General features: G+C 45.0%; 1 protein-coding gene and 5 non-coding genes across 6 annotated transcripts; 1 reads left to right on the forward strand and 5 right to left on the reverse strand.

Moving 5' to 3' along the window:
- Positions 1–1,962: 1,962 nt before the first annotated feature.
- Positions 1,963–41,636, forward strand: LOC147088277 (uncharacterized; the record flags this gene model as incomplete). The annotated part of the gene is made up of 7 exons (XM_085977958.1): positions 1,963–2,019; positions 2,329–2,421; positions 2,578–2,821; positions 4,149–4,207; positions 4,500–4,692; positions 37,617–37,726; positions 41,583–41,636. Coding segments are annotated over 7 exons (810 nt in total), but the record flags the coding sequence as incomplete, so codon positions are not given.
- LOC147088278 (U1 spliceosomal RNA) lies at positions 16,021–16,179 on the reverse strand. The gene has a single exon (XR_015075463.1). It is a non-coding gene; the product is annotated as a U1 spliceosomal RNA (small nuclear RNA).
- On the reverse strand, positions 19,398–19,561 carry LOC147088279 (U1 spliceosomal RNA). Its single transcript, XR_015075569.1, has one exon. It is a non-coding gene; the product is annotated as a U1 spliceosomal RNA (small nuclear RNA).
- On the reverse strand, positions 22,778–22,941 carry LOC147088280 (U1 spliceosomal RNA). Its single transcript, XR_015075452.1, has one exon. It is a non-coding gene; the product is annotated as a U1 spliceosomal RNA (small nuclear RNA).
- LOC147088281 (U1 spliceosomal RNA) lies at positions 27,840–28,004 on the reverse strand. The gene has a single exon (XR_015075536.1). It is a non-coding gene; the product is annotated as a U1 spliceosomal RNA (small nuclear RNA).
- Positions 37,697–37,779, reverse strand: trnas-gga (transfer RNA serine (anticodon GGA)). Its single transcript has one exon. It is a non-coding gene; the product is annotated as a tRNA-Ser (tRNA).
- Positions 41,637–72,089: the final 30,453 nt, after the last annotated feature.

Raw genomic sequence — 72,089 nt, forward strand, 5'->3', positions numbered from 1 at the left:
TGGGAGGACAAAGCACACATTGTTCAAAACCCTATGGTGGAGCGATAGAGGCCAATCTGCAGGCCTTTGAGAGGACATTCTTAACAGGTGTAGTGTGTCACGAGTTGAAAATTAATTACACTGTGCCTTATCGAGCTGTGAAGAAAGGAATCCCCATACAACTGTATTGTGCCTTTGGAAATTTGTCGAGTGACACGAAACACAGTATAGAATGGCATAAAGTAGGAAAAAGCCCACAAAAGTAAAAGCTGAGAATGGAATAACAATCATCGATTATGGGACAGAAGCTTGGCTTAAAATTGAAAAAGCAAGAAAAAGTCATTCTAGAATTTACTACTGCCGCTCTAATTTAGTGAACGATATGAGTAGCATTCTGGATCCAGATGTTTCACTCAGTGAATTGCGGGATTCCTTATCAGAAGTAGAAGAGAATTACAAAAAAAAACTATGGTCTCCAATGCACAACTAGACAAAGAAAAATCTAACCTCGCCTACCAAGTGGATACACTAGAAGTTGATATTGAGGAATTGGAGGAGCAAATGGCAGAGCTATAGAGAGAAAAGGAGGAAAAATCTAAGCAACTCTAAGATTGAGAATGTGCACACGTATTCTGATCGACTAGAAAATGGCACAGATCTACAAATTCTTGAAATGCAGAGAGATGCGAATAGGCAGTTGAGTGAGTGCAAGTTTAAACTGTCAAAAGCAGAACAGGATATTGCCACTGTTGAATAAAATGTTGCCAGACTCGAGGGGCAGGTGCTTCGTTCTATAACAGCAACAGAAAACTCCGACAAAATAGAGGATGAACTAAAAGCAGAAAAGAGGAGGCCGCTTGGTCTGCCTGCGCCCCTTCCCGTAGGTCGGAGCTGAGGGGGGGGGGGGATATGTGAGCTTTGGGGGCGGTTTGTGGTGGATGTACGGCATGTGGCCACCAGATGGAGACAAAGTCCCCCTCTCACTCCAATTCAGGTGAAGGCCACACCAACCTCCAACACACCTGAGGCAAATCTACCCATTAGCTCAGGAGTTAAAAAGGCAAACTAGTGCATCCCTTCTGGGCCAGTGCCTGAGAAGAGGGCCAGTGCCTGAGAAGTGGGCCAGTGCCTGAGGAGAGGGCCAGTGCCTGAGGAGAGGGCCAGTGCCTGAGGACAGAGCCAGTGCCTGAGGAGAGGGCCTGTGCCTGAGAAGTGGGCCAGTGCCTGAGGAGAGGGCCAGTGCCTGAGGAGAGAGCCAGTGCCTGAGGAGAGGGCCAGCGCCTGAGGAGAGGGCCAGTGCCTGAGGAGAGGGCCAGTGCCTGATCCAGCCCCTGAGGAGAGGGCCAGTGCCTGAGGAGAGGGCCAGTGCCTGAGGAGAGGGCCAGTGCCTGAGGAGAGGGCCAGTGCCTGAGGAGAGGTCCAGCCCCTGAGGAGAGGGCCAGTGCCTGAGGAGAGGGCCAGTGCCTGAGGAGAGGGCCTGGACAGGGCCAGTACCTGAGGAGAAAGCCAAACAAAGCCAAGACTGCTGTTGGGGCCCAGCTTGCAGCTGCCACAGGGAGGCCTGCTGTTGAACCCGGGTGGAATATTGTTGAGTTCTGAGAGCCTGATGTGATCCCTGGACTGGCTGAGAATGATCCAGCTGTAAAGTAACCCTGGCTTATTGTTTTTTGGGGAAAACTGATTTAAGGACTGCCTTCCTAACCACCCGTGGCAGGTGATGGTTTTGTCCTTCATTATTCTTTTTGAACATCATATGTTGTTGGATTTTGCCAGACGTGTACTGTTTTCCCCCGTTTTGTAAAAATTAAACACAGCTAACTGCTGTATTTCATTTATAATGTTGTGACTGTGCTTGTGTCCTCCATCCCGCATCAACACACCCTTCGGTCTAGGTGGTGGTTGATTGCACTGTCTATCTGCCTGTATCTGGCCATCTGACTCTGTCAATCTGTCTTGCCTTTCCTATCTCTGTCCTTCTGTCTATGTACCTCTGTCACTCTTTGTCTGTCTCTGCATGTCTGTCTCTGCCTATGTCTGTCTGTGCCAGCCTCTACCAGTGCTGTCTCTGTTTCTATCTCTGTCTTTTTTTCATCCTGGCTCTCTCGTTCTGTCGCTGTCTGTCTGTCACTCTCTGTCGCTGTCTCTGCCCTGTCTCTGTCGGTTGCATTCTCTGCCTCTGTCTCTCTCCGTCTGTCTCGCTACCGCTCCCTCTGTCGCTGTCTCTGTCTTTCTCTCTCTCTGTCTTTAACTGTCTGCTTCTACCTGTCCGTCTCTGTCTCGTTGACTCTGTCAGTCTGTCTCTGTCTCGTTGACTCTATCGTTCTGTCTCAGTCTCTGCCTCTCTGTCAGTTGGTCTCTGTCTGCCTGTCTCTGTCTGTCTTTCTCTGTATCTGTCTCTTTATCACCCTCTTTGTCTGTCTCTCGGGCTGTCTCTGTCTCTTTGTCGCCTTCCATCTGTCTTTGTCCTTCTGTCTCTTCCCATCTGTCTGTGCCCGACTGTCTCTTTCTGTCTGCCTCTGTCTCTGTGTCTCTGGCTTTCTGTATCTTTCCCCCTTTCTCTGTCCAACCATCTCTTGTCTGTTTGTCTCTCTATTTAAGTCTGTACCTGTCTGTCTTTGTCTTTGCCTGTCTCTTACTCTGTCTGTCAGCCTCTCTCTGTCGCTACCGATCTGTCTGTGCCTCTGCCAGTCTATTTCTCTGTCACTGTCTCTCCCTGTCTGTCACTGCCTCTGTCTTTCACTGTCTCTTTTATGTCTGTCAATATCTCTGTCTGTCTGTCTTTGTCTCTTTGTCTCTGCCCATCGTGTCTCTGTCTATTTGTCTGTATATGTCTGTCTCTGCGTTTCTCTGTCCATGCCTGCATATACCTGGGCCAGTCTTTGTTTCCGTCACTGTATTGATGTTTATGCTTGCTTTTCCATTTTCTCTGTCTGTCTGTCTGTCTCTGTCTGTCTGTCATTAAGGGTCACATACGCTGCCGTGTCTCTGTCGTGCTCTTTCTCTGTCTCAATCACTGACCTTCTGCCTTTGCCCGACTCTCTGTGTCTGTCTGCATTTCTCTCTAAGTCTGCCTTTGTCCCTGTCTGTCAGTCTCTGTCCATCTGTCACTATCTGTGTCCCACTGTCACTGTCTGTCTCTGTCTCTGTTTCTGTATTTCACTCTCGGTCGCTGCCTGTCTCTGACTGTCTGTCTGTCTCCATCTTTTTGTCTCTGTCGATCTCTCTCTATTTATCTATACCTCTCCATCTGTCTCTGTCTGTATGTCTCTGTCAGGCTGTATCCACCTCGGTATTTCTGTCTTCCTCTGTCTCTCTGTCTCTGTATTTCTGTCTCTTTGTCTATCTCAGTTTCTGTCTATTTGTCTGCCTCTCGGTCCACCTCTGTCGCTTTGTCCCTGGCCGTCTGTCTCTTCCCATCTGCCACTGCCCATCTGTCTGTCTCTTTCTCTTTGCCCATCTGCCTCTTTCCGTCCATCTCCGTCTGCCGGTCTCTCTCTGTCTATCTCTCTCTCTGCCTGTTTCTGTTGGTCTCTTTCTCTTTCATTGTCTGTATCTGTCCTTCTGTCTCTGCCAGTCTTTCTCTGTTTTTTGTGCGTCTCTATGATTCTATAAACATTTTTTTATCCATGTCTCTTATTCTCTGTCCATCTGTCTCTGTCGGTGTGTCTCGCTCTGTCTCTCTCTTTCTCTTTCTCTCTGTGCCGGTCTCTGGCTCTGCATCTCTCTGTCTCTATCCGTCTGCATCTGTCGTTCTGTTTCTGTCGGCGTCTGTCTCTGTCTGTCTGCCTCTCTCCTTCTATCTCTGTCCATTTGTCTCTCTTTGTCTGTCTCCATCTCCCCCTGTTTTTGTCAGTCTCTTTCGCTGCATCAGTCTGTCTCTGTCCTTCTTTCTCTGCCTATCACTGCAGGTCTCTTTCTGTGCCTCAGTTTGTCTCTGTCGGTCGCTACCGAACAGTCTCTGTCCATCTGTCTCTGTCCGCCTGTCTCTGTCCATCTGTCCCTTCCTGTCTGATTCTGTCCGTCGGCCTCAATCTGTATCTGCCTCTATCTATCTGACTCTCCCTTTGTCTTTCGCTTTCTGTCTGTCTCTGTCTGTCTGTCTATCTGCCTCTATCTGGCCATCTGTCTCTGTCAATCTGTCTCGCCCTTCCTATCTCTGTCCTTCTGTTTATGTACCTCTGTCACTCTTTGTCTGTCTCTGCATGTCTGTCTCTGCCTATCTCTGTCTGTGCCTGGATCTATCAGTGCTGTCTCTGTTTTTATCTCTGTCTTTGTTTCTATCCTGTCTCTCTCTGTCTGTCGCTTTCTGTCTGTCACTCTCTGTCGCTGTCTCTGCCCTGTCTCTGTCGGTTGCATTCTCTGTCTCTGTCTCTCTCCGTCTGCCTCTGTACATCTGCCTCTGTCGCTGTCACTGTCTTTCTCTGTCTCGGTCTTTATCTGTTTGCCTCTGCCTTTCTGTCTCTGTCTCGTTGACACTGTCGGCCTGTCTCTGTCTCGTTGGCTCTGTCGGTCTGTCTCAGCCTCTGCCCCTCTGTCTGTCGGCCTCTATCTGTCTGTCTCTGTCTGTCTTTCTCTGTGTCTGTCTCTGTATCAATGTCTTTGTCTGTCTCTCGGGCTGTCTCTGTCTCTTTGGCACTCTCCGTCTGTCTCTGTCCTTCTGTCTCTTCCCTTCACCCTCTGCCAGACCCTCTCTTTCCATCTGTCTCGGTCTCTGTATCTCTGGCCTTCTGTCTCCTTCCACCTTTCTCTGTCCGTCCATCTTTGTCTGTCTGTCTCTCTATTCAAGTCTGTACCTGTCTGTCTTTGTCTTTGCCTGTCTCTTACTCTGTCTGTCAGCCTCTCTCTGTCGCTACCCATCGGTCTGTGCCTCTGCCAGTCTATTTCTTTGTCACTGTCTGTCCCTGTCTGTCACTGCCTCTGTCTTTCACTGTATTTTTCATGTCTGTCAATATCTCTGTCTGTCTGTCTTTGTTTCTTTGTCTCTGCCCATCCTGTCTCTGTCTTTTTGTCTGTGTATATCTGTCTCTGCGTTTCTCTCTCCATACCAGCATATATCTGGGACAGTCTTTGTTTCTGTCTCTTTATTGCTGTCTATGCTTGCTTTTCCATCTTTCTCTGTCTGCCTGTCTGTCTCTGCCTGCCGTCATTTACTGTCGCTTACTCTGCCTTGTCTCTGTCGGTCTTTTTCTCTGTCTCAGCCTCTGTCCCTCTGCCTTTCCCCGACTCTCTGTGTCTGTCTGCATTTCTCTCTAAGAGTGTCTTTGTCCCTGTCTCTCAGTCTCTGTCCATCTGTCACTATCTGTGTCCTGCTCTCACTGTCTGGCTCTGTCTCTGTTTCTGTCTTTAACTGTCTGTCACTGCCTGTCTCTGACTTTCTGTCTGTCTCCGTCTCTTTGTCTCTGTCGATCTCTCTCTACTTATCTATATATGTCCATCTGTCTATGTCTCTATGTCTCTGTCAGGCTGTCTCTACCTCGGTCTTTCTGTCTCCCTCTCTCTCCCTGTCTCTGTATTTCTGTCTCTATGTCTATCTCTGTGTCTGACTATTTATCTGTCTCTCGGACGGCCTCTGACACTTTGTCTCTGACCGCTTGACTCTTTCCATCTACCACTGCCCATCTCTCTCTTTCCATCTGTCTCTGTCTCTTTGTTTTTGCCCTACTGTCTCTTTCTGTCCATCTCCATCTGACGGCCTTTCTCTGTCTACCTCTGCCTCTGCCTATTTCTGTCGTTCTCTTTCTCTTTCCCTGTCTGTATCTGTCCTTCTGTCTCTGCCAGTCTTTCTCTATTTTTGTGCGTCTCTATGATTCTATAAACATTATTTATCTGTATCTGTGATTTTATGTCCATCTGTCTCTGTCCGTGTGTCTCTCTCCGACTCTCTCTTTCTCTTCCTCTCTCTGCCAGTCTCTGACACTGCATCTGTCTGTCTCTCTCTGTCTGTCTCCGTCTCCTCCAGTTTCTGTCAGTCTCTTTTGCTCTATCAGTCGTCTCTGTCATTCTGTCTCTGTCTGTCGCGGCTGCTCTCTTTTTCTGCCTCCATCTGTCTCTGTCTCATTTCTTTCACTGTTTGACTCTGTCTCTTTGTCCCTTGTCTATCTGTCTTTATCTGACTCTCTAGGAAGTTCTGTCCCTGTCATTCTTTGTTTATGCCTGTCTTTATTCTAGCTGTCATCCTCTCTCTGTCCCGGCCCATGTCTGTGTCTCTGCCTGTCTATATACCTGTCACTGTCTACCTCTGCATGTTACTGCCTCTGTCTTTCATTGTATGTCTCTGTCTCTCACTGCATCTGTCTGGCTGTCTTTGCCTCTTTGTCTTGGCCCCTCTTTTCTCTGTCTTCTGGCTCGGCCCGTCTCTCTCTGTCTTTCTCTCTCTGTCTTTTTGTCTCTGCATGTCTCTCTCTCTGTGCATGTCTGACCGCCTCTCTCTGTCCCTGGCCATCTGTCTCTCTCTCTCTCTGCCTGTCTATACCTCTGAATCTGTCTATCCCTGTCTGTAACTGCTTCAGTCTTTCAATTTCTGTCTCCTGTACGATAGAGTTTACCTGTAGGATTTAGTAAACATTATTAACATTCTACAACCATTTTTATATAACTATAAAATGTGAAATTGTATGTTAAAAGCCTAAAATGCCTGTGTAACTGGCGAATGGCTGAGACCAAAGCAGGATGGGAAAATTATGCCAACCTGACTAAAAACCTCTGTTTGAAATGACTGAAGTATGGAATGCAGTGCTAAAGAAACACGGTGACTGTCAGGGACATGGGTTTCGGTAATGTTATGGGGAAGTGATAAGAGCTATAGGAGAGAGAATGGAGTTGGAGCCTTCATTTTAAGCAGCAGAAAAATAAACTCTTTACAAAACACCTCAAGGATGTTCTGTAAAGTGAAGTTCTTAGATAAGGTTAATTTGTAATGCACAGAAATAGGTTGAGTGGAACTAACGAGGTCATCAGATCATTGTTAAGAAAAGGGGAGGTAATCATAGACCGTACTTGTGAAGGTCAGAATGGTGAGACAGCCCAAGCAGCTGCAAGTTGCTATGTATTTTGAAGGGGTAAGAAAGGTACAAAGGAACAGCTATTGAACACTGTAAGCAGCGCAACACCAGAGGATGAGAAGCTTCAGTCAACAGAACAGAGCAAGAGAGTAAAGAGACCGCGCCACAGTCACTCAGAAGGAATGCCGGATTTCATGAAACAGACTGCGACTATCGTCTGGTGAAGTATTACTTCTTTCTACTGGATGTTTAATGCTTAATAAACCTGGTTTACTTACACACAATATACCTGGACCCAGAGTGGTTTGTGTAGCCATGGACTGTTTTACTGATACACAATGTACCTGGACCCGGAGTGGTTTGTGTAGTCACGGACTGTTTTACTGATGCACAATATACCTGAACCCAGAGTGGTTTGTGTAGTCAAGGACTGTTTTACTGATACACAATATGCCTGAACCCAGAGTGGTTTGTGTAGTCATGGACTGTTTTACGGATACCCAGTATAACTGAACCCAGTGTGGTTTGTGCAGTCATGGACTATTTTACTGATACATAATATACCTGGACCCGGAGTGGTTTGTGTAATCATGGACTGTTTTACTGATACACAATATACCTGGACCCAGAGTGGTTTGTGTAGTCACGGACAAATTATTATAAAGAGCTTCTGAAAGCTACAGATTGGCGGCCAACGTGGGGGTGTGACGTTTTACTGAAACCAGATCTATTGTACATAAGGCAGGAGCTTGGATTTTTGCTTAGATTTTCGTCTGATCAACGAAAGTCCTGGTGGAAAGTTAGGTTATCTAACATATTGTTTCTCTTTTACGTACAGCAAGATGTCATGTGAGAATATTTTTGCAGACTTTGAAATGGTTAATGAAGATATGCGGGAATGTACAGTTACAGTTGTTAGTAGAATAATGTCTATCAAATGTTAAAACCAAGTCAGAGGACAATCAGGATAAATTAGAAAAAGACAAGCTACGGCAGATAGAAGAGAATCTAACGTTAACGGAGGGAACAAAAACGTTAACGGGCGAGAAGTCAAACTGGGAAAAAGAGGCTGTAGAGTTAAAAAGTAAGATTTATGTTCTTCAGTGCCTGGTCGATGCTTCGACAGCAATAATACTGCAACAGAGCATTAATACAGTTCAAGCCAGCACTGCAATGCGGAACCTTGAGGAGGCTTGCTGTCAGGTAGGCTCCTAAACAAAAGACAATGAACATCTTACCAGAAAATTAAATAGTTCACAAAAAACCCTAAGAGAGGCTCTACAGCACCCCCAGATGGAGTCGGACCACTGACAGTTTCATATTAATATACAGCAGTTGGAAAACCAGTTGGGTAAACAACGGGCTGTAATAGCGGCGCAAGAATGGCAGTAAACATGGTGCGGTTGATAGATTGTAAGAAATGGAAGAAACGTTTAACCGAGGCCTCAGATGTTGGAATTCCTCAAACAACATTTTGCAGAAAACGACGGTGGAAAAATTAACATTTGGAGATGGTGTGGATTGAACACAATACCTTACCATGGAGCTACATCCGCAACTAGTGTTTTGCTGTATTGAAGGATAGAAGGACTGGCAGCCTTATCTTTCTAATCTTCCTTTGTGTTCCAAGGCTATGCTGAAGTAGGAGCACCTGATACAACTGAGTGAAGAGAAGAATTCTGGGCTGGTCAATCCGAGAACAGAGAAAGTGGAAATGAAAACGAAGAGTTGGGGAATTTTTTGGCCTCTTCCCTCTAGGAAAAAGTAGAGTGAGTGGAGAGCTCACATCGGCCTTTATCATTATGGAGGGGTTAAAATCATAGAATATTACAGCACAACAGGCGCCATTCAGCCTGACGTGCCTGTGCCGGCTCTTTGAAAGAGCCTACCAATTTCATCCAACAACCCAGCGTTTTTCCAACAACGCTGCGAATTAGTTCCCTTCAAACATATGTCTAATTGTCGTTTGAAGTTGCTGTCGAATCTGACTCCACTACCTTTTTAGGTAATGCGTCCCCGCACTTTAAAAACATCTGTGTGGCAATATATATTACATGTATGACGTCTGGTTACTTGTCAGAGGAATTAGTTTCTCTACCTGCTCTATCAAATCCCTTAATTATTATGCATATCTCTATGAAGCAACCCTTATTGGCATAGGGTCAAGCAATCAGAGAGTTAAATGCGTGGCTCAAAGAGTGGTGTGTGAAAAGTGGTTTTAATTCATGGGGCACAGGCTCCAGAACTGAAGAATGAGAGATCTGTTCCATTGGGACGGGCTCCATTTATACCGGGCTGGGACCAGCATCCTGGCGAATCGAATAACTGGGGTTGTAGGTAGTGCTTTAACCTAAAACAAGGAGTGGGAAGGATGAGTTGTGGGGGAATTTGGAAATCTAAAGAGAAAAGTCAAGGCCACACAGCAATGTAGTGATTGGGTAAAAATAAGCATAATGTAACAGGAAGGGACAGAATTTAATGGTACCACTGCAGAAGAGAATAAGTTCAAAGCAGGGAATAGTGGTCAAAAATTAAAATAAACCTTCTTTATCTGAATGCGTGAAACATTCGTAACAAGATAGACGAATTAGTGGCACAAACAGAGATAAATGGGTTTGCTCTAATAGCCATTGCAGAGATATGGTTGCATGGTGGCTAAGGTTGGGAACTAAATGTTCCAGCATAATTGACGTTTCTAAAAGACAGCCAGAGGGGAAACGGAGGGGGAATGGCCCTCCTAATTTCAAGATGGCATAAGGAAAGTAGTGAGAAAGTAACTTGGCTCAGAAGATCAGAAAGTAGATTAAGTATGGGTGGAGATAAGGAATAACAAGGGACAGTAAACACCCGCAGGTGTAACATTTAGGCCACATAGGAGTAGCAATACCGTTGGACAGAATATTAATCAAGAAATAGTAGGAGCTTGCAACAAATGTAATGCAATGATATTGAGGGATGGTAATCTTCATATAGACTGGGGAAATCAAATTAGCAAAGGTAGTCTGGAGAAGGAGTACATGGAATGCTTTCGGGACAGTTTCCCAGAATAATATGTCATGGAATCAACCAGGGACCAGACTGTTTTAGATCTTGTATTGTGTAATGCGACAGGGTTAATAAGCGGCCTCATAATAAAGGATTCTGTGGGGCAGAGTGATCATAATATGATGGAATTTTACATTACTTTTGAGATGGATTTGCCTGAATCAGAAACTAGAGTTTTAAACTTAAATAAAACCAATTACGTAACTATGAGGGGTGAGAGGTAGAGGTAGATTGGGAAAATGTATGCCATTAGATAAGCAGTGTCTAGCACTTAACGAAATATTTCATAATTCTCAACAAGATACATTCCATTGTGAAACAAAAACTCCACTGGAAAAGTGATCCAACCGTGGCTAATTAAAAAAGATAAGGATAGCATTAGATTGAAAGAAGAAGCTCATAATGTTGCAAATATTAACAGTAAGCCTGAGGATTGGGAGAGTGTCAGAAACCAGCAGATGTTGACCAAAAGTTAGATAAAAAGGGAAAAATTAGAATATGAGAAAACTAGCAAGAAATAGAAAAGCAGATTGTAAGAGTTCCTACAAGTATGTAAAAAGTGAAAGATTATCTCAAGTAATCGATGGCTTAGAGGTTGAGACAGGAGAAATTATTATGGGGAATAAGGAAATGGCAGAAACTTTAACAAATATTTTGTATCTGTCTTCACAGTAGAAGACACACAAAGCACACCGAAAATCGCGGGGAACTAATGGTGTAATGAGGGTCAGGAACTTAACTTAATTACTATAAGTAGAGAAAAAGTACAAGTGAAACTGCGGGTATAAAATCCGACAAATCCCCTACAACTGACGGCCTACATCCAAGGTTCTAAAAGCGGTGGCTGAAGAGATAGTGGATGCATTGGTTTTGATATTTCAATATTGCCTAGACTCTCGAAAGGTTCCAGCGGATCGGAAGGTCGCAAATGTAACACTGCTATTCAAGGAAAGATGGAGAGAAACAACAGGGAACCACAGGTCAGTTAGCCTGACATCCGTTGTCGGAAAAATGCTGGAATCCATTGTTAAGGAAGTGGTATCAAGTCACTTAGAAAATCATAACTTTATTAGGCAAAGACAACATGGTTTTATGAAAGGGAAATAATTTTTGACAAAATTATTATAGTTTTTGGAGTATGTAACTACCAGAGTAGATAAAAGCGAACCAGTGCATATAGTATATTTGGATTGACAAAAGGCATTCGATAAGTTGCCATATAAAAGTGTATTACACAAGATTAGGGCTGATGGCTTGGGGGTAATTTAGTAGCATGGATAGAGGATTGGTTAATGGATAGAAAAAAGAGAGTACGTCTAAACGGACCTTTTTCAGGTTAGCAGGAAGTAACTAGTGGGGTATCGCAAGGAGCAGTGTTGGGGCCTCAACTATTTACAATTTATATTAATAATCTAGATGAAGGGACCGAAAATAATGTATCCAAGTTTGCTGATGACACAAAGCAGGGTGGGACAGTAAGCTGTGAGGAGAACACAAAGAGGAAGCAATGGGGTATAGATAGACTAAGTGAGTGGGCAGTAAGTTGACTGATGGAGTATAATGTAGAGAAATGAGAGGTTATTCACTTTGGTAGGAATAATAGAAAAACAGAATATTTTTTAAATGGTGAGAAACTTTCAAATGTTGGTGTTCAGAGAGATGTGGGTGTCCTCATGCAAGAAACACAGAAAGTTAGCATGCAGGTACAGCAAGCAATAAGGAAGGCAATTGGCATAGTGGCCTTTATTGCAAGGGGTTTCGAGTATAAGATAAGGAAGTATTGATACCATTGTACAGGGCCTTGGTGAGACCACACCTGGAGTACTGTGCACAGTTCTGGTCTCCTTATCAAAGGAAGGATATACTTGCCTTGGAGGCGGTGCAACATAGGTTCACTAAATTGATTCCTGGGATGAGGGTGCTGCCATATGATGAGAGATTGTGTAGAATGGGCCTATGCTCTCTGGAGTTTAGAAGAATGAAGGTGATCTCTTGAAACAATAAAGATTCAGAAGGGGATTGACAGGGTAGATGCTGAGAGGGGTATTCCACTGGCTGAAGTGTTTGGAATAAGGGGGCATAGTCTCAGGTTAATGGGTAGTCCATTTGAGACTGAGATGAGGAGGAATTTTTTCACTCAAAAAGTTGTGAATCTTTATAATTCGCTGCCCCAGAGGGCTGCGAATGCTGAGTCTCTGATTATATTCAAGGTTGAGATAGATATATTTTTGGACCCTCTGAGAATCAAGGGATAAGGCGATCGGGCGGGAAAGATGACTTGAGGTCAATGATCTGCCATGCTCTTATTGCATGACGGAGCAGGCTCCAGGGGTCGTATGGTCTAATACTGCTCTTACTTCTTAAGTGTTTATGTTCTTATATTATTTTGTTAATCCTCTCTGCTCTAAGGAGAACAATACCAGGCTATCCAATTTCTCCAAATAACTGAAATCCCTTAACCCTGGTAGCATTCTCGTAAATCTTCTCTGAACCCTCTCCAAAGCCTTGCCATCCTTCCCAAAGTGTATGCCCATATTTGAATGCAATACTCCAGCTGAGGCTAACCAGTGTTTTATGAAGATCATAAAGCCATCAGTCGTGTTTTTTTAACGCTCTTAGGCCTATTAGAATTATTATTTAATGTGGCCACGTTTGGTTTAAAACGTTGATTTCTCTGGCTGCCACTTTTTTTTTCTCCTTCCTGTCTTTTGCTTTTGATCTTGTTTCCCATTCCTCTGTCTTCCTGCTCAGGTACCCACCCCCCTGCCATTTTAGGTTAACCCCTCCCCCACAGCACTAGCAAAGACTCTCCCTAGGACATTGGTTCCAGCCCTGCCCAGGTGCAAACCGTTGGTTTGAACTGGCCCCACCTCCCCCAGAAACGGATCCAATATCCCAGGAACATGAATCCCTCTCCCTGGCACCATTCCTCTAGCCACGTATTCATCTGAAGTATCCTTCTATTTATACTCTGACTAGCACGTGGCGCTGGTAGCAATCCTAATCTCCTAACTCCCTATATTACGCTTTTAGGACATCATCCCGCTTTTTAACTATATCCTTGGTGCCTATATGCACCACAACAACTGGCTGTTCACCCTCCCCTGCCAAGATGTTCTGCAACCGCTCGGAGACATCCTTGACCCTTGCACCAGGGAGGCAACACACCAACCTGGAGTCTCGTTTGCGGCCGCAGAAACGACTATCTATTCCCCTTACAATAGAATCCCCTATTACTATAGCTCTACCCCTCCTTTCAGTCCATTCTCTGCAGCAGATCCAACCCTGGTGCCAGGAAGTTGGCTGCTGCTGCCATCCTCTGATAAGCCATCCCCCCCAACTGTACTCAAAGTGGTGCATCTGTTGGAGAGGGGGATGGCCACAGGGGACCCCTGCACTACCTGCCTGGGCCTAGTACTCTGCCTGTTGGTAACCCATTCCCTTTCTTCCTGTCCAAAGTCTACCTGCGGTGCGTCCAACTCCGTAAACGTGCTATTCACGATTCCCTGAGCATCGTGAACGCTCCACTATGCATCCAATCGCAGCTCCAGTGCCGCAATAACTTCGTCCAGCATGGTCATTGCTTCCAGTAAGGCTTGCTCCTGTTCCATTTCAGTCTTGCCTTAAATCAAAATGATATCCTGTCGCAGGGAAAATCACCAGGACATTCTAATAAACGTGGCGTTTTCCTGAGCAAACAACATGAGAGGGCTGTTCTATGATGAGAGATGGGCCTATACTCTCGGGAGTTTAGAAGAATGAAAGCTGATCTCATTGAACCATACAAGATTCTGAAAGGGATTGAAAGGGTAGATGCTGAGAGGTTGTTTCCCTTGGCTGGAGTGTCTCGAACTTGGGGGCATAGTCTCAGGATAAGGGTTAGGCCATTTAAGACCGAGATGAGGAGGAATTTCTTCACTCAGAGGATTGTGCATCTTTGGAGTACTCTGCCCCAGAGGGATGTGAATGCTGAGTGTTTGCGTATATTCAAGGCTGAGATAGATAGAGTATTATGGCTCAATGGGCCACATGGCTCTAACCACACACACTCATCAATACATAAAGAAGTAATGGAAAAGGTTTACTTCTCTAAAAATCCTGCTGCCGGTATCATGACTCGCACCAAGTTTCGTTCACCGACCACCCACTGTGCTCGCTGTCCTGCATTAGGTTACGGTCCAGCAACACCTCGATTTCAAAATTCTCTTGTTTTCAAATCTCTCCACGGGCTCGCCCCTCCTTTTCCTTGGAAACTCCAACCAACACACAGAGTACATCCAATACACACTTCAAGGCCATGCAGAAACGCAGCGCGCTGCAGGTCACGTGCATCCGGCGATCCGGCATTTAAAGAGAAAAAACGTGCATGTGCTGAATTTTGAATAGGTCGCACAGCCCGTTGATGGGCCGGGCGGGACAAAGCAACAAATTAGAGGGACCATTGCCTATAACTCCCCGAGATCATATAATAGAATGGTTGCAGCACAGAAGGAGGACATTCGGCCTGTCGAGACCATGCCGGCTCTCTGAAAGAGCACTTCCGCTATTCCCACACCCCCACCCTTTCCCCGTAGCCCTGCATTTTTTTCCTTTCAGGTCCATATCGAATTCCCTTTTGAAAGCCACAAATGAATCTGCCTGCAGCACCCTTTCAGGCAGTGAATTCCAGATGCTATCCACACGATACATAAACAATTTTCCCTCATGTTGCCTTTGATCTCTGTGCTCCTATTTTGTGTATACCTATTTTATTTGCTTCAGCTTTGACGGGTGTGCTTTCAGCTGCCTAGGCCCTAAAATCAGGAATTCCCTCCCGAAACTGCGCCACTTCTCTGTCTCTCCTCCTTTAAGACGCTCCTTAAAACCTAATTTTTCGACCAAGCTTTTGGGCATGTATCCTAAAATCTGAAATACAAAAGCAAAATACTGCGGATGCTGGAATTCTGAAATAAAAACCGAAAGTGCAGCAAATACACAGCAAGTCCTGCAGCATCTGTGGAGAGCGTAACAGAGTTGTTGGAGAGAAGAGCAGAACTTCATCAATGTGGGCATTCTTAAAACAGAACTGGCAGTAAATTAAACACTAATACAGTTCTGACGAAGGGTCATCGACCTGAAAAGTTAACCCTGTTTTTCTCTCTCCACAGATGCTGCATGACCTGCTGAGTATTTCCAGCATTTTCTGTTTTTATGCCCTAATAACTTCTTGTGCGGCAGGGTGTGAAATTGTGTTTGATTACGCTCCTGTGGAGTGCCTTGGGACGCTTTACTACATTAATGGTGCTATATAAATACACGATAACAAGTCAATAAGGAGGAACTGTTTCCAGTGTCAGTTACAGGGGCATCAGAATTAAGAAAATTTGCAAAAGAACCAGTAGGATGTTTCCCCGCCTCGCCCTCGAGAAGGTGCAGAAAAGTGATGCAGCAAATTGTTGTGAGTGCCTGCAATGCTCTGCCTGAAAGGTTGGTGGAAGAAATTGAATAGTAATGTGGAAAAGTTAATTTGGATAATATTTGAAGGGAAAATAAATGCAGGGATTTAGTGAAAGAACAGAGGAATATGATTAATTGGATAGCCCTTTGAAAGAGGCAGCAGAGGTAGGTTGGGCAGAATGACCTGGTTCTGTGCTGTTTCATTGTTTCTGTAGTTAACAAGGTTAAACATTTTGCCAAAGTGCAGATTCGGCAGGCAGATTTGAAATTCGGGTTGTACGCGGTGTGGACTTGTAAGTGCAAATAATTTTTGATTTTTTGTGCAAAATATGTAATTTCTTAGTTGTAAGGATGTATATCAATGTGAACGTAGAGAGAAATTGAAATGTGAGCTTTGGGAATCGCTTATGAGTCAATTTGAATAGGCTGTGTTTTGGAGAAAGGCCCTTTTGTATCACAGCTCCCTCTGCCGGGAATAAAGCAAAGTTAACATTGAACGCAAAATAACAGTGCATTTGAGAACTTAGTTGAAAGTCTAACTTTAATTGTAAAGCCAGGGGGGAGCAGGAACGCAGTATTCACTATCACAAATTTTGCAGTCGAGTATCCCGCATTTGAGGACATCGCAGGCGTCAGCACACCCGAAATGCATGGGCTAGACTCGTCCTGTAAAAATCACCTTCATGATCATGGTCACTCTCCCCTGCCAGGTAAGTATGCTTTCCATTGGCACACATTGCCTTGCCACATCATTCACTGCCTCTTACCGACTCAACGATTATTTTTTTTTAACCAAAATTCCCCATTCATTCAGGAAGTGCTGCTGTTTTCTCATGTCGATTCTGCTAAAATATTGCATTATATAATGATATACCCTTTGACATAACGCTGCAATAATTAAGAGCCAGGCATTTATATTTGCATGTTGCCCTGAAAAGGAAACGAATGCTCCCTCAGTATCTATTCTTCAGGCCACGGAATGTTTTCTGGAAATAAGTCTCTCCTTATATGTATTGCATCTGCAGTAAATATTTGTCATATCTTCACATGAACAATAATTCAGAATCTGATGTGTTTGAAAAAGCAATTTTCAACTTTTGCCCATAAAGACCGACAGGGACATAGTGAGGTTCTGGCCCATCAAGTCTTCATCACTTGTCACATTCACTCACACTGGTTGAAATGTTTCACCAATAAACCTACATTCTTTTGTCTAAGCGGGTTTCACATTGTTGTCTTATAATAGTCCTGTGAAGTGTCTTGGGACGTTTTAACTATTTTAAAGGCGCTATATAAATACAAGTTGTTGTTGTCGTTTGTAATCTTTCTCACTCTTTTCAGTATGATCATTCAGTATAAGCATAGTCGTTAAATGATATAAGGAAAAGCCACATTAACAGCTTAGAGACGGAGGTGGTTAATAAATGTCCCTTTATGTTGTTATATATAAGGGAAACACCGGAAATATTGAAGTATTCGAGGCAACAGTGCATCAATCCTAACTTCCTCCAGCATGGTCAGTGCTTGCAGTAAGGCTTTCTCCTGTTCCATTTCAGTCTTGCCTTAAACCAAAAATATGTCCTGTAGCAGGGAATATCATCAGGACATTCTAATAACCGTGGGGTTTTCCTGAGCAAACAGCAGGAGAGTGCTGTCCTATGATGAGAGATGGGCCTATGCTCTCGGGAGTTTAGAAGAATGAGAGGTGATTTCATTGAACCATACAAGATTCTGAAAGGTATTGAAAGTGTAGATGCTGAGAGATTGTTTCCCTTGGCTGGAGTGTCTAGAAGTTGGGGGCATAGTCTCAGGGTAAGGGTTAGGCCATTTAAGACCGAGATGAGGAGGAATTTCTTCACTAAGAGGGTTGTGCATCTTTAGAATTCTATGCCCCAGGGGGATGTGAATGCTGAGTGTTTGAGTATATTCAATGCTGAGATAGAGAGATTATTATGGCTCAATGGGCCGCATGGCTCTAACCACACACACACATCAATACATAAAGAAGTAACAGAAAAGGATTACTTCTCCAAAAACCAAGCTGCTCATATCGTGACTCGCACCAAGTCTCGTTCACCCATCACCCCCTGTGCTCGCTGACCTGCATTGGGTCACAGTCCAGCAACGCCCCGATTTTAATAATCTACTGTTTTCAAATCCCTCACGGGCTCGCCCCTCCCTTTGCCTGTAACCTCCAACCAATACACACTACAACCAATACACACTTAAAGGCCGCGCAGAAACGCAGCGCGCTGCAGTCCCAGTGCATCTGGTGAGCCAGCATTTAAAGAGAAAATACGAGCACGTGCTGATTTCTGAATAGGTCGCACAGCCCGTTGACGGGGCCGGGCGGGCCAAACAAACAAATTAGAGGGACCATTGCCTACAACTCTCCGAGATCATATAATAGAATGGTTGCAGTACAGAAGGAGGCCATTCGGCCTGTGGAGCCCGTGTCAGCTCTCTGAAACAGCACTTCAGCTAGTCCCACTCCCCCACCCTTTCCCCGTAGTCCTGCAATTTTTTTCCTTTCAGATCCATATCCAATTCCATTTTGAAACCCACAACTGAATCTTCCTCCAGCACCCTTTCGGGCAGTGAATTCCAAAAGCTATCCACACGCTACATAATCAATGTTCCCTAATGTTGCCTTTGATCTCTGTGCTCCTGCAACTCGGGCCTCTTGCATATTACTGTTTTATTTGGTTCACCGTTGACGGGCATGCTTTCAGCTGCTTGGCCCTAAAATCAGTAATTCCCTCCTGAAACTGCGCCACTTCTCTGCCTCTCCTCCTTTAAGATGCTCCTTAAAACCTGACTTTTCGACCACGCTTTTGGTCATCTGCCCTAATATCTCAAATACAAAAACAAAATAATGCGGATGCTGCAAATCTGACGTAAAAACCGAAAATGCTGCAAATACACAGCAAGTCCTGCAGCATCTGTGGAGAGAGTAACAGAGTTGTTGGTGAGAAGAGCAGAACTTCATCAATGTGGGCATTCTTAAAAGAGAACTGGCAGTAAATTAAACACTAATACAGTTCTGACGAAGGGTCATCGACCTGAAAAGATAACCCTGTTTTCTCGCTCAACAGATGCTGCCTGATCTGCTGAGTATTTCCAGCATTTTCTGTTTTTATGTCCTAATATCTCCTTGTGCGGCAGGGTGTGATATTTGGTTTGATAACGCTCCTGTGGAGTGCCTTTGTGACGTTTAACTACATTAATGGTGCTATATAAATACAAGATAACAAGTCAATAAGGAGAAACTGTTTCCAGTGTCAGTTACAGGCACAACAGATTTAAGAAAATTTTCAAAAGAACCAGTCGGATGTTTCCCCGCCTCCCCCTCGTGAAGATGAAAAAAAGTGATGCAGAAAATAGTTGTGAGTGCCTGCAATGCTCTGCCTGAAAGGGTGGTTGAAGCAAATTGAATAGTAATGTTGAAAAGGTAATATGGATAATATTTGAAGGTAAAATAATTGCAGGGATTTGGTGAATGAACAGAGGAGTATGATTAATTGGATAGCCCTTTGAAAGAGCCAGCAAAGGTACGATGGGCCGAATGTCCTGGTTCTGTGCTGCATCATTGTTTCTGTAGCTAACAAGGATAAACATGTGGCCAAAGTGTAGAGTTGGCAGGCAGATTTGAAAATCTGGTTGTACGCGGTGTGGACATGTAAGTCTGAATAATTTTTGATCTTTTGTGCAAAATATGTATTTGCTTAGTTGTAAGGATGAATATGAACGTGAGCGTAGAGAGAAATTGAAATGTGAGCTTTGGAAATCGCTTATGAGTCAATTTGAATAGGCTGTGTTTTGGAGAAAGGCCCTTTTGTATCGCAGCTCAACCTGTGGAGAATAAAGCAAAATATTACAAGCAGAATAACACTGCATTTGAGAGCTAGTTGAAAATCTAACTTTTAATTATAAAGCCAGGTGAGAGCGCGAACGCAGTCCTGCACTACCACAGATTTTGCAGCCGAGTATCCCGCATTTGAAGACATCGCAGGCATCAGCACACCCGAAGTGCAATGGACTAACCTCATCGTGGTAAAACCATCTTCATGATCATGGTTTCTCCACTGCCAGGTAAGTATAATTTCCATCGGCACACATTGCCTCGCCACATCATTCACTGCCTCTTACTGTCTCAATGACTCATTTTTTAAATCAAAATTCCCCCTTCATTCAAAGAGTGCTGTTGTTTTCTCATGTCGATTCCGCTAAAATATTGCAGTATATAATGATATACCCTTTGACAAATCGCTGCAATAATAAAGAGCCGGACAAGCATATTTGCATATCACCCTTAAAAGGAAACGAACTCTCCCTCAGTAACTTTTCTTCAGGCCATAGAAAGTGTTCGGGAAATAAATCTCTCCTTATATGTATTGCATCTGAAGTAAATGTTTGTCTTATCTTCATATGAACAATCATTCGGAATCTGATGTGATTAAAAAAGCAAGTTTCAACTTTTGCCCATAAAGACCGATAGGGACATAGTGAGGTTCTGGCCGATCAAGTCTTCATCACTTGTCACATTCACTCACTGTGGTTGAAATAATTCACCAATAAACCTACCTTCTTTTGTTTAAGCGGGTTTCACATTGTTGTCTTATAATAGTCCTGTGAAGCGTCTTGGGACGTTTTAACAATGTTAAAGGCGCTATATAAATACAAGTTGTTGTTGTCATTTGCAATCTTTCTCACTCTTTTCAGTCTGATAACTCAGTATAATCATAGTGATTAAATGATATAAGGAAAAGTCACATTAAGAGCTTAGAGACGGAGGTGGATAATAAATGTCCCTTTATGTTGTTATATGTAAGGGAGACACCGGAAATATTGAAGTATTCTAGCCAGCAGTGCAGCAATCCTAACTTCCTCCAGCATGGTCAGTGCTTGCAGTAAGGCTATCTCCTGTTTCATTTCAGACTTGCCGTAAATCAAAATGATGTCCTGTAGCAGGGAATATCACCAGGACATTCTAATAACTGGCGTGTTCCTGAGCAAACAACATGAGAGGGCTGTCCTATGATGAGAGACGGTGATATACTCTCGGGAGTTTAGAAGAATGAGAGGTGATCTCATTGAACGAGACAAGATTCTGAAAGGGATTGAAAGGGTAGATGCTGAGAGGTTGTTTCCCTTGGCTGGAGTGCCTAGAACTTGGGGGCATAGACTCAGGATAAGGGTTAGGCCATTTAAGACTGAGATGAGGAGGAATTTATTCTCTCGGAGGGTTGTGCATCTTTGGAATTCTCTGCCCCAGAGGGATGAGAATGCTGAGTGTTTGAGTTTATTAAAGGCAGAGATAGATAGATTATTACGGCTCAATGGGCTACATGGCTCTAACCACACGCACTTATCAATACATAAAGAAGTAACAGAAAAGTGTTACTTCTCCAAAAACCCTGCTGCCCATATCGTGATTCGCAGCAAGACTCGTTCACCCATCACCCCCTCTGCACCCTCACCTGCATTGGGTCACGGTCCAGCAATGCCTCGATTTTAAAGTTCTCTTGTGTTCAAATCCCTCCACGGGCTCACCCCTCACTTTCCCTGTAACCTCCAACCAATACACACTACAACCAATATGCACTTCAAGGCGGCGCAGAAACGCAGCGTGCTGCAGGGCCCGTGCATCCGGTGAGTCGGCATTTAAAGAGAAAAAACGTGCACGTGCTGATTTTTGAATAGGTCGCACAGCCCGTTGATGGGGCCGGGCGGGCCAAAGCATAAATTAGATGGACCACTGCCTACAACTCTCCGAGATCATATAATAGAATGGTTGCAGCACAGAAGGAGGCCATTCGGCCTGCCGAGATTGTGCCGGCTCTCCGAAACAGCACTTCAGCTAGTCTCCCTCCCCCACCCTTTCCCCGTAGCCCTGTAAATGTTTTCCTTTCACGTCCATATCCAATTCCCTTTTGAAAGCCACAATTGAATCTGCCTCCAGCACCCTTTCAGGCAGTGAATTCCAGATGCTATCCATACGCTACATAAACAATTTTGCCTCAAGTTGCCTTTGATCTCTGTGCTCCTGCAATTCGGGCCTCTTGCGTATTTCTATTTTATTTTCTTCGCCGTTGACGGGCGTGCTTTCAGCTTCCTAGGCACTAAAATCAGGAATTCCCTCCCGAAACTGCGTCACTTCTCTGTCTCTCCTCCTTTAAGACGCTTCGTAAAACATAACTTTTCAACCAAGCTTTTGGTCATCTGCCTTAATATCTCAAATACAAAAGCAAAATACTGCGGATGCTGGAAATCTGAAAAAAAAACCAAAATGCTCCAAATACACAGCAAGTCAGGCAGCATCTTTGGAGTGAGTAACAGAGTTTTTCGAGAAAGGAGCAGAAATTCTTCAATGTGGGCATTCTTAAAAGTGAAGTGGCAGTGAATTAAACTGTAATACAGTTCTGACGAAGGGTCATCCACCTGAAACGTTAACCCTGTTTTTCTCTCTCCACAGATGCTGCCTGACCTACTGAGTATTTCCAGCATTTTCTGTTTTTACGTCCTAACATCTTCTTGTGACCCAGGGTGTGAAATTTTGTTTGATAACGCTCCTGTGGAGTGGCTTGGTACGTTTTAATACATTAATGGTGCCATATAAATACAAGATAACAAGTCAATAAGGAGAAACTGTTTCCAGTGTAATTTACAGGGGCAACAGATTTAAGAAAATTTGCAGAAGAACCAGTAGGATGTTTCCCCACCTCCCCCTCTAGAAGGTGAAAAAAGTGATGCAGAAAATTGTTGTGAGTGCCTGCAATGCTCTGCCTTAAAGGGTGGTTAAAGCTAATTGAATAGTAATGTTGAAAAGGTAATTTGGATAATATTTGAAGGTAAAATAATTGCAGGGATTTGGTGAAAGAACAGAGGAGTATGATTAATTGGATAGCCCTTTGAAAGAGCCAGCAGAGGAACGATGGGCCGAATGACGTGTTTCTGTGCTGTATCATTGTTTCTGTAGTTAACAAGGTTAAACATTTTGCCAAAGTGCAGAGTTGTCAGGCAGATTTGAACATCTGGTGGTACGCGGTGTGGACTTGTAAGTGCATAATTTTAGATTTCTTGCGCAAAATATGTAATTTATTAGTTGTAAGGATGAATATCAACGTGAGCGTAGAGAGAAATTGAAATGTGAGCTTTGGGATTCGCTTATGAGTCAATTTGAAAAGGCTGTGTTTTGGAGAAAGGCTCTTTTGCATCACAACTCTCTCTGTCGGGAATAAAGCAAAGTTAAAGTTGAAAGCAAAATAACAGCGCATTTGAGAGCTGAGTTGAAAATATAACTTTAATTGTAAAGTCAGGAGAGAGCGCGAATGCAGTCCACCACTACCACAAATTTTACAATCAAGTAACCCGCATTTGAGGACATCACATGCGTCAGCACACCCAAAGTACGATGGACTAGCCTCAGCCTGGGAGAACCACCTTCATAATCATGGTCTCTCCACTGCCAAGTAAAGGTGCTTTCCATACATTGGCTCGCCACATCATTCACTGCCTCTTACTGTCTCGGTGACACATTTTTTAAATCAAAATTCCCCTTCATTGAGAAAGTGCTGCTGTTTTCTCATGTCGATTCTGCTAAAATATTGCATTATATAATGATATACCCTTTGACGAAACTCTGCAATAACAAAGAGCCGGATATGCATAGTTGCCTATTGTCATTAAAAGGAAACGAACGCTCCCTCAGTAACTTTTCTTCAGGCCACGGAAAGTTTTCTGGAAATAAATCTCTCCTTATATGTATTGCATCTGAAGTAATAATCTGAAGTTTGTCTTATCTTCACATGAACAATAATTCGGAATCTGATGTGTTTGAAAAAGCAATTTTCAAGTTTTGCCCATAACGACCGATAGGGACAACGTGAGGTTTTGGCCCATGAAGTCTTCATCACTTGTCACATTCACTCGCTGTGGTTGAAATGTTTCACCAATAAACCTACCTCCTTCTGTTTGAGTGTGTTTCACATTGTTTCTTATTCTAGTCCTGTGAAGTGTCTTGGGACGTTTTAACTATGTTAAAGCGCTATATAAATACAAGTTGTTGTTGTCGTTTGCAATCTTTCTCACTCTTTCAGTATGATCATTCATTATAATCATACTGATTAAATGATATAAGGAAAAGCCACATTAAGAGCTTAGGGACGGAGGTGGATAATAAATGTCCCTTTATGTTGTTATATGTAAGGGAGACACCGGAAATATTGAAGTATTCGAGCCAACAGTGCAGCAATCCTAACTTCCTCCAGCATGGTCAGTGCTTGCAGTAAGGATTTCTCCTGTTCCTTTTCAGTCTTGCCTGAAATCAAAATGATGTCATGTAGCAGGGGCTATCACCAGGACATTCGAATAACCGTGGCGTCTTCCTGAGCATACAACATGAGAGGGCTGTCCTATGATGAGAGATGGTGATATACTCTCGGGAGTTTAGAAGAATGAGAGGTGATCTCATTGAACCAGACAAGATTCTGAAAGGGATTGAAAGGGTAGATGCTGAGAGGTTGTTACCCTTGGCTGGAGTGCCTAAAACTTGGGGGCATAGACTCAGGATAAGGGTTAGGCCATTTAAGACTGAGATGAGGAGGAATTTCTCCACTCAGAGGGTTGTGCATCTTTGGAATTCACTGACTCAGAGGGTTGTGAATTCTGAGTGTTTGAGTATATTCAAGGCTGCGATAGATAGATTATTACGGCTCAATGGGCCACATGGCTCTAACCACACGCATTCATCAATACATAAAGAAGTAACAGAAAAGGGTTACCTCTCCAAAAATCCTGCTGCCCGTATCGGGACTCACACCAAGTCTCGCTCACCCATCACCCCCTGTGCTCGCTCACCTGCACTGGGTCACGGTCCAGCAACGCCTCGATTTTAAAATTCTCTTGTTTTCAAATCCCTCCACGGGCTCGCCCCTCCCTTTCCCTGTAACCTCCAACCAATACACACTACAACCAATACATACATAGATACATACATAGAAGATAGGAGCAGCAGTAGGCCTTTTGGCCCTTCGAGCCTGCTCCGCCATTCAATTAGATCATGGCTGATCATCCAAATTCAGGATCCGGTCCCTGCCTTCTCCCCATATCCCTTGATCACTTTAGACTTAAGAAATATATCCAACTCTTTCTTGAATATACTTAATGAACTGGCCTCCACCGCCCTCTGTGGCAGAGAATTCCACAGGTTCACCACTCTCTGGGTGAAGAAATTCCTCCACATTTCAGTCCTAAATGGCTTACCCCTTATCCTTAGACTATGACCTGTGGTTCTTGACTCCCCGGCCATCAGAAACATCCTTCCTGCATCTAGTCTGTCCAGGCCTGACAGAATTTTATAGTTTTCGATGAGATACCCTCTCAATCTTCTAAACTCCAGTGAGTATAAGCCCAATCGACACAATCTCTCCTCATACGTCATTCCTGCCATCCCAGGTATCAGCCTGGTGAATCTTCGCTGCACTCCTTCCATGGCAAGAACGTCCTTCCTCAGGTAAGGCGATCAAAACTGCACACAATACTCAAGGTGTGGTCTCACCAAGGCCCTGCACAACTGCAGCAAGACATCGTTGTTCTTGTGCTCGAACCCTCTTGCTACGAAGGCCAACATACCATTTGCCTTCTTAACCGCCTGCTGCACCTGCATGCTTACCTTCAGCGACTGGTGTACAAGAACACCCAGGTCTCTTTGCACTTCCCCTTCTCCCAATCTATTACCATTCAAATATTAATCTGCCTTCCTATTTTTGCCACCAAAGTTGATAACCTCACATTTATCCACATTATAGTGCATTTGCCATGTTTCTGCCCAATCACCCAGCCTGTCCAAATCGTGCTGGAGTTTCACGACATCCTCCTCACAGCATACCCTCCCCCCCAGCTTTGTGTCGTCTGCAAATTTGGAGATATTACATCCAATTCCCTCGTCCAGATCATTAATATATATTGTAAACAGCTGGGGTCCTAGGACCGAACCTTGCGGTACCCCACTAGTCACTGCCTGCCACTCGGAAAACGTCCCATTTATTCCAAATCTTTGCTTTCTGTCCGCCAACCAGTTCTCTATCCAAGTCAATACCTTGCCCCCAATCCCATGTGCCTTAATTTTGCACGCTAATCGCTTATGCGGGACCTTATCGAAAGCCTTCTGAAAGTCCAAATATACCACATCCACTCGGTCTCCCTTATCTATTTTACCAGTTACCTCCTCAAAAAATTCCAGTAGTTTAGTCAAGCATGATTTACCTTTTGTAAATCCATGTTGACTTTGTCTGATCCAGTCACTGCTTTCCAAGTGCTCTGCTATTACATATTTTATAAAGTACTCTAGCATTTTCCCCACTACCGATGTCAAGCTTACCGGTCTATAATTCCCCGCCTTTTCTCTACCATCTTTTTTGAATAGTGCGGTAACATTAGCTACCCGCCAATCCATGGGTACCATTCCAGAGTCTATCGAGTTCTGGAAGATGACCAGCAATGCATCTACTATTTCTAGGGCCACTTCCTTAAGTTCCCTGGGATGTAGATTATCAGGCCCTGGGGATTTATCGGCCTTCAGTCCCATCAATTTTCCTAACACAATTTCCCTACAAATACTGATTTTTTCAGTTCCACCCTTTCATCAGACCCTATGTTCATCGGATACACACTTCAAGGCCGCGCAGAAACGCAGTGCGCTGCAGGTCCCGTGCATCCGGTGAGCCTTAAAGAGAAAAAATATGCACGTGCTGAATTTTGAATAGGTCGCACAGCCCGTTGACGGGGTCGGGCGGGCCAAAGAAACAAATTAGAGGGACCATTGCCTACAAATCTCCGAGATCATATAATAGAATGGTTGCAGCACAGAAGAAGGCCATTCGGTCTGTCGAGACCGTGCCGGCTCTCTGAAACAGCATTTCAGCTAGTCCCACTCCCCCGCCCTTTGCCTGTAACCCTGTAATTTTTTTCCTTTCAGGTACATATCCAATTCCCTTTTGTCAGCCACAATTGAATCTGCCTGCAGCACCCTTTCAGGCTGTGAATGCTAGATGTTATCCACACGCAACAGAAACAATTTTCCCTCATGTTGCCTTTGAACCCTGTGCTCCTGCAATTCGGGCCTCTTGCGTATTCCTATTTTATTTGCTTCACCGTTGATGGGCGTGCTTTCAGCTGCTTAGCCCCAAAATCAGGAATTCCCTCCCAAAGCTGCGCCACTTCTCTGTCTCTCCTCCTTTAAGGCGCTCCTTAAAGCCTAACATATCGATCAAGCTTTTGGTCATCTGTCCTAATATCTCAAGTACAAAAGCAAAATACTGTGGCTGTTGGAAATCTGAAATGAAATCCGAAAATCCTGCACATACACAGCAAGTAAGGCAGCATCTGTGGAGAGAGTAACAGAGTTGTTGGAGAGAAGATGCAGAACTTCAGCAATGTGGGCATTCTTAAAAGAGTAGTGGCAGTGAATTAAACAGTAATGCGGTTCTGACGAAGGGTCATCGACCTGAAACATTAACTCTGTTTTTCTCTCTCCACAGATGCTGCCTGACCTGCTGAGTATTTCCAGCATTTTCTGTTTTTCTGTCCTAATATCTTCTTGTGCGGCAGTGTGAAATTTTGTTTGATAATGCTCCTGTGGAGTGCCTTCGGATGTTTTACTGCATTAATGGTGCTATATAAATATAAGATAACAAGTCAATATAGTGAAACTGTTTCCAGTGTCAGTTACAGGGGCAACATATTTAAGAAAAGTTGCAGAAGAACCAGTAGGATGTTTCCCCGCCCCCCCCCCCCCTCGAGAAGGTGAAAAAAAGTGATGCAGAAAATTGTTGTGAGTGCCTGCAATGCTCTGCCGGAAAGGGTGGTTGAAGCAAACTGATAGTAATGTTGAAAAGGTAATCGGGATAATATTTGAATGTAAAATTATTGCAGGGAATTGGTGAAAGAACAGAGGATTATTATTAATTGGATAGCCGTTTGAAAGAGCCAGGAGAGATACGATGGACCTGGTTCTGTGCTGTATCAATGTTTCTGCAGTTAACAAGGTTAAACATTTTGCCAAAGTGCAGAGTTGGCAGGCAGCTTCGAAAATCTGGTTGTAAGCGGTGTGGACTTGTAAGTGTAAATAATTTTAGATTTATTGTGCAAAATATGTAATTTCTCAGTTGTCAGGATAAATATCAACGTGTGCGTAGAGAGAAATTGAAATGTGAGCTTTGGGAATCGCTTATGAGTCAATTTGAATACGCTGTGTTTTGGAGAAAGGCCATTTTGTGTCACAGCTCCCTCTATCGGGAATAAAGCAAAGTTAGGATTGAAAGCAAAATAACTCTGCATTTGAGAGGTCAGTTGAAAAATCTAACTTTAATTGCAAAGCCAGTGAAGAGCGCGAACGCAGTGCCCGGCTATCAGAAATTTTGCAGTCGAGTATCCCGCATTTGGGGACATCACAGGCGTCAGTACACCCGAAGTACAATGAGCTAACCTCACCCTGGCAAAACTACCTTCTTGATCATGGTTTCTCCCCTGCCAGGTAAGTAAGTTTTCCAGGTGCACACACTGCCTCGCCACATCTTCCACTGCCTCTTACCGGCTCAACGACTCCTTTTTTTAAATCACAATGTCCATTCATTCAGAAAGTGCTGCTGTTTTCTCCTGTCGATTCTGCTAAAATATTGCAATATATAATGCTGTACCCTTTGACAAAACGCTGCAATAATGCAGAGCCGGCAATGCATATTCGCTCATACATAGATACATAGAAGATAGGAGCAGGAGTAGGCCATTCGGCCCTTCGTGCCTGCTCCGCCATTCGATGAGATCATGGCTGATCTTTTAATTCAGTATCCCGTCCCCGCCTTCTCTCCGTAACCCTTAACCCCTTTTGCCCGTAGAAATATATCTAATTCCCTCTTAAATATATTTAATGAGCTGGCGTACACTGCCCTCTGTGGCAATGAGTTCCACAGGTTCACCACTCTCTGAGTGAAGAAATTCCCCCTCATCTCTGTCCTAAATGGTTTAGCCCTTATCCTTAAATTATGTCCTCTAGTTCTGTTCTCACCCGCCAAGGGAAACATTCCTTCTGCATCCCTTAAAATGAAACAAACGCTCACTCATTAACTTTCTTACGGCCGCAGAATGTTTTCTGGAAATAAATCTCTCCTTATATTTATTGCATCTGAAGTAATTGTTTGTCATATCTTCATATGAACAATAATTCGGAATCTGGTGAGTTTGAAAAAGCAATTTTCAAGTTTTGCCCATAGGGACCGAAAGGGAAATAGTGAGGTTCTGGCCCAGCAAGACTTCATCACTTGTCACATTCACTCACTGTGGTTGCAATATTACACCAATAAACCTACCTTCTTTTTTTTAAGCGGGTTTCACATTTTTTGTCTTATAATAGTCCTGTGAAGAGTCTTGGGACTTTTTTTACTACGTTAAAGACGCTATAGAAATAAAATTTGTTGTTGTTTGCAATCTTTCTCTTTATTTTCAGTCTGATCATTGTCCTCATAGTGATTAAATGATACAAGGAAAAGTCACATTAAGAGCTGAGAGACGGAGGTGGAAAATAAATGTTTCTTAATGTTGTTATATGTAAGGGAGTCACTGGAAATATTGAAGTATTCGAGCCAACAGTGCAGCAAACCCAACTTCCTCCAGCATGGTCATTGCTTCCAATAAGGCATTCTCCTGTTCCGCTTCAGTCATTCCTTAAATCAAAATGATATCCTGCAGCAGGGAATATCACCAGGACCTTTTAAGAACTGTGGCATTTTCCTTTGCAAACAACATCAAAGGGCTGCCCTATGATGAAAGATTGTTTAGAACAGGTAGATAAGGTGGTTAAAAAGGCATATGGGATACTTGCCTTCACTAGCCGAGGCATAGAATATAAGAGCAGGGAGGTTATGATGGAGCTGTACAAAACGCTGGTAAGGCCACAGCTGGAGTACTGTGTGCAGTTCTGGTCGCCTCACTATAGGAAGGATGTGATTGCTTTGGAGAGGGTGCAGAGAAGATTCACCAGGATGTTACCTGGGATGGAGCGCCTCAGCTATGAAGAAAGACTAAACAGGCTGGGGTTGTTTTCCTTGGAGCAAAGAAGGCTGAGGGGGGACCTGATTGAGGTGTACAAAATGATGAGGGGCATAGATAGGGTAGATAAAGTGGAACTTTTCCCCTTAGTAGGGGGGTCAATAACAAGGGGGAATAGATTCAAGGTAAGGGGCAGGAGGTTTAGAGGGGATTTGAGGAGGAACTTTTTCACCCAGAGGGTGGTTCGGATCTGGAACTCACTGCCTGAAAGGGTGGTAGAGGCAGGAACCCTCACAACATTCAAGAAGCATTTGGATGAGCACTTGAAATGCCATTGCATACAAGGCTATGGACCAAATGCTGGAAAATGGGATTAGATTGGACAGGGCTTGATGGACGGCGCAGACACGATGGGCCGAAGGGCCTCTTTCTGTGCTGTATAACTCTATGGTCTATGGCCTATGGCCTAGCATTGGCCTATACTCTTGGGAGTTTAGATGAATGAGAGGTGATCTCATTGAACCAGACAAGATTCTGAAAGCTTTGAAAGGGTAGATGCTGAGAGGTTGTTTCCCTTGGCTGGAGTGTCTAGAACTAGGGGGCATAGTCTCAGGATAAGGGGTAGGCCATTTAAGTCAGAGATGAGGAGGAATTTCTTCACTCAGAGGGTTGTGCATCTTTGGAATTCTCTGCCCTCGTGGGCTATGAATGCTGAGCGTTTGAGTGTATTCAAGGCTGTGATCAAAAGATTTTTATGGCTCAAGGGGATGCATGGCCTACTCCTGCTCTAACCACACGCACACATCAATAAATAAAGAAGAAACGGAAAGGGGCACTTCTCCAAAAACCCTGCTGCGCATATCATGACTCACAGCAAGTCTCGTTCACTCATCACCCCCTCTGCTCGCTGACCTGCATTGGGTCACGGTCCAGCAACGCCTCGATTTTAAAATTCACTAGTTTTGAAATCCCTCCACGGGTTCGCCTCTCCCTTTCACTGTAACCTCCAACCAATACACACTATAACCAATATACACTTTAAGGCCAGGCAGAAATGCAGCGTGCTGCACGTCCCACGCATACGGTGGGCCGGCATTTAACGAGAAAGAACATGCATGTGCTGAATTTTGAATAGGTCTCACAGCCCGTTGACGGGTCGGCCGGGCCAAAGAAACAAATTAGAGGGACCAATGTTTACAACTCTCCGAGATCATATAATAGAATGGTTGCAGCACATAAGGAGGCCATATCGACCTTTCGAGCCCGTGCCGGCTCTCTGAAACAACACTTCAGCTAGCCCCACTATTCCACACTTACCCCGTAGCCCTGCAATTTTTTTCTTTTCTGGTCCATATCCAATTCCCTTTTGAAAGCCACAATTGAATCTGCCTCCAGCACATTTTCAGGCAGTGAATTCCAGATGCTATCCACACTCATCGTAAAAAAAGTTCTCTCATGTTGTCTTTTATCTCTGTGCTCTGCAATTCGGGCTTCTTGCGTATTCCCACTTTATGCTCACAATTTATATTCATCCTTACAACTGAGAAATTACATATTTATCCACAAAAAATCAAAACTTATTCCGACTTACAATTCCTCATCGCGTACAGCCAGATTTTCAAAGCTGCCTGCCAACTCTGCACTTCGGCAAAATGTTTGACCTTGTTAACTACAGAAAAAATGATACAGCACAGAACCAGGTCATTCAGCCCATCGTACCTCTGCTGGCTCTTTCAAAGGGCTATCCAATTAATCATACTCCTCTGTTCTTTCACCAAATCCCTGCAATGCTTTTACCTTCAAAGATTATCCAATTTACCTTTTCAACATTACTATTAAATTTGCTTCAACCACCCTTTCAGGCAGAGCATTGCAGGCACTCACAACTATTTTCTGCATCACTTTTTTCACCTCGAGAGGGAGGTGGGGAAACATCCTATTGGTTATTTTGCAAATTTTCTTAAATCTGTTGCCCCTGTAACTGACACTGGAAACAGTTTCTCCTTATTGACTTGTTATCTTGTATTTATATCGCACCATTAATGTAGTAAAGCGTCCCAAGGCACTCCACGGGAGCGTTATCAAACAAAATTCACATCCTGCCGCACAAGAAGATATTAGGACATAAAAACAGAAAATGCTGGAAATGCTCAGCAGGACAGCCAGCATCTGTGGAGAGAGAAAAACATGGTTAAAGTTTCAGTTCGATGGCCCTTCGTAAGAACTGTATTACTGTTTAATTCACTGCCACTTCTCTTTTAAGAATGCCCATATTGATGAAGTTCTGCTCTTCTCTCCAACAACTCTGTTACTCTCTCCACAAATGCTGCAGGACTTGCTGTGTATTTGCAGCATTTTCGGTTTTTATTTCAGATTTCTAGCATCCGCAGTATATTGCTTTTGCATTTGAGATATTAGGGCAGATGACCAAAAGCTTGGTCGAAAAGTTAGGTTTTAAGGAGAATCTTAAAGGAGGAGAGGCAGAGAAGTGGCGCAGTTTCGGGAGGGATTTCCTGATTTTAGTGCCTAGGCAGCTGAAAGCACGCCCGTCAAAGGTGAAGCAAAAGGCCCGAATTGCAGGAGCACAGAGATCAAAGGCAACATGAGGGAAAATTGATTATGTAGCGTGTGGATAGCATCTGGATTTCACTGCCTGAAAGGATGCTGCAGGCAGATTCAATTGTGGCTTTCAAAAGGGAATTGGATATGGACCTGAAAGGAAAAAAATTGCAGGGCTACGGGGAAAGGGTGGGGGAGTGAGTCTAGCTCAAGTGCTGTTTTAGTGAGCCGGGATGGGCTCGACAGGCCGAATGGCCTCCTCCTGTGCTGCAACCATTCTATTATATGATCTCGGAGAGTTATAGGCAATGGTCCCTCTAATTTGTTTCTTTGGCCTGCCCGGCCTCGTCAACGGGCTGTGCGACCTATTCAAAATTCAGCACGTGCACGTATTTTCTCTTTAAATGCCAGCTCACTGGATGCACGGGACCTGCAGCACACTGCGTTTCTGCGTTGCCTTAAAGTGTGTATTGGTTGTAGTGTGTATTGCTTGGAGGTTACAGGGAAATAGAGGGGCGAGCTGTTGGAGGGATTTCAAAACAAGAGAATTTTAAATTCGAGGCGTTGCTGGATCGTGACCCAATGCAGGTCAGCGAGCACAGGGGGTGATGTGTGAAGGAGCCTTGGTGCGAGTCACAATGCGGGCAGCAGGGTTATTGGAGAAGTAACCATTTTCTGTTATTCATTATGTATTGATGAGTGCTTGTGGTTAGAGCCATGCGTCCCATTGAGCCGTCATAATCTATCTATCTCAGCCTTGAATATACTCAAACACTCAGCATTCACATCCCTCTGGGGCAGAGAATTCTAAAGATGCACAACCCCCTGAGTGAAGAAATACCTCCTCATCTCCTTCTTAAATGGCCTAACCCTTATCCTGAGACTATGCCCCCAAGTTCTAGACACTCCAGCCAAGGGAAACAACCTCTCAGCCTCTACCCTTTCAATCCCTTTCAGAATCTTGTATGGTTCAATGAGATCGCCTCTCATTCTTCTAAACTCCCGAGAGTATAGGCCCATTTCTCATCATAGGACAGCCCTTTAATGTTGTTTGCTCAGGAAAACGCCACGGTTATTAGAAGGTCCTGGTGATATTCCCTGCTACAGGACATCATTTTGATTTACGGCAAGACTGAAATGGAACAAAGCCTTACTGCAAGTACTGACCATGCTGGAGGAAGTTAGGATTGCTGAACTGTTGGCTCGAATACTTCAATATTTCCGGTATCTCCCTTACATATAACAACATAAAGTGACATGATATCCACCTCCTTCTCTAAGCATTTAATGTGGCTTTCCCTTATATCATTTAATCGCTATTATTATACCGAATGATCACACTGAAAAGAGTGAGAAAGATTGCAAACGACAACAACAACTTGTATTTATATAGCGCCTTTAACATAGTTAAAACATCCCAAGACACTTCACAGGACTATTATAAGACAACAATGTGAAACCCGCTTAAACAAAAGAAGGTAGGTTTATTGGTGAAATATTTCAACCACAGTGAGTGAATGTGACAAGTGTTGAAGACTTGATGGGCCAAAACCTCACTATGTCCCTATGCCTTTCGGACTTTATGGGCAAAAGTTGATAATTGCTTTTTCAAACACATCAGATTCCGAATTATTGTTCATATGAAGATAAGACAAACATTTACTTCAGATGCAATACATAGAAGGAGAGATTAATTTCCAGAAAACTTTCCGTTGCCTGAAGAAAAGTTACTGAGGGATCATTCGTTTCCTTTTAAGGGTTATATGTAAATATGCATGTCCGGCTCTTTATTATTGCAGCGTTTTGTGAAAGGGTATATCATTATAATTTGCAATATTTTAGCAGAATCGACATGAGAAAACAGCAGCACTTTCTGAATGAAGGGGAAATTACTTGTAAAGAATGAGTCGTTGAGAAGCTTAGATGATGTGGAGATGCCGGTCTTGGAATGGGGTGGACAAATGTAAGAAATCACACAACACCAGGTTATAGTCCAACAGCTTTACTTGAAATTACAAGCTTTCGCAGCGCTGCTCCTTCGTCAGTGGAAGTGGAGAAATGCATAAATGCACAGCGAATATAGTCAGAGAATACTGCCAGATGATTACAGGTAATCTTGTTAACTGCCCTTTATCACACAGCAGCAGAGAGATAAATGGTGTCCAAACAGCTCATTCAGGAAAACAACATTTCAAGTGCAGCTTTCTTGCAATGAAAATCCAGCTGGAAAATCAGCCACAGTTGACAATCCATTCTGAAAACCCTTTTCTACTCTTTCCTCAGTTTTACACTTACATGGATTAGAACGGAAAGCTTGAAACAATAAAAATTGCCAGACAACTTCAGCTTCCTTACATTGCCCCATACACTGATCACGTGAAAACAACCATTCAATAAAATACAGCGGCGCAAGAACGCCCCCATTGAATGTGTCCAATCAGGGGCTGAGGATTGAGCTGCTCCATCACAATTATTCCACAGGATCCCAAGTGATTATGTGCCAGAGCGTTCACAGCAGAGGCACCGATTTTGCAGCAATTGAGAAGCAGCGTGTGTTCAAGGCAGCGTCGGTGTAGTTGTGGCCGAGTGGTTAGGATGATGGTTTAGGTTACTCGCGCAGGTTCGAATCCTGTCAAACTCCGGCAACGAGGCTGTCATCCCAAATCGTCCGGATTTTACTTAATTTTAACTGCAGCCTTTTGGTTCCTGTGCAGAGATTCAAAGCTACAATCAAACAACGGTTCAAGCAGAAAGTAAAACAAGCACTTCACCACGTTATTACATCACGGCATCACGAGAGGCCTAGGCCACAGGAGAATACTATACTACATTGCTAAATGCTCTTGAAACCGGGAAAGCAATGTTTTAGCCGTCGAAAATATTTATTTTGCAACCCATGGAAGAAAATGCATGTCATCCACTCAGCCATCTCCCAGTTGATGCTGCTTCCTACTGCGATGCTTCTTTAATGAACTAAGCCAGACGAGCCACAGTTCTCAACACCGCCGGCAAAGATCGGTACATTAGGTCATGAGAAATAGGAGCAGGATTTGGCCATGCGGCCGTCGGTCCTGCTCCGCCATTCGATAAATCATGGCTGATCCTGTGCCTCAACTGAAAATACAGACCTAGCCCCATATACCTTGATTTCCGTAATGGACAAATCCATCTCCGTTAGGAATGTACTCAAAGACTGAACAGCTACAGCCCTGATTGGACACATTCAAATGGGGGCGTTCTCGCGCCGCTGTATGTGATTGGTTGGTTGTTGTCACGTGATCAGGGTGCGGTGCGATGCAAGGAAGCTGAAGTTGTCTGGCAATTGTTATTGTTTCATGCTTTCCTTTCTTATCCATGTAAGTGTAAAATGTAGGAAAGTGTAGGGAAGGGTTTTCAGAATAGATTATCTATAGTGGACAACTTTCCTGCTCGATTTTCATTGCAAGAACGCTGCACTTGGAATATTGGTTCAAGGGAAGCAGAATATCCAGGCTGCCTGGCAGAAGACTGATCGATGAAGCGATTGTTCCCATTGGAAGTAGGAAGGCAGCAGCAGTATGCTCACCACTATTCATTTCAAGGAATCAAAGAATCAATTTTTATACAATCGGTATGTTTGCAAAAATTAAAAACTGCTCACGTCCCTGGGTGGGCTCGAACCACCAACCTTTCAGTTAACAGCCGAATGCGCTGGCCCATTGCGCGACAAAGACAGCGAAAACACACTTTGCAATTGGAACTATTCTACCGGAACCCAAGTGATTATATACCAGACCGTTCACAGCAAAGCACACAGCAGAGGCACCGATTTTGCAGCAAGTGAGATGATTCGTCGTTCTAATTAACCGTCGGAGATGTCGTGGCCAGCGCGTTCGGCTGTTAACTGAAAGGTTGGTGGTTCGAGCCCACCCAGGGGCTTGAGCAGATTTTAATTTTTGGAAACTTATCTATTGTTTAAAAATGCAGTCCTTGATTCCGTGAAATGAACAGTGGTGAGTATACTGCTGCTGCCTTCCTGCTTCCAATGGGAACAATCGCTTCATCGATCAGTCTTCTGCCAGGCAGCCTGGATATTCTACTTCCCTTATACCAATATTCCAAGTGCAGCGTTCTTGCATGAAAATCCAGCAGGAAAATCGGCCTCAGTAGATAATCCATTCTGAAGACTTTTTTCTACACTTTCCTCAGTTTTACACTTACATGGATAAAAACAGAAAGCTTGAAACAATAACAATTGCCAGACAATTTCAGCTTCCTTGAATCGCCCTGTACCCTGATCACGTGACAACAACCAACCAATCACATAGAGCGGCGCGAGAACGCTCCCATTGAATGTGTCCAATCAGGTCCTGAGGATTGAACTGCTCCGTCACAATAAGCTCCAGTATATTGGAGGACTCGGTTGTGAGCGGATGACTTGTTCCTGTCACTGACGCCGCGGCCGAGAAGCAAGCAGCCCCTGCAATCTCTTGTTTTCAGCCAAAAGCTAGAGGTATGAATTTCTAATCACAAAATCTTTGACGCGAGCTGAGTTGGTTGCTGTATTTGAATGCGGTTTAGTGACTCGCACGAGCCTTGTGCTTTTCTTTTTGCGTACGGTTTGCAGTGTGTGATCACTTAATGTTTTGAGACTGAAAATAAATGCAATGTCTGATTCAAATTGCTGCTTCATAAGGCGTTCGGCCAAAGTGAGGCAATTCGAGATTAAGAACGGGATTCAAATCGCCTTCTCAGTCGTGTGCTACATTTGTCCCTTTAAACGGCCGCGTACATGTCAAGGAATGTGGTTGGCGCATAATTCTGCGGTTGCATTGTATTTCCCGCTGGGTGTCCATCCAGTTAAACATTGTTTTCTGTGGGGAAATGAAATCAGCAGACTGTACAAAGAAAGAACATATAAATTATTTCAGGGATTGACTGGGCGGATGCTGAGAGGTTGTTTACCCTGGTTCTGGAGTCCTGAGCTAGGGGTCAAAGTTTCAGAATCAGGGGCCGGCCAGTTAGGATTTAGATGAGGAGAAATTGCTTCATTCTAAGGATTGTGCATCTTTGGAATTTTTTACCGCAGAGGGCTGTGGCTGTTCAGTCATTGAGTACATTCCTAAGCCGAGAAAAATTTGTACCTTATGGAAATTAAGGTATATGGGGCTAGGTCGGTAAATTTCAGTTGAGGTAGAGGATTAGCCATGATGTTATTGAATGGCGGAGCAGGATCGAGTGCCGCATGGCCAATTCCTGCTCCTATTTCTTATGATCTAATGTACCGATCTTGGCCGGCGGGGTTGAGAATTGTGGCTCGTCTGGCTTAGTGCATTAAATAAGCATCGCAGTAGGAAGCAGCATCAACTGGAAGATGGCTGTGCGGACGACGTCCATTTTCTACAATGGGTTGCAAACTAAATATTTTCGATGGTTAAAATTGCTTTCACGGTTTCAAAAGCATTAAATAACGTAGTATTCTCCTGTGGCCTAGCACTCTCGTGATGCCGTGATTTAATAATGAGTGAAGTGCTTGTTATACTTTCTGCTTCAATCGTTCTTTGATTGTAGCTTTGAATCTTGGCACAGGAACCGAAAGTCAGCAGTTCAAGTTAAGTGAAAACGGATCATTTGGGACGACGTCCTCGTGTTATAGTCGGCAGGAGTGCGAACCTGCGCAGGTAAACCCCAATGGATTTCCATTCCATCGCCTTAACCACTCGACCACGACTACCCCGACGGGGCTTCGGAACCATGCAGCTTCCCATTTGCTGCAAAATCGGTGCCTCGGCTGTGAACGCTCTGGCACATAATCACTTGGGTTCCTGTGGAATAATTCCAATTGCAAAACGTTTTTTGTCTGTCTATGTGGCGCAATGGGCCAGCGCGTTCGGTTATTACCTGAAAGGTTGGTGGCTCGAGCCCACCCAGGGACGGAAGCAGCTTTTAATTTTTTCAAACTTATCTATTGTGTAAAAATGGAGTCTTTGATACCGTGCAATGAACAGTGGTGAGCAAACTGCTGCTGCCTTCCTGCATCCAATGGGAACAATCGCTTCATTGATCAGTCTTCTGCCAGGCAGCCTGGATATTCTACTTCACTTATACCAATATTCCAAGTGCAACGTTCTTGCCATGAAAATCCAGCAGGATAATCGGCCATAGTAGATCATCCACTCTGCAAACACGTTTCTACATTTTCCTCAGTTTTACAATTACATGGATATTTAACGGAAAGCTTGAAACAATAACAATTGCCAGATAACTTCAGATTCCTTGCATCGCCCCGCACCCTGATCACGTGACAACAACCAATAAATCACATAGAGCGGCGCGAGAACGCCCCCATTTTAATGTGTCCCATCAGGGCCTGAGGATTGAGCTGCTCTGTTAGAAGCAGCTCCAGTACGTTGGAGGACTCGGTTGTGAGCGATTTGTTCCTGTCGCTGGCGCAGCGGCCGAGAAGCGAGCAGCCCCTGCAATCTCTTGTTTTCAGCCAAATGTGAGAGGTATGAATTTCTAATTAAAAAATCTTTGACGCGAACTTATTTGGTTGCTGTGTTTGAATGCGCTTTAGTGAATCGCACGGGCCCTGTGCCTTTCTTTTTGCGTGCGGATAGCAGTGTGTGATCGCTTAACGTTTTGAGAATGAAATGAAGTGCAATGTCTGATTCAAATTGTTGCTTCATATGGCGTTCGGTCAAAATGAGGCAATTCGACACTACGAACGGGATTCAAATCGCCTTTTCTCTCGTGTGCTGCTTTTGTCCCTTTATACGGCCGCGTGCGTGTCAGAGAATCTGGTTGGAGAATAAATCTGCGGCTGCATTGTATTTCCTGCTGCTTGTCCATCCAGGTAAACATTGTTTTCTGTGGTGAAATGAAATCAGCAGGAAGAACATATAAATTCTTTCAGGGCTTGACTGGGCGAATGCTGAGAGTTTGTTTAACTTGGCTGTCTAGTCCCGAACTAGGGATCAACGATACAGAATAAGGGGCCGGCCGTTTAGCATTGCGATGAGGAGAAATTGCTTCAGTCTAATGGTTGTGCATCTTTGGAATTTTCTACCGCAGAGGGCTGTGGCTTTTCAGTCGTTGAGTGCATTCCTAACAGAGATGGATTTGTACATTACGGAAATCAAGGTATATGGGGCTAGGTGAGTAACTTTCAGTTGAGGTAGAGGATCAGCCATGACCTTATTGAATGGCGGCGCATGATCGAGGGCCGCATGACCAAATCCTGCTCCTATTTCTTATAATCTAAGGTACCGATCTTGGCCGGCGGTGTTGAGAACTGTGGCTCGTCTGGCTTAGTTCATTAAATAAGCATCGAAGCAGGAAGCAGCATCAACTGGAAAATGGCTGCGCGGACGACGTGCAATTTCTTCAATGGGTTGCAAAATAAGTATTTTCGACGGTCAAGAGCATTAAACAACGTATTTTTCTCCTGTGGCCTAGGCCTCTCCTGATGCCCTGATGTAATAATGGTGTGAAGTGGTTGTATTACTTTCTGCTTGAATCGTTGTTTGATTGTAGCTTTGAATCTCGGCACAGCCTTTACCTGCCTTTACCTGCGGTCTGTCCAACTCTCTAATCGTGTTTTACACAACCTGCTCAGCATCACAAATGATCCAGTATGTAGGCACTCACAGCTCCAGTGCCGTAATGCGGTCTGTCAGTAGCTGCAGCTGGACACACTTCCAGCACACATGGTCAGCAGGGACACAGGAAGTGTCCCTGATTTCCCACATAGCACAGGAGGAGCATGCCACGGTGCTGAGCCGTCCTGCCACGATGTACCCTTTAATTAATTCAAATTAAATTAAATCAAATCAATCCCACCAATTACACTACAATTAAATGATATACTTAAGGGCCCTGGTTTACCAGCAGTCCCCACTACACCACAGACACCCTATAAACTATAAAACACAAATTTAAGTTTGGAAAAAAGGAGAAAGAGGGAAATACTCACCAACAATTCATTTACCTTCTTTCTGGTGAAGTCACACTTCCATTACTTTTTACGTCTATCTCTCCCTTGTTCTGAGCTCGGAGATTGGGAAGCCTACCTGCGCCTCTCCCCTCTTTAAATCATCGCCGCCACCTCGCTCCACTCAGGTCCACCACTGTGGGGCCTACCTGCGCCTCTCACACCCTTTAATTCGCCGCCGCTGTCTTGCTCCACTCAGGTCCGCCGCCGCCGCCGCTGTGGGACCTACCTGCGCCCCTCTGCTCTGTAAAGCGCCGCCACTGCCTTGCTCCACTCAGGACCGACACCGCCGCCGCTGAGGGGCCTACCCTCGCCTCTCCCGTTCTTTAAGTCGCGGCCACTGCCTCGCTCCACTCTGGTCCGCCGCCGCCGCCGCTGTGGGGCGTATCTGCGCCTCTCCCACTCTTTAAATTGCCGCCGCTGCCTCGCTCCACTCAGATGCGCCGCCGCTGCTGGGGAGAATCAGTGGCAGAGAGTCAGTGAGAGCGGAGAGAACGAGCCTGAGGGAAGAAAGTAACAACAGTAGAAAGACAACCAGTTCCATAGGGAAATAATTGAGAATTGTGCCAATTGTGGTAATAATATTCTGAGCATAGATAGCACATTGTTATCTTCCTTCTAACGCTCTCTCAACTGACCTATTCCTGCCGCGTTGAGCCTGAAAGTTACCACAGTTATAAGAGGAGAGATTGAAAGGGAATATGTGCCCTCCTAATCACCCGTTCCTCAGACTAATGGAATGAAAAATTCATTTGACCCACATCCTGAACACAAACCCCTGCTCGCCCACTGTTTATAGAGGACGGATCTTCTCTTATACTTGTCTTAATGTATTTTCACTGTCTGGAAAGGTTAGATTAAAAAAAGCTATTCGTGTTATATTAATCGGATTGGTGCACAGGAGCAGATGGCAGGTGCGGTTCAACTGGCAAGTTTGGAAGGGGGAACGGGGAAACGGCGGAGAGATGGTGGGTGCGAGAGTGGCAGCAATGGGGGGTGCGGGCGACAGATTATAAGAAATGGAAGAAGGAAAAATGTAAAAGTGGCCGCTATCTGAATAACTGAGAGGCAGCAGGTGTGGAGACGATTGAGTGAACGATCTGAATTCAGTTGGTTGAGTGACGGTGTTTGCAGTGCTCGGTGCTGGGATCAGGTCAATTATGGACCAGAGGAAGGTCTGCACATCGTATCTGCCTGTCAATAGCAACTGAAGGAAAAGGTTAGCATGGACATCCATGAACAAAATAGTGAAGATGTGTCATAATACTGAATGGTGTAAAGGCGCTCCCTGTTGTGTAAATGTTTTTGCAGCTGTGTAAGTGCGTTCCCTGTTTTTTAATGGTGTTCTGTGTTACTGTTCGGCTCCTCACTGTGACCATGTGCCAGTGTTTCACGGTGGCCAAGATCACCATCTGGTGGTGGAGTGGCGGCGCTGCAGGAATGGTTTGAGAGAAAGAGGAAAGCCAAGGCTGCTGCGAGTTTGCAGCATTTGCAGCTTATTTTGGTGCGAATAAAAGTGACTTGATTTGAAATTTGTTTTGCAGGTATTTGCATTAACTCTAAGCAGGAAGTTGGTACAAGTAAAGTTTAAAGTGTGATAAAAAAATAAATGTGATACGATTGTGGGTAGCAATAGTTGTTTTTATTGTTGGTGATAATAAGAATGCAAATATCATAATTTGGTTTCAATCCATCGAACTCTGGGTTATGGGCCCAGCACGCTTCCGCTGCACTTTCTTCTTCTTCTTAGGCCGTCCCTAGGACTTGCTTCACACGAAAAATGAGTTCCCAGGTGACTGATGAGTCGAATGCCGGACCAACAGTCTCTGTCACGCTGATTGAAGGGGCGGCTGGTTAAAGTGCTTGGGTTGGCGTGCGCCCATTGTGCTGTTTGCACTTGCCTTCTGCTTGCTCCTGACTAAGAGACTCGAGGTGCTCAGCGCCTTCCTGGATGCTTGTTCTCCACTTTGTGCAGTATTGGGCCAGGGATTCCCAGGTGTCGGTGGGGATGTTCAACCTTTTCAAGGAGGCTTTGAGGGTTTCCTTGAAGCGTTTCCTCTGGCCACCTGGGGCTCGCCTGCCGTGTCGAAGCTCCACGTAGGGAGCTTGTTTTGAGAGTCTCGTATCGGGCATGCGGATGATGTGACCCGTCCATCGGAGCTGATCGAGTGTGTTCAAAGCTTCGATGCTGGGGATGATGGCCTGAGCAAAAAAACTGACGTTTTGAGCCTATCCTGCCAATGAAATTGCAGGACCTTGAAGAGGTCCAGTGGTGGTAAATAGCCAGTGCATTGAGATGCCTGCTGTACATGGTCCATGTCTCAGTGGCATACAGGAGGGTGGGTATCACTACTGCTCCTTAGACCATGAGCTTGGTGCCTGGTTTAAGGTTCTGGTCTTCGAAAACTCTCTTCATCAGGCGACCGAAGCCTGCACTGGCACACTGAAGGCGGTGTTGGACTTCGTCATCGACATCTGCCCTTGTTGACAGTAGTCTCCCGAGGCATGGAAAGTGGTCCACGTTAAACAAGACCTTGTCGTGGATTTTGATAATCGGGGGGTAGTACTGTATGGCAGGGGAAGTTCCTAGAGGGCATATGTCTTTCGGATGTTTAGTGTGAGGCGCATGCGCTGGAGTGCTTCAGCGAAGGTGTTGATGATGGGTTGGAGTGCGTCCTCAGAGTGTGCGCAGATGCAAGTGTCATCTGCATACTGAAATTCGACGACAGAGGATGGAACGACCTTGGATCTGGACTGCAGGTGACGGAGGTTGAACAGTTTCCCGTTGGTTCTGCAAATTAGCTCCACTCCAGTGGGGAGCTTACTGAGAGTGAGATGGAGAATTGCAGCCAGGAAGATCGAGAAGTGCGCTGGTGCGATGACACAGCCTTGCTTGACCCCGGTCTATACGTGAATTGGGTCTGTGGTGGCACCGTTGGTCAGCATCATGGCTGTCATGTCGTCATACGCAGGTGGAGGATGGTGACAAACTTTTGACTGCAGCCGAAATTGAGCAGGACACTCCATAATCCCTCACGATTGACAGTGTTGAAGGCCTTTCTGAGGTCAAAGAAGGCCATGTACAGCGGTTGGCGCTGTTCCCTGTATTTCTCTTGTAATTGATGTGCAGTGAAGATCATGTCCATTGTGTCCCTTAGTGTGCAGAATCTACATTGTGACTCTGGGAGGAGCATTTCAGCCACTGCGAGAAGGCAATTGAGGAGGATTCTTGCGATGACTTTCCCTGTGGCAGACAGCAGGAAAATTGCTCTGTAATAAGCGCAATCGGACTTGTCACCTTTCTTGAAGATGGCCGCAATTACGGCATCTCTGAGATCGCCTGGCATGCTCTCCCACTATCTGATAAGAGAAATGAGTTCATGAATTCGAGTCAGTAGTGATTCTCCGCCATGCTTTCGTGCCTCGGCATGGATTTTATCTGCTCCTGAGGCCTTGTTGTTCCTCAGTTGTCAGCTGGCATTTTCAACCACATGCCGGGCTGGGGTTACGCTGAGGCGGTGGTGGGTATCATGCGACGGGAGGGAGTTGAGGACACTCGCATCAAAGACAGAGTCTCGGTTAAGGAGCTCCTCGAAGTGTTCCTTCCAGCAAGCACTGACTGCCTCCCTGTCTTTGATGAGTACCTCTCCGTTCTTGGCCCGCAGTGGGATAGAAACTTGTGTGCTTGGGCCGTATATGGTCTTGACTGCACTAAAGAATCCACTCACGTCATGATAGTGAGAAATGGAAGAAACAAAATTCTAAAAGTGGTGGATATAAGTGAGTCACAGCGGCTATGGAGACGAGTGACTGAACGTTCTGAATTCAGTTGGTTGGATGTCGGTGTTTGTCGTGTCTGGTGCTGGATTCAGGTCAATGATGGACCAGAGGAAATTCTGCAAATAGTTTCTGCCTGTCAATAACAGCTGAAGGGAAAGGATAGCATGGACCTCCATGAGGAAAATGGTGAAGAAGTGATATGATAATGTGCAGAACCGCTCACCCTGCATGGTTTACTGCTGTTGGTGAAGCGACGAAATTTATGATTGTTCAATTATGGACGTACACTTCGGGAAGGATGGCAAGGCCCTGGCGAGGGTGCAGAGGAGATCTACTAGAATGGTACCAGGGTTATTGGATTTAAGTTATGTGGATAATCCTACCGCTGCCAGATATTGTGTTTTTTTGTAAATTTCGTCGCTAAAACCATTACACTGTGCAGGCTGGCCAGTTTTGACAATATTTATGCCACACTTAAACTTTCGATGCTGACATTTCCGTTCCCTCACACATCTCCACACGCGCTGGGTCTCACTTACTCAGAGATTCTACCACTATTACAATTTTTTTGCTTGCATTTCTTACAACCCATCGACCGCACCCTCCTTGCTGCCACTCTCACAGCCACCTTCTCCCCACCGCTTCCCCGTTCACCCTTCCAAATTTACCGGTTGAACAGCACCTCCAACCTGCTCCTGCGCTCGAATCCGATCAATATAACAAGAAGATATTCTCAGCGTGACACAGGGAGGAATAGACTGGATTTTAGGAGGTGTTACTTTTCCCAGAAAGCATTGTGCCTGAAGAATGCGTTGCCAGTCGGTGTTGTGGGTACTGACTCTCTGATCGCCTTCAAGAAGGATGGGATCACATGGCAGATGGATGTTAATGCAAAGAAGTGTGATGTGATATATTTTGGATGGACGAATGGGGAGAGGCGTTATGAAACAGAGAGATCTGGATGTGCATGCGCACAAGTCTTTGAAGGTGGCAGGACACGATCAGGGCTGTTAAAAAGCATATGGGATGCTTGGCTTTCTCAATAGAGCAATAGAGAAGAAAAGTAAAGAAATTATGCTAAACCATCTTGAAACACTGGTTAGTCTCAGTTGAGTATTGTGTTCAATTATGGGCATAAACTTTGACCAGAATAGCAAAGCCTTGGAGAGGGCACAGAGGAGATTTACTAGAATGGTACCAGGGTTAATTGATCTTAGTTGTGTGGAGAGATTGGAGAACGTCGGATTGTTCTCCTAGAGCAGAGACGGTTAAGGGGAGGCTTAATAGAGATATTCAAATACTTGAAGTGGTTTGATAGAACAAGTAGGAAAACTATTTCCCCTGACAATTGGAATGGTAACCAGAGGTCACAGATATAATATAAATCGGCGCACAGATGGTTGTTAATTGCAGGAATGCATTGCCTAAAAAGGTAGTGGAGTCAGACTCGACAGCAACTTCCAAAGACAATTGGACATTTATTTGAAGATAACTCGCAGGGTGGTGGGAAAAACGCTGGGGTATGGGGTGAAAATGGACAGCTCTTTCAAAGAGCCAGGACATGCACGACAGGCCGAATGGCCCCTGTTGTGATGTAATAGTCTATGACTTTAACCCCTCCATAATGATAAAGGCCTATGTGAGGTCTCCTCTCAGTCTACTTTTTCCTTGAGGGAAGATGCAATATAATCCCTCAAGTCTTCCTTCTCATTTCCCCTTTCTCTGTTCCTGGAGTGATGAGGCCAGAATTCTTCTCTTCACACACAGTTGCATCCGTTGAACCTACTTCAGCACAGATTGGAACACAGAGGGAGATTAGAAAGATAATACAGCCGGTTCTTCTGTTTTACATTACAGCAAAACACCAGCTGGGGATGTAGCTCAGTAATACAGCGCATTCATGTCTGAGGTCCTGGGTTCTATCCACAGCATCTCCAAATATTGTGATAAACACTATAGTTTTCGGCAAAATGTTATTTTATGAGTTCCAGCGTATCCCATCTGCTCCTGCGCGTCAATTCGATCAATATTACAAGTTAATATTCTCAACCTGACCTAGCCAGACAGTGAAACTTACATTAAGACAAGGATAAGAGAAGATTTATTCGCTGGAAACAGGTGGTGGGCTGGTCTCCGTGTTGAGGATAAGGGTCAGATGTTGTTTGAATTCCATTAGTCTGAGGAACTTTTGATTATGAGGGCAAATATCCCCTATTATTCTCTCCTCTTTAATTATGGTAAATTTCAGGCTCAATATGGCAGGAATAGTTCAGTTGTGAGAGCATTAGAAGGAAGACCAGAAGTGCCGGCTACGCTCAGAATTTTATTAACACAATTGGCAAAATTCTGTAATATTTCCCTGAGGAAATTATTATCTTTCCTTTTTTCTACCATTGTTTATTTCTTCCCTCTGACTCGATATCTTCCGTTTCGCTTACTTTCTGCCGACGGTTGTCACGATATTATTTGTTGTCATCTTGCAATGTTTCCCCTCAGGCTCGCACGCTCTTCTCAGACATGGATTGCCTTATCGTTTTTCACCTCCTCAGGATGTTCCACAGCGCTTAACAACAAATGAAGTATTTTGAAGTGTAGTTATTGTTGGGATTTTGGAAACGTTAAAGTTAACTCGACCTGAAACATTAACTCTGTTTCTCTCTCCACAGATGCTGCCTGACCTGCTGAGTATTTCCAGCATTTTGTTTTTTTATTTCAGATTTCCAGCATGCACAGTATTTTGCTTTTGTATCTGTTTATTAGTGTTCAAACAGCGTAACCAAATCAGTTCGGGTCAAATATTTTCTGATTAGAAATTCATACCTCTAGCATTTGTCTGAAAATAAGTGATTGCAGGGGCTGCTCGCTTATCAGCCGCGGCGCCAGCGACAGGAAAAATTCATCCGCTCACAACCGAGTCCTCCAATGTACTGGACCTGATTGGGACGGAGCAGCTCAATCCGCAGGCCCTGATTGGACACATTCAATGGGGCATTTTCGCGCCGATGTATGTGATTGGTTGGTTGTTGTCACATGATCAGGGTGCGGGGCGATGCAAGGAAGCTGAAGTTGTCTGGCAATTCTATTGCTTCAAGCTTTCCGTTCTTATCCATGTAAGTGTAAAACTGAGCAAAGTGTTGAAAAGGGTTTTCAGAATGGATTATCTACTGTGGCCGATTTTCCAGCTGGATTTTCATGGCAAGAACGCTGCACTTGGAATATTGGTACAAGGGAAGTAGAATATCGAGGCTGCCTGGCAGAAGACTGAACGATGAAGCGATAGTTCCCATTGGAAGCAGGAAGGCAGCAGCAGTATGCACACCACTGTTCATTTCACGGAATCAAAGACTCCATTTTTATACAACAGATAATTTTGCAAAAATTGAAATCTGTTCCTGGGTGGGCTCGAACCACCAACCTTTGAATTAAAAGCTGAATGCGCTGGCCCATTGCGCCACAAATACAGCCGAGAAACGCTTTGAAATTCGAATTATTCCACGGCAACCCAAGTGATTATGCTCCAGAAAGTTCACACCAGAGGCACCGATTTTACAGCAAATGAGAAGCTGCGTGGGGCTAGTTGAAATTCCGGTCAGTTGTGGCCGATTGGTTAAGGCAAGGAAATAAAAACCCGCTTTGCTTTCCCTGCATAAGTTCGAATTCTGCCGACTACGGAAATGAAAACGTTGTCCGCAATGCCCTGTTTTTAATTCTGGCCCATTGCGCCACACAGACAGACGAGCGACACTTTGCAATTGGATTAATTCCACAGGAAGCCAAGTGTTCATGTAACAGAGCGTTCACAGCAGAGGCACCGATATTGCAGCAAATGAGAAGGTGCGTGGATCGAATCAACCATTGGAGTAGTCGTGGCCGAGTGTTTAAGGCGACAGACTTGAAACCTCTTCGGTGTTTCCTCGCAGAAATTCGATTTCTGCTGACTACGAAATGAGGACGTCGTTCCAAATAACACGTTTTTACTTCATTTTAACCGCTGCCTTTCGGTTCCTGTGCCGAGACACATTGAAAGCTACAGTCAAACAAAGATTCAAGCAGAAAGTAAAACAAGCAATTCACCCCATAATTTCATCACGGCATCACGAGAGGCCTAGGTCACAGGAGAAATGCTACATTGTTCAATGCTCTTGAAACCGTGAAAGCAATGTTAACCGTCGAAAATATTTATTTCGCAACCCATTGAAGAAAATACACGTCCTCCGCGCAGCCATTTTCCAGTTTATGCTACTTCCTACTGCGATGCTTATTAATGAACTAAGCCAGACCGGTCACAGTTCTCAACCCCGCCGGCCAAGATCGGTGCATGACAACATAAGAAATAGGAACAGGATTTGGCCATGCGGCCCTCGATCCTGCTCCGTCATTCAGTAAGGTCATGGCTGATCCTCTACCTCAACTGATAATTACCGAACTAGCCCCATATACCTTGATTTCCGTAATGTACAAATCCATCTCAGTTAGGAATTTACTCTACGACTGAACACCACAGCCCTCTGCGGTTGACAATTACAAAGATACACAATCCTTACAATTAAGCAATTTCCCCTCTTCTCAATCCTAAATGGCCGGCCCCTTATTCTGAAACTTTGACCCCTAGTTCGGGAATCCACAGCCAGGGTAAACAGCCTCTCAGCATCCGCCCAGTCAAGACCTGAAAGAATTTATATGTTCTTCCTTCATACAATCTGTTGATTTCATTTCACCACAGAAAACAATGTTTAACTGGATGGACACACAGCAGGAAATACAATGTAGCCGCAGATTTATTCTCCAACCACATTCTCTGACACGCACGCGACTGTATAAAGGGACAAAAGCAGCACACGGGAGAAAAAGGCGATTTGAATCCCGTTCGTAGCGTCGAATTGCCTCAATATAGCCGATCGCCTTATGAAGCAGCAATTTGAATCAGACTGAAAACGATACGCGATCACACACTGCAAACCGCACGCAAAAAGAAAAGCACAAGGCCCGTGACAGTCACTAAACCGCATTCAAACATAGCAACCAAATCAGCTCGCATCAAAGATTTTGTGATTAGAAATTCAAACTTCTAGAATTTGGCATGAAAACAAGAGATTGCAGGGGCTGCTCGCTTCTCGGCCGCGGCGCCAGCGGCAGGAACAAGTCATCCGCTCACAACTGAGTCCTCCAACGTACTGGAGCTGCTTGTGACGGAGCAGCTCAATCCTCAGGTGCCTTATTGGAGACATTCAATGGGGGCGTTCTCGCGCCGCTGTTTGTGATTGGTTGGTTGTTGTCACGTGATCAGGGTGCGGGGCGATGCAATGAAGCTGAAGTTGTCTGGCAATTGATATTGTTTCAAGCTTTCCATTCTTATCCATGTAAGTGTAAAACTGAGGAAAGTGTAGGAAAGGGTTTTCGGCATGGATTATCTACTGTGGCCGATTATCCTGCTGGATTTTCATGGCAAGAACTCTGCAGTTGGAATATTGGTATAAGGGAAGTAGAATACGGAGGCTGCCTGGCAGGAGACTGATCGATGAAGCGATTGGTCCCATTGGAAGCAGGAAGGCAGCAGCAGTTTGCTCACCACTGTTCATTTCACGGAATCAAAGACTCCATTTTTATACAATAGGTATGTTTGCAAAAATTAAAAGCTACGCACGTCCCTGGGCGGGCTCGAACCACCGACTTTTCAGTTAACACCTGAAAGCGCTGAGCACATTCTGCCACAGAGACAGATGTAAAACGCTTTGCAATTCGAATTATTCCACGGGAACCCAAGTGATTATGTAACAGAGCGTTCACAGCAGAGGCACCGATTTTGCGGCAGAGAGGGGCTATAAAACGCCCCAGAGACCAGGTTATGCCTCACAGCGTCGGCGGGAATCCTGAGCGGCAGAGCGGGGCTATAAAAAGCCCCAGAGACCAGATAAGGTTTACCAGTCTCCAGTCTGGGAACTCTGAGGGAAGGAGAGAGGTCAAAAGTAAACCAAGTGTGACGTCACCAGAAAGCGGGTAAGTGATTGGTTGGTGAGTATTTCTCCCTTTTGAAGCTTAAATCTCTTTGGTTTATAGTTTCTAAGGTGTGATATTCACCATCTAAAATCGGGGCAGAGGGTATTTAAGAATAATATTAACAAATTTTATTAATTACATAGAATGGGAGATCAGGTGATGTGTTGCTGCTGCAATGTGTGGGAGCTGGTGGACACCATTGATGCTCACGGTGATCACATTTGCAGTAAGTGTTGGCTGCTCGAGGAATTCCGGCTCTGTGTTGAAGAGCTGGAGTCCGAGCTTCAAGCACTGAGACACATCAGGGAGGGGGAGAGTTACCTGGACTCTGTTTATCATGAGATATTCACACCAATTAGATTAATTAATTCAGATGTAGTCCGTGGCCAGGGTCAGCATGGTGTGACTGGAAGTGAGACAGGTACGGGGATCCATGAGGTAGTGCTGGAGGAGCCGCAGCCCTTGCACTTGTCCAACAGGTTCGAGGCTCTTACTCCCTGTGGGGTTGGGAACAGGGACTGCGGGGAGGATGAGCAACCTGGCCACAGCACCGTGGAGCAGGGGGCCATTCAAGTGGGGGGAGTTAAAAGAAATGTGGTAGTGGTAGGGGATAGTATCGTTAGGGGGATAAATAGAGTTCTTTGCAGCCGAGAGCGAGAGACCCGAAGGCTGTGTTGCCTGCCTGGTGCCAGGGTTAAGGACATCTCCTCTGGACTGGAGAGAAACTTGGAGTGGGAGGGGGAGGATCCAGTTGTCGTGGTCCATGTTGGTACCAACGACATAGACAGGACAAGGAAAGAGGTTCTGCTGAGGGAGTTTGAGCAGCTAGGGGCCAAATTAAAAAGCAGAACCACAAGGGTAATAATCTCTGGATTATTACCTGAGCCACGAGCGAATTTGGCTAGGACGAATAAATGCGTGTCTCAAAGACTGGTGTGGGAGAAATGGGTTTTGCTTCCTGGGACACTGGCACCAGTACTGGGGCAGGAGGGAGCTGTGCCGTTGGGACGGGCTTCACTTGGCCAGTGCTGGGACTAGAGTCCTGGTGGATCATATAACTACGGCTGTAGAGAGGGCTTTAAATTAACTAGTGGGGGGGAGGTTCCTAGAGAGCAAATAATAAAAATGACAACAGAGAAGGTCATAGACTTAGGTAACAGTGGGGAAATTGAAAGCCAGAGCGTGTCAGGAAGGGGCAGAAGGTATGGAGTAAAAGCTAAAGTAATAAAAAGGGCAAAAGCAGGAACTAAGTGTCACAAAGCATCTTTGAAAGTTCTCTATCTGAGTGCACGTAGCATTCGTAACAAAATAGATGAGTTCATGGCACAAATAATTACATATGGATATGGTCTTGTGGCCATTACATAAACATGGCTGCAGGGTGACAATGCCTGGGAATTAAACATACCAGGTTATTTAACGATCAGGAAGGACAGGCAGGAAGGAAGGGGAAGTGGCGTGGCTATGTTAATAAAGGAAGGAATCACTGTAATACAGAGAAATGATATTGGGTCAAAAGATCACGATAATGAAACAGTTTGGGTGGAGGTAAGGAATAAAAAGGGGAAAAAAACACTAGTGGGCGGAGTCTATAGGCCTCCGAACAGTGGCAACTCTGTTGGACGGAGTATCAATCAGGAAATAGTTGAGGCTTGTAATAAGGGAACATCTATAATTATGGGGGATTTTAACTATCATATTAATTGGACAAATCAAATTGGGCAGGGCTGCCTTGAGGATGAGTTCATTGAGTGTATTAGGGATGGGTTTCTTGAGCAGTATGTAACTGAACCGACCAGGGGGCAAGCAACCTTAGATCTCGTTCTGTGTAACGAGAAACGATTAATTAAAAATGTAAATGATCCCCTTGGAATGAGTGACCATAACATGGTTGAATTCCATATTCAATTAGAGGGTGAGAAGGTTGGATCTCAAACAAGCGTGCTAAGCTTGAATAAAGGAGACTATGGAGGTATGAGAGTGGAATTGAGTAGAGTAGATTGGGAAAATAGATTAAAGGGTAGGACGATACATGATCAGTGGTGTACATTTAAGGAGTTATTTTACAACTTCCAAAAAGTATATATTCCACTTAGAAGAAAAGGTTGTAAAAGAAAAGACAGCCATCCGTGGCTAAGTAAAGAAATTAAGGATAGTATTCGACTAAAAACAAGGGAATATAAGGTAGCCAGTGGGAGGATAGAGGATTGGGAAAACTTTAAAAGACAGCCAAAAATAACAAAAAGATTGATAAGAAAGGGAAGATAGATTATGAAAGTAAATTAGCAAAAAATATAAAAACAGATAGTAAGAGTTTTTATAGTTATATAAAAAGAAAAAGGGTGGCTAAAGTAAAGTTGGTCCCTTAGAGGATGAGACTGGGAAATTAATGGTGGGAAATATGGAGATGGCAAAAACACTGAATGAATATTTTGTATCAGTCTTTACAGTAGAAGACACTAAGAATATCCCAACACTGGACAAACAGGGGGCTAAAGGGGGGGGAGGTGCTAAACACGATCAAAATCACTGAGGAAGTGGTACTCGGTAAAATAATGGGACTCAAGGCGGATAAATCACCTGGACCTGATGGCTTACATCCTAGTGTCTTGAGGGAAGTGGCGGTAGGGATTGTGGATGCATTGGTAATAATTTTCCAAAACTCCCTGGACTCGGCAAAGGTCCCGGCAGACTGGAAAACTGCTAATGTAACACCATTATTTAAAAAGGGCAGTACATTGAAGGCTGGAATCTATAGACCAGTTAGCCTAAAATCTGTGGTAGGTAAAATTTTGGAGTCCATTAATAAGGAGACAGTAACAGGACATTTGGATAATCATAATTTAATAGGACAAAGTCAGCATGGTTTTATGAAGGGGAAGTCATGTTTGACATATTTGCTGGAGTTCTTTGAGGAAGTAACATATAGGGTGGATAAAGGGGAACCAGTGGACGTAGTGTATTTAGACTTCCAAAAGGCATTTGACAAGGTGCCACACAGAAGATTATTGCTTAAGATAAAAAATCACGGGATTGGGGGTAATATTCTGGCATGGATAGAGGATTGGCTATCTAATAGAAGGCAGAGATTTGGGATAAATGGTTCATTCTCAGACTGGCAATCATTAACTAGTGGTGTTCCGCAGGGGTCAGTGCTGGGTCCCCAAAATCTTTACAATCTATATTAACGATTTGGAGGAGGGGACCGAGTGTAACATATCAAAGTTTGCAGATGATACTAAGATGGGAGGGAAAGTAGTGAGTGAGGAGGACACAAAAAACCTGCAAGGGGACATAGACAGGCTAAGTAAGTGGGCAGAGATTTGGCAGATGGAATACAATACTGGAAAGTGTGAGGTTATGCACTTTGGCAGGAAAAATCGTAGAGCAAGTTATTATCTTAATGGCAAGAAACTTGAAAGTACTGAAGTACAAAGGGATCTGGGGGTCCTGGTGCACGAAACTCAAAAGGTTAGTATGCCGGTGCAGCAAGTGATTAAGAAGGCCAATGGAATGTTGGCTTTCATTGCTAGGGGGATAGAATATAAAAATAGGGAGGTATTGCTTCAGTTGTACAAGGTATTGGTGAGACCGCACCTGGAATACTGCGTACAGTTTTGGTGTCCATACTTAAGAAAGGACATACTTGCTCTCCAGTCAGTACAAAGAAGGTTCACTCGGTTAATCCCGGGGATGAGGGGATGGACATATGAGGAGAGGTTGAGTAGATTGGGACTCTACTCATTGGAGTTCAGAAGAATGAGAGGTGATCTTATTGAAACATATAAGATTGTGAAGGGGTTGCATCGGGTGGATGCGGGGAAGATGTTCCCGATGATGGGTGAAACTAGAACAAGGGGGCATAGTCTTAGAATAAGGGGCTGCTCTTTCCAAACTGAGATGAGGAGGAACTACTTCACTCAGAGGGTGGTAGGTCCATGGAATATGCTGCCCCAAAAAGCTGTGGAAGCTACATCATTGCATAAACTTAAAACAAAAATAGACAGTTTCCTAGAAGTAAAGGGGATTAAGGGTTATGAGGAGCGGGCAGGAATTTGGACATGAGTCTAGGTTCGGAGCGGGCCCAGGGGCCGTATAGCCTGACCCTGCTCCTATTTCGTGTGTCTAATTCTGTTAGATTCAGGAGATGGTTCTGTGATAGTGGATTGGCGGTTAAGATCAGATCAGCCATGATCTTATTGAATGGCGGAGCAGGCTCGAGGGGCCGATTGGCCTACTCCTGCTCCTAGTTCTTATGTTCTTATGTTCAAATGAGAAGGTGCTTGAGACCAATCGACTACCGGGGTAGTCGTGGCTGAGTGGTTATGGTTAAAGCGATGGACTTGACATCTATTGGGGTTTCCCCGTGCAGATTCGAATCCTGCCGACTACGGAAATGAAGACGTCGTCCCAAATTACCCGCTTTTACTTCATTTTAACCGTTCCCTTTCGTTTCCTGTGCCGAGACACATTCAAAGCTACAATCAAACAAAGATTCAAGCAGAAAGTAAAACAAGCGCTTCACCCCATTATTACATCAAGGCACCACGAGAGGCCTAGGCCACAGGAGAAATACTACGTTGTTTAATGCTCTTGAAACCGTGAAAGCAATTGTAACCGTCGAAAATATTTCTTTTGCAACGCATTGAAGAAAATGCACGTCGTCCGTGCAGCCATTTTCCAGTTTATGCTACTTCCTTCTGCGATGCTTATTAATGAACCAAGCCAGACCAGCCACAGTTCTCAAACCTGCCGGCCAAGATCGGTACATGATAACATAAGAAATAGGAGCAGGATTTGGCCATGTGGCCCTCGATCCTGCTCCGCCGTTCAATAAGTTCATGGCTCTACCTCAACTGAAAATTACCGACCTAGCCCCATATACCTTGATTTCCGTAATGGGCAAATCCATCTCGGTTAGGAATGTACTCAACGACTGAACACCACAACCGTCTGCGGTAGAGAATCCCAAAGAACCGCAATCCTTACAATTAAGCAATTTCTCCTCATCTCAATTGTTAATGGCCGGCCCCTTATTCTGAAACTTTGACCCCGAGTTCGGGACTCCACAGCCAGGGTTAACAGCCTCTCAGCATCCGCACAGTCAAGCCCTGAAAGAATTTATATGTTCTTCCTTCGTACAGTCTGCTGATTTCATTTCACCACAGAAAACAATGCAGCCGCAGATTTATTCTCCAACCACATTCTCTGACACGCACGCGGCCGTATAAAGGGACAAAAGCAGCACACGAGAGAAATGGCGATTTGAATCCCGTTCGTTGTGTTGAATTCCTCAATTTGGCCGAACGCCATATGGAGCAGCAATTTGAATCAGACATTACACTTCATTTCAGTCTCAAAACGTTAAGCGGTCATACACTGCAAACCGCACGCGAAAAGAAAAGCACAAGGCCCGTGCGAGTCACTGAACCGCATTCAAACACAGTACTCAAGTCATCTCGGGTCAAAGATTTGATGATTAGAAATTCATACCTCTAGCATTTGGCTGAAAACAGGAGATTGCAGGGGCTGCTCGTTTCTCGGCCATGCCGCCAGCGACAGGAACAAATCACCCGCTCACAACCGAGTCCTCCAACGTACTGGAACTGATTGTGATGGAGCAGCTCAATCCTCAGGTCCTGTTTGGACACATTCAAATGGGGGCGTTCTCGCGACGTTGTATGTGATTGAATGGTTGTTGACTCGTGATCAAGGAAGCTGAAGTTGTCTGGCAATTGTTATTGTTTCAAGCTTTCCGTTCTTGTCCATGTAAGTGTAAAACGGAGGAAAGTGTAGATAAGGGTTTTCAGAATGGATTATCTACTGTGGCCGATTTTCCTGCTGGATTTTCACGGCAAGAACTCTGCACTTGGAATATTGGTATAAGGGAAGTAGTATATCCAGGCTGCCTGGCAGAAGACTGACCGCTGAAGCGATTGTTCCCATTGGAAGCAGGAAGGCAGCAGCAGTTTGCTCACCACTGTTCATTTCACGGAATCAAAGACTCAATTTTTATACAATAGATATGTTTTCAATAAGTAAAACCTGGTGAATGTTAAATCTCAAGAGTTTAATAACCTTGCTTGTATAACAATTAAAAGAGTACGCAGGAGACAGAGTTCAGTTAACAGCCATCACTTTCAAGAGAGTCTTCTCAACTCGATGCACTCTCATTCCCATACTGCATTGCACATCACAACTACGGTAACCTATGTGGAACAATTCAAATACAACATTCAATATACACAACATCTCCTCCCCTCTTACATTAGATGTCCCAATAGAACCACAACATTTTAAAACACAATAACCTGGGTGGGGGTAGACTTCCTCCCACCATGGCTATAGCCATGGGGATTATACTGCCCCAGATAAATGGTAAGCCTCTGAACTTTAAGTTCAAACGTATAGGTGCCCGCCGTTCTCTGGTAGGATACCGGCGGTCAACCTGGCTCTCCAGTTCATTGTCTCTCACAGGTGACGTCAACACAGTTGTAGGCGGCTGAGGTGCCTATATACAGGCCTCCCTTGCTGATGAGATAGGGGCTCAAGCGGCTGCTTTCTCAGAAGTTGAGCCTCTCGGTGCAGAAGGCGGATGACCCACAGCATCACCCAATGGCAGATAAACTGCTGTTGGTGGTTCCGTGGGTGTTGCTGCACATTGAAGAAGCTGATCGGTGTGTCACTTCCAGACAATGTCCTCAGGTGTCTGTCCAGTGTAGGCTACTGGACCAGTCTTTGCAATGACAGTAGCAGGAACCTACTTAGGTCCAGCACTGTAGTTCCGTGCCAACACATGTTCACCTGGACTGAAGACTCTGTCTTTGGAGCGTTCTTCACGTCGTTTGCTGTGCTTGTCCTGCTGACACTGTACCACGTCTTTCACCTTTGGCGGTTTCAGTAGGTCGAAGTTGGTTCGTAGCTATCTTTTGAGCAGTAGAGTGGCAGGTGATGCTTTTGTGGTCGCTTGTGGTGTGTTCCTGTAACTCAACAGGAAACTATACAGGCGCTGATGAAGCATTGCCTGGCCTTAGAGAGTGCTCCATGGTCTGAACAAACCTCTCAGCTAGACCATTGGTCGCAGGGTGGTATAGTGCAGCCCTGATATGTTGTATGCCATTCACCTGCAGGACTGTAGCCATTTCTTGTGACACCCATTGTGGACCGTAGTCTGAGACAAGTTGCATCGGAGATCCACATCGGCTGAACACCTCACCTAACTTCTCGATGGTCTTCTCAGCGGTGGTGAACCTCATTATAACAACCTTTGGCCACTTACTGTGCGCGTCAACAGCCACCAGGAACATTCTCTCCTCGAATGGACCTGCAAAGTCTACATGAATGAGGTGCCATGCTTCCTCTAGAAAGTCCCAGGAGTGAAGAGGTGCAAGCTGTGGCCCATTAAGAACTCTCTGACATGAGGAACAGGTTTTAGCTTTGTCCTCAATCTGTCCATTCATACCCAGCCACCAGAAGTAGCTCTTCGCCATTTCTTTCATATGAACCATTCCGCAGTGTCTGGAGTGTAGTGGCTGTAACACTGGTATCCGTAGTGATGGTGGAATAATCACTCTCCTCCCCCCACAGGAAACATCCAGACTGCACCAACAGTTCGTTTCACCGTAAGAGATATGGTTTCAGGTTTGGGTCATCGCTGACAAGTTTGCCCCTGATGATAATGTCCAGCAGTGCAGACAACACTGGGTCATTTCTGGTGCTTCGTCGGACCTGTGTAACAGGCACGTCCTCCACCTGCCTAAAATAGCAGATGTCCAAGCTACGCATCATAGGCTTGGTGACAGGCAGCGGCAACCTGGAAAGACCGTCGGGATTGCCGTGCATGTCAGATTTGCGATATCTAATGTCAAATGTGTGTACAGACAACAGCAGCGCCCACCTTTGCATTCTGCTCGCAGCAAGTGACTGAATCCCTGTATGGGGCCCGAAGATGGTCGTGAGAGGGCAGTGATCTGTTAGTAGGGTGAACTGTCTCCCGTACAAATATTGGAGAAACTTGCGAACGCCATAAACGATGCTCAGTGCTTCTCGTTCTATTTGGGCGTAGTTAGTTTCAGCTCTGTTCAAAGTCCTAGATGCGAATGCTGTCGGCTTCTATTCTCCATTTGGCATGATATGAGAAACGACCGCTCCAACAACATATGACAATGCATTGCAAGCTAACTGTATTGGTAATGAAAGGCTAAAATGCGTCAAAGGCTCTGAATTCAGGAGCGTGTCCTTTGCTGTCATGAACGCCTCCTGACACTTGTTAGTCAATTCCCACTTCTTGCCTTTACATAGAAACCAATGCAGCGGCCTCAGCATCGAAGCTAGTTTCGGTATGAACCGTCATAGTAGTTCAGTAACAATAGAAAAGAACGCAGCTGGCTGATATTTTCAGGTGCTGGGGCATCCTCGATTGCCTTGGTCTTGGACGGTGCCTTATGAAGGCCTGTGGCATCGATCACATGACCGAGGTACTCAACTGATGCCTGAATAAAATCACATTTATCCCTGCGAACTCTGAGTCCGCAATCCCTCAGTCTCTGTAGCATTGCGTCCAAGTTACGCAGATGGTCTTGGTCATCACACCCAGTAACTAAGATATCATCGAAATAGCAGTGGACTCCAGGCAATCCACTAACGATCTCGTCCATAGCATGCTGGAAATGCAATGGAGCTAAAGTAAACTCGAAAGGTAGTCGACGGTACCTAAATAGGCCCTTGTGCATCACAATAGTCAGCATTTCTCGTGACTGTTCATCCACATGCATTTGCAGGTAGGCTTGACAGAGGTCGATTGTGCTAAACTTCTGGCCCCCAGCAAGTCCCGCAAACAAATCATCAATAAGGGGAAGTGGATATTGCTCCACGGACAATACAGGGTTAACAGATACATTAAAATCTCCGCATATCCTAACTCCACCCCCTTTCTTGAGCACTGGTAAGATGGGCGTTGCCCATTCACTCATGCTGCATGGTTCTAGTACTCAGCTTTCAACTAGGGCTTCTAAGTCACCCTCGACTTTTGGTCTGATGGCATAGGGTACAGGTCGGACCTTCATGAACTTGGGTTTGCTATCCTGCTTAATAGGGCGCTTCACAATAATATATTTCATGCTACCCAGTTCTCCAATAAAGAATTCTGCATGTTTCTTTAAGATGGCGGGTAAGCCTGGATCATTGTGTGACATCATATAGACTGATGACCAGTCTAATTTTATTTCCTCCATCCACGAACGTCCCAGCAGGGAGGGTTAGTCTCCTTTAACTATGTAGAGTGGTAACTTCCTAGTTTGTTCATTCAACTAAACTGTGACCTCAGTGATATCTCTCACGGTTACTCTTTCACCAGAATATGTCTTTAATGCTATGTTAGCTGGCTGAAGTGGAAGGTGCTTTAATGTCTTTTTGTAGACTGTCTCTGACATAAGAGATACCGCTGCCCCGGTATCGATCTGCATTCGCACAGGCTGCCCCTCTAACAAGGGTGATAGCCAGTAGCCATGCGAATCCCCAGCTACAGTCAGCACGCTCAGTGATCATTCCTCCTCTGACGTGTCACTTGCCTCTGTTTTGTCCTGTTCTACAGAGCCGACATGCTTCTTTGTCTTTTGTCTGAATGTTTCTTTTCTTCCTTCCGTCTTTGACGTTATCTCTGTGTCCTTTTTATTTCTGCATGTGCGCTGACTATGTCCCTTTTTACCACAACTGTGGCAATCCATGTCCACACAACAGCATTAAGACGCAAGATGCCCCGTTTTGCCACAACGGAAGCATGGCCCTTGGCTCTCTGTTCTTACTTTGTGCTCTTTTTCTTTTGTACCCAAATGTTGAGCTTCCTTAGCTGCCAACTCCATGGAAATACTGATTTCAATGGCCCTTTGTAGTGTCAGATTAATCTCCATTAATAGTCTCTTCTGTAAGGCTTCAGTCAGTTCTCATACCATACACTAGCCTATCTCTTATAGTATCATTTAGAACGTCATTAAACTCACAGTGCTCTGATAGTCTTTTTAGTGCAGCTACAAACATGGTCACTGTTTCTCCTTCTTCCTGGTTACGCCTGTGGAACCTAAACATTTCAGCTATGACTAGGGGTTTGGGTGAAAAATGCCCTTTTAGTATCTCCAGAATTTCGCTATATTGTTTAGTCCCTGGTTTATCTGGATGCACTAAAGTACGCAAAAGATTGAAAGTCTTTGGTCCCATCACACTTAACAATGTAGGTACTACTTTGTTCCCTCCAATGTCATTTGCTTGTGTGAAGTATTCAAATCGTTCTGTGTATGAGCTCCATTGTTCGACATTCTCATCAAATGGTCCAGTGTTAAAGACAATTCCAGCCATTTTCCTTCTCTCAGGATCCTAATTATCATTCACTAAGGATCCTTCCAATGTTGAACTCAACTAACATCACTATCAGTTATTTAGTGCTTCAATTCACAGGTCGTTTCACAGTCGAATAAGTGTCCTTCCCGATTTACTCACTGCTTTTACTCCCCTTTTTCAAGTCGTTAGTACATTATACGCCATCTCGTCTTCCCGACATTGCAAGCTCCTTTATCCTCGAGCCAGCCTCACTTTAATTAACTGTCCATGGCAAAAATAACAGTTTTAAACACGTAAAACATATAAGTATGTGAAGGGGTTGGATCGGGTGGATGCGGGGAAGATGTTCCCGATGATGGGTGAAACTAGAACTAGGGGGCATAGTCTTAGAATAAGGGGCTGCTCTTTCAAAACTGAGATGAGGAGGAACTACTTCACTCAGAGGGTGGTAGGTCCATGGAATATGCTGCCGCAAAAAGCTGTGGAAGCTACATCATTACATAAATTTAAAACAGAAATAGACAGTTTCCTAGAAGTAAAGGGAATTAAGGGTTACGGGGAGCGGGCAGGAATTTGGACATGAGTCTAGGTTTGGATCGGTCATGGCCCTGTGGGTAGCGGAGCGCGCCCAGGGGCCGTGTAGCCTGATCCTGCTCCTATTTCGTGCCCCTAATTCTGTTAGATTTAGGAGATGGTTCTGTGATAGTGGATTGACGGTTAGGATCAGATCAGCCATGATCTTATTGAATGGCGGAGCAGGCTCGAGGGGCCGATTGGCCTACTGCTGCTCCTATTTCTTATGTTCTTATGTTCTTAAAACCCGACTATCTTCCGCACAGCAGAGCCATGTAAGTTTAGACGTCCTCGTCGCCACTTTTGTTAAATCTCAGGAGTTTAATAACATTTCTTGTATAACAATTAAAAGAGTACGCAGGAGACAGAGTTCAGTTAACAGCCATCACTTTCAAGAGAGTCTTCTCAACTCGATGCACTCTATTTCCCATAGTGTATTGCACATCACAACTACGGTAAGCTATATGGAACAATTCGAATACAACATTCTAAATACACAACAGTCACGTCCCTGGGTGGTCTCAAACCATCAACCTTTCAGTTAACAGCCGAACGCGCTGGCTCATTGCGCCCCAGAGACAAGTGACGAAAACTTTACAATTGGAATTATTCCACAGGAACCCAAGTGATTATGTACCAGAGCGTTCGCAGCAGAGGCACCGATTTTGCAGCAAATGAGAAGCTGCGTGGTTCCAATGGAATGTCGGGGTTGTCGTGGCCGAATGGTTAAGTCGATGGATTTTAAATCCATTGGAGTTTCCCCGCGCAAGTTCGAATTATGCCGACTACGGAAATGAGGACATCGTCCCCAATGAGCCATTTTTACTGCATTTTAACCGCTGCCTTTCGGTTCCTCTGCCGAGACACATTCAAAGCTACAATCAAACAACGATTCAAGCAGAAAGTTAAACAAGCACTTCAGCCCATTATTACATCACGACATCACGAGAGGCCTAGGCCACAGGAGAAATACTACATTGATTAATGCTCTTGAAACCGTGAAAGCAATTTTAAACGTCGAATATATTTATTTTGCAACCCATTGAAGAAAATGCACGTCGTCCGCGCAGCCATCTTCAAGTTGATGCTGCTTCCTACTGCGATGCTTATTTAATGAACTAAGCCAGACGAGCCACAGTTCGCAACCCCGCTGGCCAAGATCGGTATATGAGAACGTAAGAAATAGGAGCAGGATTTGGCCATGCGTTCCTCGAGCCTGCTCCGCCATTCAATAAGATCATGGCTGATCAGATGTTCGACTCAACGCCACTTTCGCACCCGCTTCCCCTAACGCTTGACTCCCTTGTAGCTCAAATATATGTCTATCTCCGCCTTGAATGTAATCAATGACTCCGCTTCCACAGCTCTCTGGGCTAGAGGATTCCAAAGATTCACGACCGTTTGAGAGAACAAATTCCTCCTCATCTCCGTCTTAAATGGGCTACCTCTTATCCTGAAACGCTGCCCCCATGTTCTAGATTCTCGCAGGAGGGGAACATCCTCCCTGCATCTACACTGTCAATCCCCCACAGAATCATATAAAGAGACAAAGAGGGAGACAGAGACAAAGATAGACATATAGAGCGAGAGCCTCAGTTTGACGTCTTACAGACTCGTCCGAGGGAAAAGGGACTTCAGCTATGTTGAGAGTGTGGAGAAGCTGGGATTGTTTTCCTCAGAAGGTTAAGAGGAAATTTAATTGAGGCTTTCAAAACTAAAGTGGCTTTGATTGAGGTAATAAGGAGAAACGCTTTCCAGTGGCAGGAGTGACGGTAACCAGAGGACACCGATTGAAGATAACCAGCAAAAGAATCAGTATGGGGAGAATTGTCTTACGCAGCAAGGGCTCAGGACTAATGAATATCTTACTGCTCAGGATAAGTTATCACGGCCCAGGCACTCTCTCATTCCAGGATTGCAACCGTTTATAAGTCTCAAATGTTGCATTTTTCACACTGGCAATGAGTTGATTGATAGCCGTGCTGTGATCAGCTAAGTTTGTTAGGGAGATGCAGTTGACAAGAAAATACATGGAATACGGATAATAACCGTGACTGTTCTGATACTGTGAGCTACAGTTAAATGTGGGCATGTAAACATTTAAAGTGTCTCGTTCCAAATGTAATTTCCGGCTGGCTTTGAAAGAGCAGCCATTTCACAGAATGCCTAATGATAAGCTGCTGACTGTCGAAGCAGCAGCGCTGCGGAAAGTTGAAAGGTTGATGAGGTGCAAGCATTGCTTCGCGCGGGTGTTTTGATTGGTGGCATTTCAAACAGCCCCAAAATGCACTGTTCTCTGGGCAGGAAACGAACCCGAGCAGCCGTGGTGAACGCGCCGAATCCTAACCACTAGTCCAGCAGAAAAGCTGCGAAAAACTTCCTGCCAAGAAGCAGAGCAACGCAGTTATTCCTCCTTGCTGCTTTGAAATTCAAATCACTTTCACGCCAGGCAAACTTTTCGTACAAGATGACATCTTTTAGACGAGAACACAAAGGACATGTTCACTAAGCCACAGCATCAAGTGCGGGAAGGCGTCCATTTGGCATATATTTCCTTCTATGCTTTTCTCAGAGACAGAGGCATAAAGTCAGAGAGAAGCCGTCGGGGAAGTGAAAACTGAACATCATAATATCCACGACATTGTAGAGGAAATGGTTATGCAGTGCTTGAGACAAAGGAGCAAACACACACAAAATACTCGTATGTGCTCTCTTTGTGTGGGTATGTCTCAGATATCCATCTCAGTGTCATGCATTCATGGAGGCTGGCAGCACGGTGGGAGGCCATTCGGCCAATCGTGCCTGTGCTGTCTCTTTGAAAGAGCAGTCGTGCTTTCTCCCGCTGTTATCTCATTTTCTCTCTCCCTCCTCAGTGCCCCACACAAAAGGCAAACAGAAGGAGAACACTCTACTAACGAGGAACTGGTGCAGGGAGTTGTTATAAATTTCGTCTTGTACATATTTTAAAATTATTTTCGTTCATTTTGTTCAATTCAACTTTTCCCAAGGTCTTTTTAAGGAGCTGCCCAAAGGTTTAAAATTGGGGATGTTAAAAATTCTCCCCGTCGGGGAATTGAACCCCGGTCTCCCGCGTGACAGGCGGGGATACTCACCACTATACTGACGAGTAACTGAAAGGTGCCGAATCTGTCAGGGCAAAAATCGACCTGTGAACAGAGGGACAGAGGCAGAAGGGACAGAAATAAGAATAAGAACAGAAGGAATAGGAGCAGGAGTGGGCCATTCGGCCCCTCGAGCCTGCCCCGCCATTCAATAAGATCATGGCTGAACAGATCTTCTACTCAACGCCACTTTCCTGCCCGCTCCCCATAAACCTTGACTCCACTGCAGCTCAAATATATGTCTATCTCCACCTTGAATATATTCAGTGACTACGCCTCCACAGCTCTCTGGGGTAGAGGATTCCAAAGATTCACGACATTCTGAGAGAAGAAATTCCTCCTCATCTCCGTTTTAAATGGGCGACCGGATATCCTGGAGCTTTGCCCCCTAGTTGTAGATGCCCCCAGGAGGGGAGCATCCTCCCTGCATCTATCCTGTCAAGCACCCTCAGAATCCTATACAGAGAGAGACAGGGACAAAGAGGGAGACAAAGATAGACATACAGAGCGAGACACTCAGTTTGACGTCTTGCAGAGTGGTCCGAGGGATAAGGAACTTCAGTTATGTTGAGAGTTTGTGATTGTTTTCCTCAGACGGTTAAGAGGAAATTTAATAAGAGGCTTTCAAAATTACAAGGGGATTTGATAGAGGTAATAAGGAGAAACGCTTGCCAGTGGCAGGTATGACGGTAACCAGAGGAGACTAATTGAAGATAACAGAATCAGAATGGGGAGAATTGTATTACGCAGCAAGGGCTCAGGCCTACTGAATATCTTACTGCTTAGAAATGTTATCACGGCCCAACTCTCTCTCACTAAAGCCTTGCAGACGTTGCTAACTTTCAAATGTTGCATTCTTCACACTGGCGTTGAGTTGATTGATAGCCGTGCTGTGATAAGCTAAGTTTGTTAGGGGGGTGCAGCCTGCAAGAAAATACATGGAAGTTCGATAATAACCGTGACTGTTCTGACACTGTCAGCTGCAGTTAAATGTGTGCATGTACACGTTTAAATTGTCTCGTTCCAAATGCAATTTCTTGCTGACTTTGAAACAGCAGGCATTTTACAGAAGGCAAGGAAGTGCATTGTGTACCTGTTGAGGCAGCAGCAGTGTTGAAATTGCAAAGGTTGATCAGGAGCAGGCATTGCTTCGCGCGGGTGCATTGATTGGAAGTATTTCAAACAGCCTCAAAACGCACTGTTTCCTAACCGGGAATCGAACCCGGGCCGCGGCGCTCCACTAGACCACCAGGGAAGCTGCCAAGAAGCTGCCTGCCAGCAAGCAGAGCAACGCAGACTTTCCTCCTTGCTGCTTTGAAATTCAGATCACTTTCACGCCAGGCAAACTTTTCGTCCAAGATGACATCTTTTAGACGAGAACACAAAGGACATGTTCACTAAGCCACAGCATCAAGTGCGGGAAGGCGTCCATTTGCCATATATTTCCTTCTGTGCTTTTCTCAGAGACAGAGACATAAAGTCAGAGAGAAGCCGTCGGGGAAGTGAAAACTGAACATCATAATATCCACGACATTGTCCAGGAAATGGTTATGCAGTGCTTGAGACAAAGCAGCAAACACACACAAAATACCCGTATGTGCTCTCTTTGTGTGGGTATGTCTCAGATATCCATCTCAGTGTCATGCATTCATGGAGGCTGGCAGCACGGTGGGAGGCCATTCGGCCACTCGTGCCTGTGCTGTCTCTTTGAAAGAGCAGTCGTGCTTTCTCCCGCTGTTATCTCATTTTCTCTCTCCCTCCTCAGTGCCCCACACAACAGGCAAACAGAAGGAGAGCACTCTTCTAACGAGGAACTGGTGCAGGGAGATGTTATAAATTTCGTCATGTACATATTTTAAAATTATTTTCGTTCATTTTGTTCTACTCAACTTTTCCCAGGGTCTTTTTAAGGAGCTGCCCAAAGGTTTAAATTTGGGGATGTTAAAAATCCTCCCCGTCGGGGAATTAAACCCCGGTCTCCCGCGTGACAGGCGGGGATACTCACCACTATACTAACGAGGAACTGGAAGGTGCCGAATCTGTCAGAGCAAAAATCGACCTGTGAACAGAGGGACAGAGGCAGAAGGGACAGAAATAAGAATAAGAACAGAAGGAATAGGAGCAGGAGTGGGCCATTCGGCCCCTCGAGCCTGCCCCGCCATTCAATAAGATCATGGCTGATCAGATCTTCTACTCAACGCCACTTTCCTGCCCGCTCCCCATAACCCTTGACTCCACTGCAGCTCAAATATATGTCTATCTCCACCTTGAATATATTCAGTGGCTCCGCCTCCACAGCTCTCTGGGGTAGAGGATTCCAAAGATTCACGACATTCTGAGAGAAGAAATTCCTCCTCATCTCCGTTTTAAATGGGCGACCGAATATCCTGGAGCTTTGCCCCCTAGTTGTAGATTCCCCCAGGAGGGGAAACATCCTCCCTGCATCTATCCTGTCAAGCACCCTCAGAATCCTATACAGAGAGAGACAGGGACAAAGAGGGAGACAAAGATAGACATACAGAGCGAGACACTCAGTTTGACGTCTTGCAGAGTGGTCCGAGGGATAAGGAACTTCAGTTATGTTGAGAGTTTGTGATTGTTTTCCTCAGACGGTTAAGAGGAAATTTAATAAGAGGCTTTCAAAATTACAAGGGGATTTGATTGAGGTAATAAGGAGAAACGTTTGCCAGTGGCAGGTATGACGGTAACCAGAGGAGACCAATTGAAGATAACAGAATCAATATGGGGAGAATTGTATTAGGCAGCAAGGGCTCAGGCCTACTGAATATCTTACTGCTTAGAAATGTTATCACGGCCCAACTCTCTCTCACTAAAGTTTTGCACACGTTGCTAACTTTCAAATGTTGCATTCTTCACACTGGCGTTGAGTTGATTGATAGCCGTGCTGTGATAAGCTATGTTTGTTAGGGGGGTGCAGCCTGCAAGAAGATACATGGAAGTTTGATAATAACCGTGACTGTTCTGACACTGTCAGCTGCAGTTAAATGTGGGCATGTACACGTTTCAATTGTCTCGTTCCAAATGTAATTTCCTGCTGACTTTGAAACAGCAAGCATTTGACAGAAGGCAAGGAAGTGCATTGTGTACCTGTTGAGGCAGCAGCAGTGTTGAAATTGCAAAGGTTGAATCAGGAGCAGGCATTGCTTCGCGCGGGTGCATTGATTGGAGGCATTTCAAACAGCCTCAAAACGCACTATTTCCTAACCGGGAATCGAACCCGGGCCGCGGCGGTGAAAGCGCCGACTCTTAACCACTAGACCACCAGTGAAGCTGCAAGAAGCTGCCTGCCAGCAAGCAGAGCAACGCAGACTTTCCTCCTTGCTGCTTTGAAATTCAGATCACTTTCACGCCAGGCAAACTTTTCGTACAAGATGACATCTTTTAGACGAGAACACAAAGGACATGTTCACTAAGCCACAGCATCAAGTGCGGGAAGGCGTCCATTTGCCATATATTTCCTTCTATGCTTTTCTCAGAGACAGAGACATAAAGTCAGAGAGAAGCCGTCGGGGAAGTGAAAACTGAACATCATAATATCCACGACATTGTAGAGGAAATGGTTATGCAGTGCTTGAGACAAAGCAGCAAACACACACAAAATACCCGTATGTGCTCTCTTTGTGTCTCAGATATCCATCTCAGTGTCATGCATTCATGGAGGCTGGCAGCACGGTGGGAGGCGATTCGGCCAATCTTGCCTGTGCTGTCTCTTTGAATGAGCAGTCGTGCTTTCTCCCGCTGTTATCTCATTTTCTCTCTCCCTCCTCAGTGCCCCACACAACAGGCAAACAGAAGGAGAACACTCTACTAACGAGGAACTGGTGCAGGGAGTTGTTATACATTTCGTCATGTACATATTTTAAAATTATTTTCGTTCATTTTGTTCTATTCAACTTTTCCCAGGGTCTTTTTAAGGAGCTGCCCAAAGGTTTAAAATTGGGGATGTTAAAAATTCTCCCCGTCGTGGAATTGAAACCCGGTCTCCCGCGTGACAGGCGGGGATACTCACCACTATACTAACGAGGAACTGAAAGGTGCCGAATCTGTCAGAGCAAAAATCGACCTGTGAACAGAGGGACAGAGGCTGAAGGGACAGAAATAAGAATAAGAACAGAAGGAATAGGAGCAGGAGTGGGCCATTCGGCCCCTCGAGCCTGCCCCGCCATTCAATAAGATCATGGCTGATCAGTTCTTCTACTCAACGCCACTTTCCTGCCCGCTCCCCATAACCCTTGACTCCACTGTAGCTCAAATGTCTGTCTCCACCTTGAATATATTCAATGACTCCGCCTCCACAGCTCTCTGGGGTAGAGGAGTCCAAAGATTCACGACATTCTGAGAGAAGAAATTCCTCCTCATCTCCGTTTTAAATGGGCGACCGGATATCCTGGAGCTTTGCCCCCTAGTTGTAGATGCCCCCAGGAGGGGAACCATCCTCCCTGCATCTATCCTGTCAAGCACCCTCAGAATCCTATACAGAGAGAGACAGGGACAAAGAGGGAGACAAAGATAGACATACAGAGCGAGACACTCAGTTTGACGTCTTGCAGAGTGGTCCGAGGGATAAGGAACTTCAGTTCTGTTGAGAGTTTGTGATTGTTTTCCTCAGACGGTTAAGAGGAAATTTAATAAGAGGCTTTCAAAATTACAAGGGGATTTGATTAAGGTAATAAGGAGAAACGCTTGCCAGTGGCAGGTATGACGGTAACCAGAGGAGACCAATTGAAGATAACAGAATCAGTATGGGGAGAATTGTATTACGCAGCAAGGGCTCAGGCCAACTGAATATCTTACTGCTTAGAAATGTTATCACGGCCCAACTCTCTCTCACTAAAGTCTTGCACACGTTGCTGACTTTCAAATGTTGCATTCTTCACACTGGCGTTGAGTTGATTGATAGCCGTGCTATCAAGCTAAGTTTGTTAGGGGGGTGCAGCCTGCAAGAAAATACATGGAAGTTTGATAATAACCGTGACTGTTCTGACACTGTCAGCTGCAGTTAAATGTGGGCATGTACACGTTTAAATTGTCTCGTTCCAAATGTAATTTCCTGCTGACTTTGAAACAGCAGGCATTTTACAGAAGGCAAGGAAGTGCATTGTGTACCTGTTGAGGCAGCAGCAGTGTTGAAATTGCAAAGGTTGATCAGGAGCAGGCATTGCTTCGCGCATTGATTGGAGGCATTTCAAACAGCCTCAAAACGCACTATTCCCTAACCGGGAATCGAAACCGGGTCGCGCCGATGAAAGCGCCGAATCTTAACCACTAGACCACCAGGGAAGCTGCAAGAAGCTGCCTGCCAGCAAGCAGAGCAACGCAGACTTTACTCCTTGCTGCTTTGAAATTCAGATCACTTTCACGCCAGGCAAACTTTTCGTACAAGATGACATCTTTTAGACGAGAACACAAAGGACATGTTCACTAAACCACAGCATCAAGTGCGGGAAGAGGTCCATTTGCCATATATTTCCTTCTATGCTTTTCTCAGAGACAGAGGCATAAAGTCAGAGAGAAGCCGTCGGGGAAGTGAAAACTGAACATCATAATATCCACGACATGTAGAGGAAATGGTTATGCAGGGCTTGAGACAAAGCAGCAAACACACACAAAATACCCGTATGTGCTCTCTTTGTGTGGGTATGTCTCAGATATCCATCTCAGTGTCATGCATTCATGGAGGCTGGCAGCACGGTGGGAGGCCATTCGGCCACTCGTGCCTGTGCTGTCTCTTTGAAAGAGCAGTCGTGCTTTCTCCCGCTGTTATCTCATTTTCTCTCTCCCTCCTCAGTGCCCCACACAACAGGCAAACAGAAGGAGAACACTCTACTAACGAGGAACTGGTGCAGGGAGTTGTTATACATTTCGTCATGTGCATATTTTAAAATTATTTTCGTTCATTTTGTTCTATTCAACTTTTCCCAGGGTCTTTTTAAGGAACTGCCCAAAGGTTTAAAATTGGGGATGTTAAAAATTCTCCCCATCGGGGAATTGAACCCCGGTCTCCCGCGCGACAGGCGGGGATACTCACCACTATACTAACGAGGAACTGAAAGGTGCCGAATCTGTCAGAGCAAAAATCGACCTGTGAACAGAGGGACAGAGGCTGAAGGGACAGAAATAAGAATAAGAACAGAAGGAATAGGAGCAGGAGTCGGCCATTCGGCCCCTCGAGCCTGCCCCGCCATTCAATAAGATCATGGCTGATCAGTTCTTCTACTCAACGCCACTTTCCTGCCCGCTTCCCCTTAACCCTTGACTCCACTGCAGCTCAAATATATGTCTATCTCCACCTTGAATATATTCAATGACTCCGCCTCCACAGCTCTCTGGGGTAGAGGATTCCAAAGATTCACGACATTCTGAGAGAAGAAATTCCTCCTCATCTCCGTTTTAAATGGGCGACCGGATATCCTGGAGCTTTGCCCCCTAGTTGTAGATGCCCCCAGGAGGGGAAACATCCTCCCTGCATCTATCCTGTCAAGCACCCTCACAATCCTATACAGAGAGAGACAGGGACAAAGAGGGAGACAAAGATAGACATACAGAGCGAGACACTCAGTTTGACGTCTTGCAGAGTGGTCCGAGGGATAAGGAACTTCAGTTTTGTTGAGAGTTTGTGATTGTTTTCCTCAGACGGTTAAGAGGAAATTTAATAAGAGGCTTTCAAAATTACAAGTGGATTTGATTGAGGTAATAAGGAGAAACGCTTGCCAGTGGCAGGTATGACGGTAACCAGAGGAGCCCAATTGAAGATAACAGAATCAGTATGGGGAGAATTGTATTACGCAGCAAGGGCTCAGGCCTACTGAATATCTTACTGCTTAGAAATGTTATCACGACCCAACTCTCTCTCACTAAAGTCTTGCACACGTTGCTGACTTTCAAATGTTGCATTCTTCACACTGGCGTTGAGTTGATTGATAGCCGTGCTGTGATAAGCTAAGTTTGTTAGCGGGGTGCAGCCTGCAAGAAAATACATGGAAGTTTGATAATAACCGTGACTGTTCTGACACTGTCAGCTGCAGTTAAATGTGGGCATGTACACGTTTAAATTGTCTCGTTCCAAATGTAATTTCCTGCTGACTTTGAAACAGCAGGCATTTTACAGAAGGCAAGGAAGTGCATTGTGTACCTGTTGAGGCAGCAGCAGTGTTGAAATTGCAAAGGTTGATCAGGAGCAGGCATTGCTTCGCGAGGGTGCATTGATTGGATGCATTTCAAACAGCCTCAAAACGCACTGTTCCCTAATCGGGAATACGAACTCTGGCCGCGGCGGTGAAAGCGCCGAATCTTAACCACTAGACCACCAGGGAAGCTGCAAGAAGCTGCCTGCCAGCAAGCAGAGCAACGCAGACTTTCCTCCTTGCTGCTTTGAAATTCAGATCACTTTCACGCCAGGCAAACTTTTCGTACAAGATGACATCTTTTAGACGAGAACACAAAGGACATGTTCACTAAACCACAGCTTCAAGTGCGGGAAGGCGTCCATTTGCCATATATTTCCTTCTTTGCTTTTCTCAGAGACAGAGGCATAAAGTCAGAGAGAAGCCGTCGGGGAAGTGAAAACCGAACATCATAATATCCACGACATTGTCGAGGAAATGGTTATGCAGTGCTTGAGACAAAGCAGCAAACACACACAAAATACCCGTATGTGCTCTCTTTGTGTGGGTATGTCTCAGATATCCATCTCAGTGTCATGCAATCATGGAGGCTGGCAGCACGGTGGGAGGCCATTCGGCCAATCGTGCCTGTGCTGTCTCTTTGAAAGAGCAGTCGTGCTTTCTCCCGCTGTTATCTCATTTTCTCTCTCCCTCCTCAGCGCCCCACACAACAGGCAAACAGAAGGAGAACACTCGACTAACGAGGAACTGGTGCAGGGAGTTGTTATACATTTCGTCATGTACATATTTTAAAATTATTTTCGTTCATTTTGTTCTATTCAACTTTTCCCAGGGTCTTTTTAAGGAGCTGCCCAAAGGTTTAAAATTGGGGATGTTAAAAATTCTCCCCGTCGGGGAATTGAACCCCGGTCACCCGCGTGACAGGCGGGGATAATCACCACTACACTAACGAGGAACTGGAAGGTGCCGAATCTGTCAGAGCAAAAATCGACCTGTGAACAGAGGGACAGAGGCTGAAGGGACAGAAATAAGAATAAGAACAGAAGGAATAGGAGCAGGAGTGGGCCATTCGGCCCCTCGAGCCTGCCCCGCCATTCAATAA

Source organism: Somniosus microcephalus, unplaced genomic scaffold (assembly GCF_052327205.1).
Source record: "Somniosus microcephalus isolate GS21.2 unplaced genomic scaffold, FLI_Smic_1.0 unresolved_chr5, whole genome shotgun sequence".
In the NCBI taxonomy this organism is placed as follows: domain Eukaryota; kingdom Metazoa; phylum Chordata; class Chondrichthyes; order Squaliformes; family Somniosidae; genus Somniosus; species Somniosus microcephalus.